At 31.7% G+C, this 72,089-nt stretch overlaps 6 protein-coding genes, 2 long non-coding RNA genes, 1 other non-coding gene and 1 pseudogene across 12 annotated transcripts in view; 5 read left to right on the forward strand and 5 right to left on the reverse strand.

Annotated features, from left to right (window-relative positions):
* Positions 1-4,857: 4,857 nt before the first annotated feature.
* LOC146957309 (Polynucleotidyl transferase, ribonuclease H-like superfamily protein) lies at positions 4,858-13,451 on the forward strand. Of its 2 annotated transcripts, none has more exons than XM_085735716.1 (11): positions 4,858-4,948; positions 5,359-5,493; positions 6,563-7,250; positions 7,401-7,485; positions 8,604-8,691; positions 9,009-9,193; positions 9,961-10,093; positions 10,845-10,981; positions 11,124-11,198; positions 11,831-11,917; positions 12,162-13,451. In XM_085735716.1, exons 2-11 carry the CDS (start codon positions 5,361-5,363, stop codon positions 12,210-12,212), a joined length of 1,662 nt encoding a protein of 553 aa, XP_085591842.1. In that variant the 5' UTR covers positions 4,858-4,948; positions 5,359-5,360; the 3' UTR covers positions 12,213-13,451. The 2 variants fall into 2 exon arrangements, with proteins under 2 accessions (XP_085591842.1, XP_085591853.1); XM_085735727.1 differs by having other exon boundaries at positions 4,858-5,215; positions 12,162-12,437.
* A 1,588-nt stretch (positions 13,452-15,039) lies between these two features.
* Positions 15,040-20,847, forward strand: RECQI1 (RECQ helicase l1). The gene is made up of 10 exons (XM_085735583.1): positions 15,040-15,230; positions 15,310-15,608; positions 16,371-16,631; positions 16,903-17,066; positions 17,236-17,332; positions 17,439-17,482; positions 18,741-18,855; positions 18,958-19,311; positions 19,926-20,150; positions 20,355-20,847. The coding sequence occupies exons 1-10, from the start codon at positions 15,080-15,082 to the stop codon at positions 20,463-20,465; spliced, it is 1,821 nt and encodes a 606-aa protein (XP_085591709.1). The 5' UTR covers positions 15,040-15,079; the 3' UTR covers positions 20,466-20,847.
* A 1,344-nt stretch (positions 20,848-22,191) lies between these two features.
* On the forward strand, positions 22,192-26,082 carry LOC146957311 (uncharacterized). Its single transcript, XM_085735587.1, has 5 exons — positions 22,192-22,552; positions 22,652-22,701; positions 22,982-24,502; positions 24,683-24,827; positions 25,198-26,082. Exons 1-5 carry the CDS (start codon positions 22,450-22,452, stop codon positions 25,797-25,799), a joined length of 2,421 nt encoding a protein of 806 aa, XP_085591713.1. The 5' UTR covers positions 22,192-22,449; the 3' UTR covers positions 25,800-26,082.
* Positions 26,083-27,205: 1,123 nt separating this feature from the next.
* On the reverse strand, positions 27,206-29,785 carry LOC146957312 (uncharacterized). Its single transcript, XR_015018271.1, has 2 exons — positions 29,662-29,785; positions 27,206-27,489 (listed from the first exon to the last, which is right to left on the reverse strand). It is a non-coding gene; the product is annotated as an uncharacterized LOC146957312 (long non-coding RNA).
* A 7,892-nt stretch (positions 29,786-37,677) lies between these two features.
* Positions 37,678-39,353, reverse strand: LOC146957313 (uncharacterized). 2 transcript variants are annotated; one of them, XR_015022779.1, is made up of 3 exons: positions 38,942-39,338; positions 38,626-38,844; positions 37,678-38,538 (listed from the first exon to the last, which is right to left on the reverse strand). It is a non-coding gene; the product is annotated as an uncharacterized LOC146957313 (long non-coding RNA). The 2 variants fall into 2 exon arrangements; XR_015022775.1 differs by having other exon boundaries at positions 38,626-39,353.
* Positions 39,354-52,147: 12,794 nt separating this feature from the next.
* LOC146957314 (stress response NST1-like protein (DUF1645)) lies at positions 52,148-53,810 on the forward strand. Its single transcript, XM_085735601.1, has one exon. The coding sequence runs from the start codon at positions 52,254-52,256 to the stop codon at positions 53,439-53,441; it is 1,188 nt and encodes a 395-aa protein (XP_085591727.1). The 5' UTR covers positions 52,148-52,253; the 3' UTR covers positions 53,442-53,810.
* An 8,493-nt stretch (positions 53,811-62,303) lies between these two features.
* LOC146957315 (uncharacterized) lies at positions 62,304-65,973 on the reverse strand. The gene is made up of 4 exons (XM_085735615.1): positions 65,770-65,973; positions 65,252-65,322; positions 64,773-64,998; positions 62,304-64,686 (listed from the first exon to the last, which is right to left on the reverse strand). Exons 1-4 carry the CDS (start codon positions 65,849-65,851, stop codon positions 64,547-64,549), a joined length of 519 nt encoding a protein of 172 aa, XP_085591741.1. The 5' UTR covers positions 65,852-65,973; the 3' UTR covers positions 62,304-64,546.
* Positions 62,313-64,177, forward strand: LOC146957316 (pentatricopeptide repeat-containing protein At1g09190-like; annotated as a pseudogene).
* Positions 65,974-66,282: 309 nt separating the features above from the next.
* TRNAA-AGC (transfer RNA alanine (anticodon AGC)) lies at positions 66,283-66,355 on the reverse strand. Its single transcript has one exon. It is a non-coding gene; the product is annotated as a tRNA-Ala (tRNA).
* Positions 66,356-68,366: 2,011 nt separating this feature from the next.
* Positions 68,367-72,089, reverse strand: part of DOT2 (SART-1 family) — a 15,002-nt gene continuing 11,279 nt past the window's right edge. For both annotated transcript variants that reach the window (XM_085735743.1, XM_085735736.1), the window contains 4 exons: positions 71,769-72,089; positions 70,541-70,761; positions 69,509-69,593; positions 68,367-68,849 (listed from right to left, as the gene is read on the reverse strand). The exon at positions 71,769-72,089 is cut by the window's right edge and continues 56 nt beyond it. In XM_085735743.1, coding sequence (XP_085591869.1) covers positions 68,757-68,849; positions 69,509-69,593; positions 70,541-70,761; positions 71,769-72,089 — 720 coding nt within the window. In that variant the 3' untranslated portion in view covers positions 68,367-68,756. The remainder of the gene's footprint in view (positions 68,850-69,508; positions 69,594-70,540; positions 70,762-71,768) is intronic.

Below are 72,089 nucleotides of genomic sequence, written 5' to 3' on the forward strand. Positions count from 1 at the left end.
GATGTTTGTAGGAGAAACGGTAAATAATTTAATACACACCTCTATTTAATTTATTTTATTACAAAGAGGGCTGAAGCACAAAATTTATTTTATTACAAAGAGGGTTGAAGCACAAAATACAATTTTTTTTTTGTGGTGTCCGGGGTTCGAACCCCCAACCTTGCATATATTATGCATTGTCCTTACCAACTGAGCTAAGCTCGCGGGGATATATAAATATTTATTTCAATGTAATCTATTCGTACTAAGTTTTAGAAAAATGTTAACTAATGTCTCTGAGAACTAGTTAGAGAAACAAATGTAGTATAAATATCTTGAAACTTGTGTAAAAGTGTAAAAAAGAATGTTTTTAATGCAAACCTTTCATTTTCCGTTTCCTTAACTAGTGGGGGCAAAAGTTAGCATGACCCTAAATATTATTATATTGTGCAGAAACATTCTCTTTCCAACACTCGTTGTTTTTATCGTAAAATTCCAGGCACGGATGTTTGGCTGGTCTATTAGTCCAGTGGCTAAATATTTACCATTTAAGATGAATAAGTGAAAACATAGGGTTTGACTTCAGTCACTGCATATCAAAACATCGCACCAACTGAAGTATGCCCATGAGAACTATTCAAAAATTAATAGGAAAATATGACATGTTATTAAATAATTAAAGGTGACACACACCAACTAAACTTTAGAGATACAACTCTATTGACACTCTTTTATTAAGGGAAACCAATGTTAATCTTACATATTAAAAATATATCTTAAATAAGTGATGAGACTGTCGCTGTGATTTTCGGATATCAAGCTATCGATTAGCGTTGACTCGCAATTTTTATTCACCACCGAGCTTTAATTTTTTTCCAAGGAAAAGGGGAAAAATTCGAATAAACCCTAAATTTTTAGAGATTAAAGGTTCGGGGGTTGATTACGTAAAGGGAAGGTTTTAACACCCTAAACGTCTATAATACTCTATGGGAACCTCTTGCGTTTATTTATTTTGTGCTAAAATTGAATTACTTTCTCGAAGAAAAAAAAGTTAAGTGTAATAAAGAAAGAAAGAAAATGTTTTTGTAACTTTGTTGATTTGGAAAGACAAAGTCTTTTGCCTACGTACCCGAGCGTGATCAAAATCACGTAGTTCGGGGTAAAAAGCCGAGTGATTTTTGGTTGATTTCAATTTTTGAAAATGATTTTAAGGATAAAAAGACAAAGTGGCAAAAAATTAAGTGGATTTAATTGATTTTAATTGAGGAAATCAAGTCTAATATAATTAAATTGATTAAAGTTTTTTTAAGAAAAAGATGATGAATCACTTGATTGAAAATCAAGGTTTGTTTAGAAAGGAAATTTTTTGTGAATTTTTATTATTTGAATGTTTTTGATTTTATATTTTTTTCATTTAAAGCCTAAAAAAACAAAGCGTAAGAAATAAAGCGCGAGGGTTTTTTCATAATGACGTTGGATCAAAACGAAAACCCCTTTTCCTTGGATTAAAAACTAAACTACTATTTTTTTTTGCATTTTTTTTTATACGTAAAAGCTGAATAAATAAACATGAATGCAATGCATATTCTCATTTATCTTTACATTTATTCCTAAAGTACATTCTAAAGCATAAATAAATAGATAAAAGTGACAAGTAAAAAATAAAATGACAAATAATGGTAAAATGCATGAGATGATATTAAACACTAAATAAATGAGTATGCTAAAGAAAATAGAGACAATAAAGTAAAAGAAGTAAATAAAAAATGCATGAGCTATTAAACACTAAATAAACTAAAAGAAGTAAATAATAAAAAAATGCATGAGATAATATTAAACACTAAATAAACTAAAAGAAGTAAATAATAAAAAATGCATGAGATAACATTAAACACTAAATAAACTAAAAGAAGTAAATAAATAAAAATAAAAAATGAATGAGAAAAGTAAAATAAAAATAACGGCAGGGGTGCAGAAAATAACAGTAGGGGGCGCAAGGAGCAAAAAAAGTGAAAGGGCTGAAAAGAGGAAAAAAAAAACGTGGGCTTGGGTTGGAGTTCCAGATTGAATCTGGACCGTTGGTTAACCAACGATCCAGATCAAATCTGGAAATAGGCTATAAATTTGTGACTTTGTCAATTTTTTCCCGCCTCCTGTTCTTGTGATTCTGGCCGATGTTTTATGTTTTATTGAGATTCAAAGGCTAAATTGGGACACTGTTTTGGTTGGTGATTTGGACAGGAAAATTGCTTGAACAAAACTGGAAAAGAGTACAAAAATGGAGAGGGACCAAAATGCCCCTTCTGCAGTATCCTATGACCTTTTGGACATTTTATTTAAATTTTAATAATAATAATAAAAAACTAACAAAAAAATAAAAAAAACAGAATATATATAAAATAAAAAACGAAAATGAATAAACAAAACATAAATAAAATAAAAAGCAAAAAGTAAAAATAAAAATAATAAAAAAACTAAAAAACTGTCGCCTTCGGAACAACCAAATGATGTATTTTAAAATAACTCTTTGCCGAAATTTCGTCTGAAACGACGAAAAATTCCTGCCCAAAAGACAAATGAAAAAAGGGAAAATTAGGTTAAAAAATGGGGTATGACAGAGACCTACACTAAATTTATCTAGTAAAAAAATAAATGTTAGACCAATTAAGGAAAATCAATGTTAATCTTTCATTTAAATTATACTCCCTCCGGTCACTATTATAAACAAAACTCTACTTGCTAAATGCATTGAATAATCAATGTATCTAGTCTTTATTATAGACTAAATACATTAATTATTCAATGTATCGAAAAAATGAAGTTTTGCTTAGAATAGTGATCGAAGGGAGGGAGTATATCTTACATAAGTGATGGACCTACGGTTAGAAAAAACAACACTCCTCATAATGGATCAAATGCTCACCTAAAAACAAAACAAACAACATCGTGTAGATTGTTTAAAAAAGAAAAAACATTGTGTAGATGGATAAGACCGAAACCATATGTCCATAGAGAAATGATATTTTGACAACCACTTTTTGATAACTTTTGGACAACTTTCTCTCTCATATTCACATGATGTTGTTATTCTCTCTCTTCCTTTTTCTCTCTCCATTGTTTTTGATCAATAAGAAGTGAGAAAAACAAGGTTGTCAACAAAGTTGTCATCAAATGGATGTCAAAATATCATTACTCATGTCCATAAGCAGTAGTATAATTTTCGACCTCTTATGACAACGGTATATACTTGGCCACGTGTCGTGTAGTCATCCCATGGCCGCCACTTCAATGTCCCCCCAGCCCCCTCCCGCAGCTCTCTCTCAAAAATATCATTGGCATTTACGAAAAGATGCGGAATAATATTAAAATATAAAGTTGGTCCAATAATCTTCAAAATTAAATGAAGTTTGAAGTAAATTTTGATATTTTCTTTTTAGGAAAAATTTAATGAAAAATAAATTTTTGTTTATAAGTTTAAAACGAGGTTTTTTTTTTTTTTACAAAAACAATAAAAAAAATGGTTTTAATGGTCTTAGCTTTATTTTTTCAAAAAATAAAATAAAATCATGACTCTACTTTTAAGTCGGCTCTTTATTAAGATGAGATTTTCACAAAACATAATATCTTTCCCTGTCATTTTTTTAATATCTTTCGTATTTTAATAATTTTCCCGATCATCTTTGCATGCTAAAGTTTGATTTCTTTTTCACATGTCCTTTCATTTATTTTCCTGTCTTTTCTTTTTGTTTTTTCTTTCTTGTAGTTATAGATTGTTTGCTCAATTCTTTCGAGTTATATATCAATGAAATTTGATTTAGTTGATATTTAATAAGAAGTTGATAACCTAAGTTTTCTTAAGAATATTTGGATGGGAACCAGAGTTCTAGATTTAAATTCACTAGTAACAAACAAGAATGCAACAATTTTAGAATCTTTACGAATACTAGCGAAAAACGGATACTCATGTCTCAATGTTTTTGTTTTTTTATTGCGCTAATGCGTATAAATTATCAATAATATTTTATAGAAATTTGCGTGTAAATTACAAATTATATTATTTATATATTTATGACTTTCAAATATATAAATATTTTGTAAAATCTTTTCAAATATGTAAATTACATTTGTAAAATCTTTTCAAATGTAACAAACTTAACAAACCATATTTATATTTTTCAATGGCAACAATAATATAACAAATATAATAAAAATTCTTATCTTTTTTAATAATAGTAACAATATAAAATTATTATAAAAAATTTATTTAAAGATATAATTAAAATAAAAAAAATAGTCTAAAAACCTTTAAAAAAGGACTGTTTTGTTTAAAGGTAGTATATATGGTAAAAAAAATTCATATATTATTACGGTTCCATTATACTCGATAATTAGCGTCGTTGCACATTCAAACAAATAATAATTTGTTTTTTTTTTGTGGTCGGGGTTTGAACCTCGGACCTTGCATATATTATGCATTGTCCCTATCTCAAGAGGACAAATAAGTAATTTGTTTGTGCACGACAAAACATTGTTGTGTACACTATTTAATATTGGAAAATGTTATCTTGTGCCCTTAAGGCACAAGTTAAGAAGCCAAAGATAGAAATATTTTGTTGGAAATTGTGCATTCAATATTCTTGAAATTTGAAATCTTATCTTTTCAAGACAAAATTTATTATTTAATTCCATTTTTAAATTCTTAACATGTGCCCTGAGGGCACAAGTTAACACTACCCTTTAGTATTTCATTTCCACTTGGCTCTTGAAGCATGCGAAAATGATGATCAAAAATACTATATTTTTCATAAAACTCATAATCAAATTTTGAGGCCGACAGGGACGCATATACATATATACTACGTGTGCCATTTCGTTAGCAAGGCAAGTATCACGCACAAAATTCATATTCATTTCAGAGAAGACAGATAAACCCTACACTTCACAAATCATCAGAAAGAATTGTTGAGAAGTAAGTTCTTCTGTATTTTTCTCTCCCATTCTTATTCTTCTGTTATTATTTTCCTCAAATATCTGTTCCCTGTCTTATTCAAAAAAGAGAAAAGGGAAAAGTAACCAAAGAAGACATCGTACTTTTTTCTTCTTTTCTTTATTTTATATACATGTAGATTTTCAAACTCTTTTTTGAACCTATCTCTAAAAAGGTGAAGTATAAGGTATTGTTTTTCTCAAAAGTCTAAACCACTGAGTTTATTGTTTCAAATTCAGATCAAACAGTGTAAGAACATTCTCTTCAAAAGTAATATTAATTTTTAATATTTCAAGTTAATGGAATTATGAAACTGTTCTTAACTGAATTTTAAAATTTCAACTGTTAACTATTGTAGTATTAGTGTTCTGATTTTTTTTTTTTTTTTGCAGCAATGGGTTTGGAGGAGAATGTTGCAGAGGTAGATAACAAAGAGAGATGGACGTTATGCAAACATACCTTTTACGATTTATCAAATGTCTCTCCTGTGGTGTTTATGTTTATGCTGAAAGAATGTTATTATTATGGTATGGATTTCTTCTCTTTAATTTGCAATATGATAAGATGTTGAGTACTAATTGTTTGTTGAAATGTCTCAACTAAATTATTCAGAAAATTTATTTTTCTTCTATGAAGCCTTGAGTCAGACACGAACACAAACACGTCGACACCGACAATAATTTAAAAAATGACGTAATTCAATGTAATCGTTGGTGTCTAACACGATACATGTCTGACACTGAGACACGCCTAATCCGAGGAGTATTTGTACTTCATAGTTTTTCTTCAAGTCGATATCATCCAATCAGACTGATAGACATCGGTCTTTAATGTCTTGAAACACGTGGTTTGTGTTTCTCTATGTTCATTGTTGACATGTTGAACCTATGACATCTAATACTAGTTCTGGAGGCTTATCTCAAGTGCTCTTATAATCAATGATTGATTGATCATTGCTTACTTTGAAAGCTTAGATAGTGGATTGAATGGAAGATTGAAGCACTTATTATTATTAAAGCTAGATTTTCTTAAGTGAACATTTCATTTTTTAGAAATACATTATCTTAATGCTGTTTGTTACATGTGTGTTGTAACATCTCGAATTTTGATCCAAGATATTACTTAAAGATATTAACTTCTTCAGAGAAAATGCGATTACAAAAAATATACGAATTTTCGTACAGAAGTAAATAATCTAAGTAATATTTTGGATCAAAATACGGGATGTTACATGTGCTATATCCTCTTTCATTTCCGGTTATGCACTTTTTCGCTGTTTTCTTTCAGTTAGAAAAGTGATTCTAAAATCAATAGTCACTTCTTAAGGTCCAAAAACTGGCTGAAAATGATATTGATAGGTAAAACAGCAGGAAAATGATTGTTTGAGAAACTTGAAATTGAAAATTCTTTATAATTTAATTTATTTCCTGCTCTAATGAAGGAGTTTTTGATAAAGTTAGGAAGCTATTTTTCGATAAAGACATTTAGCAAAATTCTTTGTTGTGATTGAAATTGAGGGTTGTTCATCAGTTTTCATGTGGTACTTCTGTGTCACCAATATACATCCTGTTTCTTACTCTTTTTTCCATTGCATAGGCAATTGTAAGGCGACAGTGAAATTCCGAGCACTTCAGGAACAACTATGTCTTGTGCTCCATAATGATCCAAAACCTGGACCAGAAACTTTTATTGTTCAGTGCCTGTATGTGTCTCCTCTGTTTGACAATCAAAGTCAAGGATTTACTCATTTGGTTATATCTTCTTTTCGCCGCTTCCTGAAAAAGTCAAAACCAACCATTACAGAAGACTCCTTGGATGCAAAAAACTCGGCTGCCTATCTACTTGTTAATATTATTAGGGGCCAGATCAAGCATGACGAAATGATAGTCATGAAAATACTGGAGACTTTTGATGTAAAACTACCAAATGTTGAGAAAGCCCTGTGCCAAAATAAAGAAAAAGATTATTTAAGTTGCGGCAAGGCACAAGAATTGATTGAGCAGTATACTTTTGAATTGGTGAAATCGCAGTTGTACATGATAGCTGCCACTTTAATAGAGCATTTCTCAATTTCCCACTATGGCCAATCTTTTCTACTTGATATGATAAAGAGTAATCAATTTAAAGCAGCAGAGAAATGGGCAACATTTATGGGGAAGCCTATGTTGTCCATACTTATTGAGGAGTTCATTCAGAGAAACATGCTAAAGGATGCCTACCAGATTATAACGAAAAATAATCTAAAGCAGGATTTTCCAGACGTGTACAAGAGGTGTAAAGAAAGGTGATTGATTCATACTTTTAACATTCGGAATTTTTTCTCTCATTTTTTCCTAGTGCCGTTTGATTTTGATCACAGCATCTTAAATCTGACTCCACCTCACCTATTAATTTTTTAGTTCTTATTTATAAGATTACCTGATTGATTTTGCAGCTCACTAAAGAGCTTAGCAGAAAAGGGATGTTGGGACGTTGCAGAGGCTAGAATAAACAATGACAGACAGCTTATGGAATATTTGGTTGGTAGCTTAATATATATATATATATATATATATATATATATATATATTTTTTTTTTTTTTTTTGCGTAATGACTGCATTACTATGTCATAATGTGCATCCTATGTTGCATAGGTGTATGTATCCCGTGGAGACTGTATGAAATAGAAAAACTTTTTTTTTTAACCATGTCCTTTACAGTTTGTAGTGAGCACTACTACCATTTTATTAGTGCTCACATGATCTGACATTTTGATTTCTTTATTTTGTTGTTTATAAATGACACTTAACATCTTGTTCTTCCCCTCTAGTTTAGCCAAAATTTAATCCTTGTTAAATTTTTAGTTTTTAATCTGTCTATTTATTCTATATCAAAACCAGAACAAACATTTCATCCACATGTGTTACTATTTTCTTCATATTCAGTGGGTGATACGGGCTGTGTCAGATTCCAGTGCATCCTAGGATGCGCGGTTGTTTCTTATCAACCTCTAACTTTAAACTTATGCACTTGGTACACTTTGAATTGCTTAGGGGATATACAACAAAATCTGAATGCTAATATTAGGTTGTATAATCCCAAAGAGTCGGGAACATGGCACAAAATAGTGTTGGGCTGGTCACGGAAGATGATATACTACTTTGAAACCATGCTGAAGTTATGGGTTTTTAATAAAGAGAGAATAGAAAGAATACAAGTAAATATGACTATGATTGGTGATTTGATAATACAAAAAGGTTAAGCACTAACCCCTATTTATTGGGATAGAAGGCTCCTAATTCTAACTGAATAGTGAAACAAATCATAATAACAACTTATAACTAAGTAATATGAAAACTAACATTGCGACACTCTTCGATTAGAAACTAATCTTATGAGATATCATATATTCTAACAATAACAATAAAAAATTAGATATCTTATATATTCTAACAATAACAATAAAAAATTAGGAGATTACATCTGAGCAAAAACTTGTGCATTATCCATAGTAGAACATACAATTAAGTAGATAATTTTTTGCTGATTTTCCGAATCTGTAATTATTAATTTTTTCTTGTCAGATTCTTAGCCCTGATAGCTATGGTGAAATTTTAAAATATGTATGCTATGATCTAATAATTTTATGTGTTCAAGGTTTATTTGGCCATGGAAGCTGGTTACATGGAAAAAGTTGATGAACTGTGTGATCGGTACTCCCTAGACAGATTTTTGGACATTAAAGGTAAGGCAGTTTCTATTGACCAACAAAAATTCATAAAGAAAGAAAAGATTATAGTCTAATGAACACATATTTTGTTTCATTAAGATTGTTGGTTGCTTATTCGTTTTTTGCCTCAAAAGCTATGTTTCTTTTCGGTCATTTTCCTTTTTTGCTCCTGTATCTTGAAGAATACACTCTTGTTTAATATTGCACTTTTAGCAGCTTGCATGCATTGATGTTGTTACCGTTTGCTTTGTCTACTTAATTGTTATGTAGTGTGTCTGTTCTCTGTAACTTCATTCTCAGATGATGATCACAGTACTGCTTTTGTCATGTAGTGCTTGAAACAAGTATCCCGCAAGGAAATTATTTACATCTTGAGGAACTTATGGTTGAAGACATTATTTGGGTTGACGAAGTTGAAGGCTTGCTTGATGCAACATGTCAGATTGAGGATTCTAAAGTCATAGGTCTTGATTGTGAGTGGAAGCCTAATTATGTAAAAGGGAGCAAGCCAAACAAGGTAAATTACATCAATCTTTTTAATAGATTAATGCTGCTTCATCTAAAAAGCCTTGATACATAATTCAATATGAGTAAGATGGGGATACCAATTTCTAAAAGAATTAAGATAGAAAACAGTCTAGACACATAAATACTCACACACGAAGACACACACACTAGACACGTGTGTGTGCACTGTGCAGCACCACACACACACACACACACACACAATCTTGCATGTACACATGCACAACACATCCATACTCACATGTGTGCGCACATGTATCCATGTATAAACTTAAATGCACACACACTTATCAAAAGTTACTCACATGCGTGCGCACAATTATCTTGGTAACAAAAACTTATCAAAATTCTGCACAACCTAAAAATGTTAACCAGAGCTTTGTTCTTGATCCTTTTTTCTTCCTCCCCACCAAGGAGAACAACAAAGTTGTGACAACGGGGGAGAGAGGTGATAGTCCTATCCTTAGCCTAGAATCCGTATCTAAGAGAGAATTGGATTGAACAAACTTTCAAAATAAAAGAATAATATAATATTTTCTGGGTACGTATCGGAAAGTATCAAAAACATACTGGTATACGTCTTGGACACCGATATTTTTCATTCTTGTAGTATATGGGCTTTGGATTTCTTCTCTGCTTAATTAAAGTGTATGAATTTATGTCTGGGTTTTAGCCTTTCGAGCCATGCATGTTTCTAATGAAAAACTGAACTCTTGATTCTCCTGTTATTCCTTTTCTCCTCAAATTTATATGTTTCAGGTTTCTATCATGCAAATTGCTTCTGAAAAGAAGGCCTTTGTATTTGATCTGATAAAGTTACACAGAGAGGTGCCTGAAAGACTCGACAGCTGTCTGACCCGCATTTTGCTGTCACCTGGGATTCTAAAACTTGGTATGAAAATTTTAAATTCATTAGTCTCATGGATATACCAGCGAAAAATACTTTTGGTGAACAATGCATGAACCTAACTTTTGAGGGATGGCTATATTTACCTGAATAAGAATGCTATTTTTGATGGGATTCGATAACATGTATCTTGTACCGTACGTGATAGGAACCCGGAATTAGAAAAGAAGAAATTGTACTATTGAATATATAGAAAATATCACAGAAGATTAATCCCTCTGTAATCCCAAAGCAAATGCTCCTTCAGAGTGCTAACAATGCATCTCTGCCTTCCTAATTCTTAAGTCTAATTATGGCCTTATTTATAATACTTAGAAATAAACTGCTTGTAACTGCATACTAAATAACTGTCCTACTTCTCTGAACCACTTGTTTTGTGTTCAGTAACTGCATCAGCAGTTACCCTATCAGTATGCATTATTATAACCATCCCTTGCTAATACAGATAAAACACTTGGTGTTGTTTTGTAACTTTTTAAGTCTGAATTAATAACCCGCTAGGCATGTATCAGACAGTATCAAACCCGTATCCCTTAAGCATATGTATTGGTCTGAGCAGACAGGATTTGAGTCCCTTAAACATATAATCCTGAGTTAATCCTTGGTTTTATTTTCAGGGTATCGGTAACCATTTGACATGACGTGAGAACTTAGTCTCTCACATATACGTTGGAAGTGTATTCTGGGTCACAAAAAAACATTAGTAACCATTGCTGTTCTATGGCATGTATTTCAGGGTATAATTTCCAGTGTGATATAAAGCAACTTGCTCATTCATATGAAGAGCTGGAATGTTTCAAGAACTATAAAAGGTTGCTAGACATCCAGAAAGTTTTTAAAGATCCTCGGGGTGGTTTGGCTAAGCTTGCAGAGGTACTATATCTATGAATGTACATTCCGTATTTCATATCTCAGTTTCTGTTGATCTGATATTTGTGGATGGGTGATGATCAAAGCCCTCCTTTTTCTGTGTTATCATATTTTGACAAAATTCGTGTGTTTATTGGTAAATCAGAAAGTACTGGGTGCTGGTTTAAACAAGACAAGACGAAATAGCGATTGGGAGCAACGGCCTTTAACTCCAAATCAAGTAATTTATCCTCTTTTTTTTTTGTTTGCTATTAAAAATACTGTCTTCATAAAACTTCTCTGACAATACTATTTCAACATTTGCTTTGGGGCCTTTAGGTTTCTGTCTGTAAAAATCCTAGTTTCTGCATCTTTCAATTCATACTCATTGTTTCATTGATATATTTATGTTGGGGTGGAGGGTGAGGAATGGATCTTCTTTGTCGTAAATTTTGGAGTTTATTCTTCCATTCTTAAGCACTAAGCAGTTGAAGTCGTATTAACATTCATTGATATTCTTGAATCATGAAGAGAGTGATAAATATATACAAGTTTCACATAACAAGTCACCTGAAATTCCAAGTGTGATACTAAGCCGGGTTTTTTTTAGTTTAATAACTATGCACAATAACAAAATTTTACATAGACATCTTATTATGTTTCACTTCGATACTACGTTTTAGTATTATTTTCTGAAATACTTATACAAATATCTATGATAAAAGATGATTGAATACTAATGTGAAGTGTAAAAGGTTTACATTGTAAATTCATTTAACTTCCTTAAATTGTAAAGGAGCTTTTCAGTATATGTATAATACAATCCATTTGAACCATCTCATTCAATAATCTAACATGTTTCTATATGTACAGCTTGAATATGCTGCCCTGGATGCTGTTGTACTTGTTCACATATTCCGCCAACTTCCTGATCAAGGAGATGAGTGGAAGTCTTGCATCGTGAGTAACAATACTCTTACACTCCTAGTCAACTAATCAGCCAGCCACCACTTTTTCATTGTTGCAAATTTTATTTCTCTAAATTGTTACTTTCTTTTATGTTTGTTTTTAGTAGTTTAACCATTTTTTTCCCTGGGATTAACATTAAATCCTTAGTGAACATTTACTTTTGCCATGCATTAGAATATCCTCATTTTGTATGCTTAATTACTCAATTATTTTTACTGTTTAAACTGCCTTCCAGGAATCCCACACAGAAACCACCAAGAAGTCGAAGAAACGTACCAAAACTTGAAGGAGAACTTCTTTTCCCACCCTACGTTCCGAAGAACCACACGTGTTTGAAAGTATACTTTCGGGATTGAGACCAGGAAGAAATTGATCCTCAACTGACATGTAATTATTTGAATTGATTTACGTGTTTGATGGAAACTTTCAAATAGAAAAACAATAATCTATTGCTGAAATGTAAATATTTTCCGTCCATCAGATTTCATTGAATACTATCTTTGATTTTCTATTTCTCATAGGGCCAGTTTTTTATGACAAAATGTCTACTATTTAAAATATGACAATTTGGACATGCTATATTTATAGCTGCTATTAGGTTAGATTGAATCCCAAAATAAATATTACTGTAAAACGTAAATGAGAATGATGAGCCTTGCTAAATTCAGACATTCTCCCACTCTTATTGTAGCAACGGATGGCAATTTCCAACAATCACCTCTAACCTCTCCTTCCATCTTTACCAAAAATAATAAGTAAAAATGCATATAAAATATAGTTGCAAGCGTTACATAATCCTTTAGTTTCATCTTTCAATGCCCTCTCTCTTACTTTCTCTCTATCTAACTGAAATAACATTGAAAGGAAGATAAAGGGAGAGAAAAGAGAGGCATATATAATCAAATATCAAAGATTTAAGATTTGAGAAACTGGGTATTAGATCAAATCAAATAGATGGAAGTTATTAGACACCAGCAACCTCGATCATTATATGGAGCTGCAGGTTTGTATAATCCACACGGGCGTGCGCGAACCTTACATGAGAAGGAAATATGTGTAGCAAGGAGCAGGGACAATACCTCTGCTCGTTATTCTAATTATGAACCGTCTCCTCCGCGTAATCGTGTAGGGATCGTGACCAATCCGCTTCCAAAATTGCCGCGGTGGAACGATAAGGATTTGAAGAGAAAACGTAGAGTGGCCACATACAAGCTTTATGCAGCTCAAGGTAAGCTCAAGTCTTCTCTCCAAAAAGGATTTCACCGTTTCAAAATCGCATGCAAGAAGATCGTCACCTAGCTTAATGTGTGGGATGTAATGTGTCCATTTTATCTTGCACATAATATAGTATAGGGTTGTAATGAAAACTTAGTTCATCATCGGTTCATGGCTTTCTATTGATTTTCATTTATGTTGCTTCAAAAGCTTAGTATATTTTGCATGTCTTCTTTTTCGTGCAGGACATGTATATAAGGATTGTATATTTATTTGAAATTATATTTTCTAAGATCAGATCCTTTTTCTATTGTTCGTCTTACCGACATTTTAATCAATATGTTGTCTGTCTGTATGTGTTAATGTACATATAGGCATGGTTAACGACCATGTTAAGGTGAAAATGTTTTTAGTGTCAACCTATGGTTTGGAACAACGATGTCTCATTGTGAGAAGAAAGTAGAAGAGAGAAAAAACCGAGAAACATGGCAATTAATTAAATTTGTTGTGTTGTTTGTTTTGACGGAAGAATTCTCTTTTCTCATTATTATTTTGTTTGTTCGTTTGGATAAAAAGTGAGAAAGAGAAGCACAATTATTTTAAGTGACAAAAGTAATCTTGGAAAATGGAAATGTTGGATAGTTTGTAGAAAGTTAAAAAAAGAAGGGGCGTGTATGAGTGGAAACAAATCAAGTGGAATCCTAAATTAAGATTGTACAATTCTCCTCATTTTCTTCTCGTGAGAGCAGAGATTGTAAAATACAATGAACCCATGAAAATTGTTTCTTTTTTCGTAAATTATTTCAAAATCAATTAAGAGAACTTCACCGTTTCTCTTTTCTTACTTTGACTATCTTATTTTGAAGACGTTTTTTTTCAGTGGTAAACAATTAACGAACTAATATTTATTGGATTCGCACCACACGCTAACTTAAAATATACAAAAATATATGTCCGATAATATAGAATTTAAATAAATTAGTTATCAATGCATCAAGATAGCGGTGTGTATTGGATGATTGAGGAGTATCTAAATATCTTGTCTCATTCTATGTTTTGTGCCGGAACTGAACGACATCAAAAATCTAAAAGTAGGACTTTGGTGTTATCTATTAATGCTTGAAAGTTTAATTTAAGTTGTAAACATTTAGTTTGTTCAAAAAAAGTTGTAAACATTTAGCTCCAAAGCTTTCAATGAAAATTTTAAGTTATTTATAATTGTTTATTTTAAGAAAGTTACGATTTAAACTCTGAATTATTCAGTTCTTCGCATTTATAGTTTGAGAATCTAACCAATAAACTATTTGACCAAAATAAAATACAAGAAAAATATGCATAAGTAAAAGGATTGTAATAAAGTAGAGATACTGTCCCCGTGAGCATAACTCAGTTGGCAGTGACATGCATTATTATATGCAGGGGCCGGAGTTCGATTCCCGGACACCCCACTTATTCACCTTGAAAAAGGTGAATTCTAGCCACTAGGTTACTTGACAAAAAAAAAAAGTAGAGATACTATATAAACTGTGGTAGCAACAATTAATAATAATTTTTTATAGTTTTTTTAAAAAAAATATAGTTATTTCCTCTAAAATATAAATTATCTAATATTTAATATGAAGATATAATAATTTTCAATATACGAGGATATCAATTTTTTTTTTTGGTACAAAGGATATCAAATTTTATAGCTAGGTGATTGTACTCAAATGGTTAACGAGTTATCTTTAAAACAAATTGTTCAGGAAAACATTAGTTGGATTTTAATATAAAAAAAATTTGATCAAATTTCACTTAGTTTCAGTTGGAATTACCAAACTTTTTCCCCTAAAAACCGATAGGTTAAAAAAAGATAACGGTTCAACGAAATATAAACGCGAGAAAGAAAGCGCAAGATTGAAAATTGAATTGGAAGAAAAAAAATAAAGTAGCGCGGGAATGGAAGTGGGAAACAGTAGCAGGAAGAAGAAGAAGCAACAACAACACGATTTGGAATTAGAAAAAGTTCGATTAATCAGTTTAGCTCTCGATCTCGGATTCGACGAACTCGCCGCAAACCAATGTTTTGACCGTCTCGTCTCTCTCTACGGTACGCAATCACTAACCATTTCACTTTCATTTTCACTCAATTAATCGATTAATTAATTAAGCGATTATTATTATTCAAGGTGATGATGGTCGTGATTTTATCACTGTTGAACACTGCGGCGATGATTTTCTTGCGGTATTGGGGGAGTCGGCGCAAGACACGGAGGAATGGGAAGATGTACACGAAATGGAATCGCAAGCTGTTGGAACTTTGAATCACGTGCTTGACACGCGCGGTGATGGTTCTAAATGCTTCATTGATATTATTGACGATTCGCCTAAGAAACAACGGAACAAGTTTGTGGAGTTGGGTTCTAGTGACGATGAGGAGGATACTAACTTTGATGTTTCAAGGGTTCAACATCCTACAAACTCAGTGGTACTATATCAATTTTGTTTTATCGTCATTATCAGTTTTATTCCCAGTTTCAAATATTTGTGAATAAGAATCTACGAAGCACTAACACTGGTAGGTAGTAATTTAAGAAAATGACATAATTGAATACAATCACATGTATCAGTATCGGACGCCTGATACACCTTCGATCAGAAGCGTTGGTGCTAGAAAGATTGGAACAAAGTTATAATTGTGCTTCCTTAAGTGAGGAAACATAAATGGCTCATTTTGCTTGTTTAAATTACTTATTTAAGTTTATCCATTGACATAAGCACTTGTGACTTGTGAGCTTTCTAGGTATAGCTTATGGAAACAATTTATAGCTTATATGAAAACTGTTTGACATTATTTTACCTTTTGTTATAGAAATGGAATATACATAAACACTTATACCATCAGTGTTTATGGTATAAGCGCTTAATTAAGCTGTTTACCGAAACGGGCTATGGATGAAAAATTAGTATGGATCTGCATTGTATTCTAATGCTTATATGTCAGGTTCATTCAAAACCATGCACAGAGATTAAACTAACTGGAATCTATGAAATTCAAGATAAGATAGGGAAGAATATAAAATGGATGTAAGCATATTTGGATGGCAATAATAACTTGTGAAAAAACTTTCAGGACTATTCTCAACATATTTTTTGTTTAATCTATTTGCATTGGCCAGATTTTCTGGTATCAATGTGACATTGTGACTAAAATGACAAAGTAAGATTATACTGAAATAGTGTGTTATAGAATGGTAGAAGTGGCATCACTCAGGGCTTGGTTTCATCAACTTCCAGAAAAATAAAATCCTCCTTTGCTGCAAAAGGCAGAAATAGTACTCTCAGTTATGAAGAATTGAAGGCGCTAGATGATATTGAATTGGGAAATGTTGTTATCTTTGGTAATAAGACACTTCGACCACTGCAGCATCAAGCATGTAAAGCAGCTTTGGCAAAACAAGATAGTTTTATTCTTATGCCCACTGGTGGTGGCAAATCTCTTTGCTATCAGGTCATTGCTTTCTCTTAAACCCTGATTTTTCTTTTTGCACGTTTCTTTGTAAGACATATTCTTCTAACCACTTAATAGTAATACCAATGATGATTATATTGTTTTGAAGCAACTAGCATGCACCTGCTAAAAAATGCTAAAGTTGTATATTGTTTCAAACGATTGTCTAGTTCACAGCTTTTCTTTGTATCAAACAGTATTGGTGAAACAATAGTTATCTATAATCTTATAATATGCTTTTGAACCTGTTAATTTTATTTTGTGCTTGCAGCTTCCAGCAACCCTTCAACCCGGAGTTACAGTAGTTGTATCTCCCTTACTTTCACTCATTCAGGATCAGATAATAACACTTAACCTCAAGTTTGGAATACCTGCTACTTTTTTAAATTCTCAACAAAATGCTTCCCAAGCCGCAGCTGTTCTCCAAGAGCTAAGGCGAGATTCACTTCCTTGTCTATTCTTGTGTATCATGATCTGTCTGTCCTATAACTTTCCCACGAAAATAGCCTATTAGTATTAGTATCATTTAAAAAAAAAACCTTTCAGGTAACAATTGCTTTAGTGTTTAATATTTTCTCACTGTACTTTTCTTGCTTGTATACAGAAAAGACAAGCCTTCGTGCAAGCTTTTGTATGTGACACCTGAGAGAATTGCCGGAAACCAATCATTTATTGGGATTCTAAAATGCATGCATCAGAAGGTAAGTTTTTATTGATTTGAATACATTTCATGAAACTGCGTCACAGAGCACTAGATTATAAAGATCTCATGTGCATATTTGGTTGGTGCTCCCTCTTAACTCTCAGGGACAACTTGCAGGTTTTGTTGTTGATGAGGCACACTGTGTTAGGTATGCATTGTGCTTTTCATATACAGTTGCAGTGATTATTTTTCTATCATCAATGAGTGCAATTGAATGAAATTCTGAGACATAACTTTGCTAGTAATGAAACCTTCTTGAAGTAGCTCTTCCCATGTGCCTCTGATATGTTGTCTCATGACTGATCAAACAATACAAACAAGCTCCAAAATTTTAATTACTAATGAAGTATCATGGTTCATAAATGTCATTTTGAATTGAACTCTGGATATAGTGATATCTTAAAATTAAAGGTATGGCCTTCCTAAATTTCATAACTTTTTGAACTGAATGGATATTAAATAAATAAAAAAAGAAATATAAAGAACTGCATGTGAAAGGGTGGTTCGAATGTGAAACAGTAAGGATTTGTTTCTTGATTTTGAGTTCTGACATGTGGCCTCTTTGAAGTAGTTGGTATGTCATACATAAGCCAGAAGTCTGTATTATGTCTTGTCTCTGTACTGGTACTGGCTGATACAGTTCTTGACTGCTTTGAGATATTAAATTGTGACCTGAATATAAAACATTTTCTTCTTTAGGAAGTTTCTCTGACTTTATTACAAGAACCGTGATTTGGATTGATGAAAATAGGCAAAATTACTTCTGTGGTCCCTTAACTTAATTTCAGATAACGATGTGGTGCTTTTTTTTACTTCCCGTCATATTGGTCTTTCTCTCATGTTTGCATATAGATTTACAAGCTTCAAATCGTAGAAATTTTTCGGGCCATATCATATTTAAGACCAGCTCACAGGAAAAGAAAACCATAGGTTTGAAGCTTGAAATCCATATCCAAACATGGGTTAAAGACCAAAATGACGTAAGAAAAAGATAAAAAACTAAATTGTTACCTAAAATTAGGTTAAGGGACCACAGGAGTAGTTTAGCCATAAAATATTATAGTGTTACTACAAAGGTCTACAAACATATGTTAAAGTACCAAGTAGTAAAGGCATACCTCAACAGTCGGGAATGGAGATTTTATTTTTGGAACCCAACGTAATTAGAGCCTGACACTCTAGTGGGTCCACAATGGTGTCCCAACAGCTTCGGCCCTCTGGAGCCACTGTGGGACTGATCCCTGGTTCGGCTGGTTGAGCAAGATTTTCGTTGGTTGTCAGCCTCTCTCGATGTGGGTGACTCCACTAGGATTTGAACCCGTTTAGGATGGAGATTGTTAAAGCTATGTGATTTTTATTGTCAAAAACAGATTCATGACTTTTAAATTAAAAACCACGTTTTTCAGCCAATGGGGACATGATTTCCGGCCTGATTATCGGGGATTAGGATCTCTTAAGCAAAACTTTCCACGTGTTCCTGTCATGGCATTGACCGCCACTGCAACTCACCCAGTTCGTGAGGTAATTAGAACAGTAAATTGCTATTATATATGGACAGCTACGTTGTTAAGTATATATAGCTTTCTGACCCTTTTTCTTTGCCTTAAATTGGATTTGTTTCAGGACATCTTAAATGCTCTAAGAATTCCACATGCAATTGTTCTTGAAAGAAGCTTTGACAGACCAAATTTGAAGTATGAAGTGATTGTTAAGACAAAGGAACCACTAAAGCAGCTTGGACAGCTACTAATGGATCGTTTCAAGAGTCAGTGTGGCATTGTATACTGCCTTTCAAAAAGTGAATGTGTCGACGTATCGAAATTTTTGAATGAGAAATGTAAAATAAAGGCAGCATATTACCATGCTGGCTTGGCTGCCCGCCAGAGAGTTGCTGTTCAAAAGAAATGGCACGATGGAGAGGTTCATATTGTATGTGCAACTATTGCTTTTGGAATGGGGATAGACAAAGCTGATGTTGTAAGTTGAGATACTTTTCTACTTTACTATGATGACGTTGTTATCATTCACTATTTTATGATTGACTTCGTTCAGGAATGCCACACTATGAAAGAAATTATGCCCTTCTTTGTAAATTATCCCGTAGCCTGATAGTTAATAAACAAGCTGAATGGTCTATTGGTGATTTGTTGCATAATCACCGACTACCAGTCTGATGACCTACAAAATGATAAAAAGACCAACCCTCGTGTAGCATTTTTCTAGCTCAGCATTTATAAAGAACATGTATACAAGGAATTAAGAAGTCATCTCCAAGCCTTTCTACTTATGGTGGACATAGCTAAATTTAAGATACAAATGATCCTTTGCAATTTTGCAGAATTTTTCTTGTTGATCTTCCTCAAGTATAAATGCAAAATCTATATAATATAAGCACAATAGTACAATTTGCATAATGAAATTAAATATATTAATATAGCATATGCCCGTTAATTCAGCATTTGAATGTTTTGCTAAAGCAAATATAACCACATGCAATGTGTTTAAATGCTCTACAAATTTTTAGTGATGAATTTTACGGTTCTTTGTTGCTCAAAATTCAAATTATACTTTTTCTTGTTATGTGTTTTCAGCGATTTGTCATCCACAATACAATGTCAAAATCAATTGAAAGCTATTATCAAGAATCAGGAAGGGCTGGAAGAGACAATCTTCCAGCAGTTTGCATTGCTCTATACCAGAAGAAGGATTTTAGTAGAGTTGTATGCATGATAAGAAACGGCCAAGGATATAAAAAGGAAAGTTTTAAGACAGCAATGGTTCAAGCCAAAAAGATGCAACAGTACTGTGAATTAAAGGTAAGCAAGCTCCCTTAAATTTCAACATCTGCTCTCTCTCTCTCTCTCTCTCTCTCTCTCTCTCTCTCACACACACACACACACATATAGTAAGTTTATTACCATTGAAAATGGGATAAAAGTCAAGTACAAGTTGACCATTTGGATTCATATAATTATTCGTCTATCAATTTTTCACCCATTTTATCTGGTTTGAATGTTTAGGATGAATGCCGGAGACAAACACTACTTGAACACTTTGGAGAATCTTTCGATAGAAAGAACTGCAAATACGGCTCTAGCCCTTGTGATAACTGTCTCAAGACTGCATCATGAATCGCTGCAGTTTCAAGTCTGATGTGCTCTAGCACATTCAACACGTGTTTGCTTTGGCGTTTACAAGTAATTAAAGACGCACATCCAATGTGAAGCTCCAATTAGTAGCTTCAATCCTATCATGCGGTGACAGCATTCCTGACGTGGTTCCAAACATCTCAATGGACCTTTTTGTGTTGTCTTTATGGTGTACCTGTTGAAAAGTTAGAATAGCTCTCTAGATTATACATTATTTTTCAGATCTAATTTTGAGGCACTAGAATTATTCCACCGCAGAGTATACAAAAGTAAAAATTGATCATCCTAGATTTTGTAATTTGTACCAAAACATTGAATGAAAGCAAGTGTCAAGCACAGAATGCTATAGTATTTCTTGGCCGCATTGGTATGGGCATCTTCCTCTTTGAAGTCAACACTTTTTCCTTCTATAGGTCCTTCAAGTACAGGAACCAGTACTAAGAAAATAAAACGTTTTCTTGGTTAATATGGGATGCAAACGTAGGAAGTAGGAACACGTTTTTTTTAGTAATAGTGGAATTGTACAACAACAACAACAATCAAAGCCTTATCACACTTAGTGGGGTCGGATACATGGATCAAGTGACACCATAGTGTTCTATCATATACTACCATATTTGGATTCAACTCATTGACCTCTAATAACTCAATGTGAATTTAATAACCCAATGTGAATTTCAAAGAGCATGATTCCTCATAAATGTTTCCTATTAATGGCTCTATTAATGTCAGTTCCATAAAACTTCTTCCTGGGTCCAGTTTTAATAGTTCGTACTATTGATTGAATATGAGTGTGTATATGAGTGTGTATAGGAGTTGGGATCCTCTTCATTTACGACTTTCTCCATTTTTTTTATTTGGAGCAGATAAAGATACAAAATTTTGAAAAAACGAGCTAGGATCCTTTTCATTTACTCCTGTCTTATATATAAGAAATTTTTTAATAAAAAAAATTGGTCCTAATTATAAGAAAATATCTCAAGTTTTAAGGTCTAGTATTGTTTAAAAAACTTTTCTACTCCTTATTTAACGTTTTTGTTTTTAATATTAGTGAGTGTATTTAATGCTTCACAACTTTTTACGAGGGTATATTTGTAAAAATATTCAAAAATTACACTAATTAACAATTGCATTGGTTTTGATGTTTTTTGGTTTTTCTTTTTATATTAAGGACCGGAGTATAAAAATAAATAGAGATTGTCATTTAGAAAGAGATACACACAATATAGATTGTGAGTCCTATTAATAAGTGGGTTCATCATTATTACGGGCAAATACCCCCTGTGACGTGTCGCTATCCATCTAACACGTGTAAGTGTCATGTGGTCATTTAACAGACGCGTCATCAACTTTAATGGAAGAAATGGACGGAGAGACTAACTTGCCCGACGATTTACAATTTGAGGGGGGTATGTGCCTTTTCTCGAATTTCAGAGGGGTAATTATAAGATTTTACAATTTCAAAGGTATTTGCTTATTTACTCAAAACATAAATTAACCTTATTCTCCCTCAAAAAAAAAAAAATTAACCTTATTCAATTTCATGACTATGCGAAATTTTGAAAACCCAAAATGATGATGGTGAATTAGTGATTTACTAACAAAGCTACAAAAATACTAATGAATAATCAACCTCTTTTTTTTTTTTTTTTTGAAAGAATGAATAATCAATCTTGTTATTTAATTTTCACCCCACGAGTGAGGAGATGCACATTTATTTTCTTCCTCTCTGCTCTTTCCAAATTTTGAGTGTTTTTTACGCAAACCATTTACTGTCTCCTTCTTCTCTCATAGTCATACCATACATCTTTTTCTTCATCCCCTCATTTCATTTGGACTATCTTCTTTTCTTTGAGTACAAACCAAACTCATTTAACAAAAATTCTTGTTGGTTTTTTATGTTCAAGAAAATAACCGTCTAAAAGAACTCACTTTGTTGGAAGTTTTTCTTTTTCTTTCTTTGTTGATGATAATGGAGAAAAGAAGTTACAAGGGAAGCTTCCTTAGCTTCTTTGATCGGAATGAAAAATCTCCAAAGAAACACTTTTATCACAATCCTAACTTACCTGGTAATTATTTCTAGTCTTTAATATATATAGTTTTATTCTTTCTAGTGTCTGTGAATGTGATGTTCCTATTCTGAATATTTTTTGCTCATTATTCTGTAGATGTTTCAAACCATGCAAAGGGAAACATTGAAATCATGCCAATGTCACAGGTAAACACCAGTGTGATTTTTTCAACCTTTCTTAGTTTCCTAGTTTAACCATTTTTTTCTTTTAATTTTTTATGGTTTTCTTATTAAGAAATACTAAAAAGTGCCCTAATGACATTTTGTTAAGACATTTAAAAAATAAATTTTATCTTGAAAATGATGCGCTTTGAAACTTTAGAAATTAACTTTTTCTACATAAAACTTCCTTTTTAGGCTTCTTAACAAGTGTCCTTACAGAATTTGTTAGCACGACCCTTTCTTATTATTATTACAATTGTTTCAGATAAAGATGGATGACAATGGAAAAAATCCTAGTGATATTGCAAGTAGTGATTTTAACTTTGCCTTATTATCAATTAGTAGTGATGATGATGAAGGGTGTGATAAGGCCCCAGGGCTAGTAGCCAGACTCATGGGTTTGGATTCATTGTCTCAGTGCTCCTCCACTTCATTATGTTGTCACTTAGATTCCTTAAACATGGCTCTTAAGTCAAACAAGTCTTCTTGTGATACCATTGAACCAAAGGCTCATAAAATGGGAAATACAACGATGAAAAGATTTCAAAATGAAACTTTGTCTCCAAGGTCTGCTAAACCCATTTCAGTTACTCACAACAAACATTTGTCTCCTATCAAAAGCCATGTTAGTATGAAGCCTAAGAATGCAGCATATTTAGAGGCATCTGCTAAGAGCATTGAGGCAAGTCCCCAATTATATATGAGGAGCACAATGTCTTCAGTTGGACATTTATCTGTTCCCTTGAGAACTCTTGATCTGCAAGAGAAATTGGAAACAGCGCAACACGGAACCAAGATGAGGAGCAAGTTATATAAGTCTACTTCAACCTTCAAAGGTTCGAGAGATTCAGAAAATAATAGGTCTTGCCTAGGTAAAGGAAAATCTGCTTCACTTGTAACACCATCCAATGCCGAGGTTCAAAGTAGGGATATGTTGAATTTGAATGGAAATAGGAGATACTTGAAGAAGAAAGAGATAAAATCAAACCAGAAAAATTGTAATGGCCAGAACAGCACCGTTCTTAGGCAAACCAGCAAAGGTAAATCAACTTCAAAAGTTGACACCAATAAGTCAACACAAACTTGTTCTTCAGAAAGTTCGACCAGCGCTAGGACGATAACAAACAAATGCGGTGTAAATTCTAACATTGAATCTAAAAGGTCCAGCACAAGAGTAACTGATAAGCAAAAGGAGTTTTCAGTATCCAAAAGAAAGAGTTCTTCAGAAAAGAAGAGGCGTGATCAGAATGACGCACGAGGTTCTGATAATGTAGTTAATACTCATGATAGAAAATCTATAAAATGTAATGTTACAATGGATGAAAGTACTTGCAATGATGCATATAGCATGACAGAAAGCAGGGATGTCATTTCATTTACATTTACATCTCCATTGAGGAAAAACATATCTCAGTCGCAGTCGACTACTAAGCAAGTGATGGAAACAGGGACCAGAATTGATGTTGATTCTTTTCATCACGTTGATAAGGTTTATCCTGAAAAATTATCATTATCTCCTATGAGGTTACATGTAATGGATCTTGATTCATTAAGTGTCATGCTATCTCACATTAACCCACCTCAATGTACCTCAGAAATAGAACGGTGTTCTGTTGGTTTTGAATCTATTTTGGAAGACAGATTTAACAGCATGGTATGCAACACATCAAGGGAATGTGACAATAGCTTTGACTTGAACCTGCTTAGTGATAAATTGGGCAGCATGGATGACAATTGTTGTTCTTCAAATTATGATACAATGCTTGGCATGAATCAGCAACTTCAGGTCTCTCTCATTTCTTTTATATTGTCAATTACTCATTTTCATTTGTTATGGACATGATTTTAAGTTTTAAGTATTAAACATAGTATATTATCCTTGGCAACTTTCTGGCATCAGTTAGTCAAAGAGATGAGGAGGACACTTATAATGCTTTTATTACTCAACCATTCTTCTCTTCTGTAGATATCAGAACCAATGGAAGATCCAAGCTGTAACAACAAAAATGAAAGCGGAAACGATTTATGTTATCAGCATACAAGAACTGTTGCTACTTTTGAAAATCCTTTCATCAGCAAAAGTAACTTGGATAGTGAAGATAGCACATGTGGTATTGTTTTAATCCTTGATTGTCTTTACACTTCTGATGAGCATATTTTAATATTGAGTAGATTTCACTTAAAAAAAACTATAATTTATAATTTGCAACATTCCATGCTTTGAATAACCTTGAGACATGCTGCAAAATTATTCTTATCAGCTGGCCAATTTTGCTTAACTTTGAAGTCTTTTATGACTAATTTCAAATCACTGTCAAATATATGATATCCCCTGCATGTTTTATAACGACGCTATTTATCTTTTATTCATCAAGTTTATGTTATTAAAATAGATGTTTGAAAGTTTTTTTTTAATACCTCTGCACAAATACATACATCCATAAAATATTAATGCTTGTTCATATATAACCCTTTTTTTAGGAGGCAGCAGAGTTTATTCTTCCATGCAAGATGAAGAAGTATATAGTTCTCAAATAAATGAATCTATATCACCTGAATATAAGATGAATTGGTTAGAGCAAAGCTCTACAAAATCATCAAGGATGATGGAACTTGAATATGTAAAGGATATACTCAGCAATGTAGAATTGATGGCAGAAGAGACAGACAATATAATGATGCCAACTCTCTTTGATCTGTTGGAGAATCGGAGAACTGGTGTGGAAAGCTATGAAGAATACTCTAAGCTCAAAAGGAAAGCTATATTTGACTGTGTAAGTGAATGCATGGAATTAAGATGCAGGCAAGTTTTTGTTGAAAGGTGCAAAGCATGGCCTAGATGCATGGTGGCATCAGTGATGAGGAAAGGTTGGTTAGCAGAAGAAGTGTACAAGGAGATGTTGGAGTTTAGAAGCATGGAAGAAAAGGTGATGGTGGATGAGCTTGTTAGCAAGGACATGGGCACTTCATTGGGTAGATGGCTTGACTTTGACATTGAAGCCTTTGAAAATGGCTTGGAATTTGAGCTTCACATAGTTACCTATTTGATAGATGAATTGGTTTCTGATTTGTGGCTTGTTTAATCCCTTGGTACTGTGAAGGAAAATTCACGCATTATTAGAGGAACATCAATCTGATTGAGGATTTACAATAGAATTCACGTATAACCAATCAACTATAGAATTTAGGATTTGAACCCGAGTCACATCGAGTGCGAGTGGAAGGTCCAACTATGTATGTGAAGTGTGAACTACAAAAATGATATTTTTCTGGTCAACTGGATAATTAATTATATGATTAGCATTGTCAACCAGCCTCACATGTCAAAAACAATCTAGTACAACATACCATGTGCTTTCATGCTTATTTCATGTCTTTCTTTTAGCCCTTTCTTTAGTCTTGCAGATCTGATATTTACTTTGCGCCTTGTGGCTAAAATATATCCATTTTCTTGACCAAAAAAAAAATATATATATCCATTTCATATGGCAATCACTTATTCATCTCCCCCCAAGCTAAGTACAAAAACAATAATATTAGACCGACCGCTTTGAGCTAAACTATATGGATTTGGGTTATGTACAATTGCAATCTACATGCAATCAACCACATCTGAACCGTCTGATCTTGATTGGACAGTCAAGATGTGACCGACTACATGCAATTACATTGCGCACAATCCAAACCATATTACACTTATTTATGGAAAGACAATATAATCATGATTTATGTAATTTTGTATCACAGAACATTCTCAATGCTATCAAAATGGTGATAAAATGTGTACTATACCAGAAATTATTGGTCTACAAACTTGATTTAGTTTCTAACTCAAGTACTAATATGTCGCACATATGCTCCAAGTTGTGACTGATGGTCTACATGGAATAAAACTGACAAAGAGGCGGCTGATGAAACTAAATCATTCATAGATTCGTATATCATGCATTTCTTTAGTTAAAATTTCTATCTACAGAAATGTTCTACACTTCTACTTCAAACATGTTTAAACTATTACATAGCTTTCTTGATTTTTCTTTTTTTGTAAAATAATGACTGTCGAAATATATATTTTTCCAAGTTTAATAACTTAAGGAATAATAATTCAATTTACTCTTTATACGTGTTTTGTGTGCATGTGAAACCATAAGTAAATGAACTAGGAGACTTCCTTCTTAGCATTTTTACCGGCATGCATTGTATGTTTGCTTCATATTCGTATGTTATTTACATGTTTTTCATGGATGTTTGCACAAATTCAAGAAAATGTTTTGATTAATAAATAAATTTAAATATGTTCTTACTTTTTTTTTTGGTGGTGGCTGGGTTCGAACCCCGGACTTTTTTTTTTGGTGGTGGCTGGGTTCGAACCCCGGACCTTTGCATATATTATGCATTGTCCATATCAACTGAGCTATGTAACACCCTATTTCTATTAAGCGGTAAAACACGCGAATACATCAGAAATATTCTAGAAATAGATGCTACGTCTCCGAATAAACCACAATTCATACATGCATAAAGATCATGTTACACCACATAGCAGCGGAACAACATATAATTCATAAACAATCTCTGGATCTCCAAACTAAATACAAATGTATCATCCAAATCTCAAATAACAGAATATCTCAACAACTCCGAAATACAAAGTCAAATAAACAACATGCAAAGACTATCCTTGATCAGAGCCCTAATCTAGACACATGCATGAAAAAGAGGAACTCCACTCCTCGGCATCAACAAGCAACAACTAAGCATCCTGCACTCCATCTACCCGTCCATACGGAAAGGTGGGTGGTAAACCACTGAAGGTTAGCATTACATCATCATAATCCACGAAAAACATTTATCATGAACATTGGAAATGAAAGAATATATTCAAGAATAACAATTCATACATATTATTCATAAGTAATCTCAACATATACATACTATCATTCCAAGTTCATCTCTACAAGTGTATCATACACATATATCCAACTCACCTTGTCAATCAACAATTAACAATCAATAATCCAATCCACAATTACAGTTAGCAAAACAATCATCACACACATTGCAAATGCAATTCAATCCACCAACAGTTTATGCAATGATTCTAGACTCATCTAGATGCATGTGGTACCAAATCACCTCAAAGTCGTCACCTTCGATGCAACAAAAACATCGTACCCACCTCAATTGGATATAAAATCCGCCACCATCAGTCATGAATACATGAACATATGACTCAACTACAAATGCATATGTTCACACAAACAATAATCACCTCACCATCACCAATACATGTATATATGCAATCATCAACAATTCATCACCAATTAACACATATACAATCACCAACAACATCAAAATCACACAACATAAAGTTGTCACATAATTGCACCACCAATCATCTTCACATATCATATAACAATTCCCCATAAAGGATTCACAATCAATTGATTCTCAAAAGTCATTTTTAGTCAAGTTCGTCTCTCCAAGTCATAACTTAAAATTAATTGAACAATTAATTCAAAACCAAGTAAACAAGCTCAATAGCCTAAGCCTTGTATTCTCATAGTCCACGTGTGTGTGCAGTAGAGGTTACGTAAGCATTTCATCGGCCAAATACGACGAATTCATAAAAATCACAAAGTTCGTCTCACTTTATCACTTTTCAAGAAATCTCCATTTTCGAATCAAAACAAGTTAGATCCATCACACCATCAGTTGAATACTCTAAAACACCTTAATTGAACTTAGAGAACATAAGTTTGAAGTTAAGAAACATTCCACAGAGTTTGGGTTGACTTAGAAATAGTTATGCGGAATTTTCGTAAAATTTCCCTAAGACCACCTTGGAGTATTTTCCTCATAACTCACAAACCAAAAATCATTTTTAAGTCAAACCAAAGCCTCTGGAAAGCTAACAAAATTATCTACAACTTTCATGTTTACGTCAAAAGCCAAATCAAAACAGAAATGTGAGAAAAAGACGCGAGAACACAGAACAGACGTGCTGTCTGAACAGCAGCTCCTGAACTGGATCAGCTTCTGAACTGGTTCAGCTTCTGAACTGCTTCAGCTTCTAAACTGGTTCAGCTTCTGAACTGCTTCTGAACTGGTTCAGCTTCTGAACTGCTTCTGAACTGGTTCAGCTTCTGAACTGCTTCTGAACTGGTTCAGCTTCTGAACTGCTTCTGAACAGTAGCGCTTCTGAACAGTAGCAGATTTTCAACCTTCACGTTTTCGCTCATAAAAATCAAATCGTTAATCCGTTTTCGACGCCGTTTTCGCCTATACGCTCCTGACACTTAGCTCTATCATAATCTACAGAAAAATTCAAGTTTCAACCATCCCAAAATCATTTCTCCCAAACCTCACATAATCATTTCTTTTGCGAAAATGCTTAAACACCGACGTTTCACACGAAAAACCCGTTTTCTCCCAAACAACTCGACTAACACAATCACAATATGAAAACAGAAATTCTACCAATTCCAATTCATCCAAAAACATCAAAAACTCAGTCAACAACCTCATATATCAAAATTTCATTTGGGTCCTTCACATGAACAACTTAACACAAACTTCACCAATTTGAACAACAACAACAAATCTCATCATAATTCATCATTTCAATGATACCCATTGCATCAATTCATCAACAACACATGTTAAAACAACAACAACAACATTTGAACATGAATTCATCAACAATTCAACAACCACAACTTCATTCTTCATCAATTTTTGCTCAAGAACACAATTTACCCACAATTATGCATTTCAACATGTTAATTCACATACTAGCTTGCAATTATCATATAAATCATATTCTCAAACATAACAACAACAATCATGCACGAATTTACAACAATTAGATTCAATTCATCAATTTCATAAAAATGGGTAAGAAAGAAAAAGTTATGAATTATGGTTGAATTCTAACCCTCTTACCTCTAGCACCAAGACTCTCTAACCCAAGCTTCAATTTAGCTCTTAGATGATGAATCCTCTCTTGCCTCTAACCCTTGTTCTTGTTCTTCCTTCTAGTCTCTATCTCTTTTCTTCTCAAATGAAAAATGTTGTGGAAAAACCCTATTTCTCTACTAACATTAGTTTATATAGGTTCACTTAATTGGGCTTATCTCACAAACCTTAATGGGCCTAACCCATTTCTATTCCAACCTCAAAAATGTTATTACTCTCTTAACGGTAAAATACATCACCAACGGTAAAATACATCACCAACGGCCACTTACCGGTAAATAAAATAATTACTACGCTCTTTAGTAAATTGGTGAAATAATAACTCTCACTAAGTACTAAAAATAGTCCTCAACTAATTTACAAAACTACCCCTACTCTCAAAATGACCAAAATGCCCCTAAGTCCAAAATGACTAAAATACCCTTCTAACTCCGAATTCTATGAATCCCAACCAAAATACACACAAGAGCAAATAATCACAAATAAACATATATAACACACATAAATAAATAATTAAAAATAAATCTAACGCAAAATCGGGCTGTTACAAGCTACGCTCACGAGGACGTTCACGTTCTTACTTTTTATTTAGTCGGTCATTTACTGTCACGCTACTAATCTAAATGTAAAATAATTGATATGATGATTATTGAGAAGCATGATAAAGGCCAAAAAATTAATAATAGAAAGATTAATGATTTTAGACTTGTTAGCATGGAGAAGTTGATTATAACTAAATGTATATCACTTTATATAGTTATAGTAAGTTAACTAATATAATCAACTAATCACAATTAACTTTTAACTATCTTAAACAATATTAAACTAATTCTAATTAATATTCAACTATATCTAACAATTCCTCATAAATTAAAAGTATGAATTCAACTTGAGTTGAACAATATAATGTAATTTATAAATGCAAGTTACAAGAAAATACAAGTTGTAATCACATCTGGTAAATAAGAAAAAACTGATGACTAAAGTGATATAGCACAAAGAGTTTTTTTTTTTTTTAGAAGGAAGCACAAAGAGTATTTAAAATGCTTAACATAAGGGAGAAGATATAGAGAGTACAAATTGTTTAATTGTCACTGTGTAAAAGCATATAAAGAATGAAAAATGTTTAACTATCATATGGTAGAAGTAAAAAGGAATTTAAAATGTGTAACAACCATAAAATGTTTAACTACCAACAAAGTCAACAGTGGCTAAATAGAGTATTTTGAATAATATTATGAATTTCAAAACTTATCTTTATAGTTAAATAGATATTCAAAACGTTTGATGTACTCTATATGAGGATATACATTTTAAATTAAAAAAAAAAAAGAGTGATGTGATAGATGTAATAAGTTAATGATGTGATAAAGAGAGAATTGAGTTAAATAGATAGATATATGAAAAAATAGAGATATTCAAATATCATTATCTTTAAAAAATAGATTTTGCTAACAAATGTTCCAAGACATTTATTTAAGGATTTTATCAAAGGAGATCTTGCTTCTCCTAAGTAAACTAGTCAAGATACCCGTGCTGAGCACGGGTAGCGCGGCTGTGCCGCGCGGCGAAACATGTGTCGTTGTGCGAAGAGGTGTGTCAGCGCGAACAAAAATCATACTAAACAATGTTATAATAAATTATAAATATTTTACATCTTTATCATTTGTCACTAACTTTAACTAATTATGTAGTGACAAAATTAGTATTCCCTCCATTTTAAAATGAGTATCGTTTTAGCCAAAAAATTGTTTCAAAATGAATGTCACTTTCGGTTTCCAATGCAATAATAACTTTTTCTTTTCAATTGTACCCTTCAATTAATACTATGTTACACTACTTCCAAAATATTATTTTTTTCTTTAATGAAAAAAAAAAACCAATAGTTGATTAGGATAATTTGGTAAAATTGCTATGACATTTGACTACTTTATTCTATTTCTTAATCTGTGTGCAATTGGCTAAAGCGACACTCATTTTGAAATGGAGGGAGTATATCATTATAGGTGACTAATTTTGAGTCGTGTGTATCAATTATATTTGATTTGGGCAATTTCGGTAGGTGTTGAATGGAGTATTTAAAAAAAAAAATCTTCTATATAATATTTCTATAAAATGTTATTTATTTTATTAGCAAATATCATAATTAATTTTCAAAATCGAGTTGTCAAAGCAAACCAAAATATTAGGTTAAGACAATACAAAAATTTTGGCAGTCGTTAAGTAAACTTATGTATATGTATACATTAGATTAGGGTTCAAATCGAGTCACGTGTATCAATTATACACTCCATGGATAGTTTTGGTAGTAGAAATTTTATATGGAGTTTTTTATTTTGAAGGACAATTGGATTGGCAATCTTTAAGTTTCATATGTATTTGTATACATTATAACAATGATCAAATTGTTCCCCATATGTCAATTATACCCTTTTTGGGTAATCTTTGTAAAAGAAGTTTTATATGGAGTTTTTTTTGTGTGAAATGATATAGTTATTAAAAATCCATCTATTAACGTAAATAAGTTGGACGTTTGGATTCAAACTCAGACCGGCACATATTATAATATATTTTTATCCAATAAACTAAACTCGTCATCCACCAATTATATCGATATATTTATATATTTATGTTATCTATTGATGAATTGTATCTATACATCTTTGTAAATAAGAGTGATATTTTATACGTCTATGTCCTTTGAATAGATTTTATTCATTTATGTTATCTATTGATGAATTATATCGATGTATCTACCAATTTTTCTCATCTACTATTTTTATCTTATGAAATAACCATCCAATATAAAATAGAGTAAATTACACTACTCTTGCTCTCCCCTCGAAGATGCTTGAATTACAGTTCTCTCCCCTCTTATGTTAAAATATACACTCCCCTCCCCTCCCCTCTTATTCAAAACATATTAGAAATTGTTTACTCCACTACCCTAAGAGAAGTTTGAATTACATTCCCCTTCCCTCTTATGTTAAAATCTACACTTTACTCCCTCAATATTTTTTTTTAATTTCTAATAATCTAGCCATAAAAAAAATCTAACACACTTTGGAAAAAAATATATTGCGGATCTATTCTAATAATATAAACAAAATTTGAATCAAAAAAAATAAGAATTATCTAAAGCCTAACAAATATTTGGATCAAAAAAATAAATAAATTTGGATCAATACCACCAAAGTGAAGGATAAAGTGGTCAATACAACTATGTAATGGCAAAATAGTAAAATATATACTGATGAGTGGCAATGGCATAATGTTAATTTTTCTGTGGCTGTGTTAGTGGAAGAAATATACAAAAGATGAAGAAAAATTGAGATCTTCCTTCTCTCTCGTGAAGCTCTCTCCAACCCTCCCTCATTCACTAATCCTCCATTTTTGTCAATCTTCAAGCTTGCATGTGTTGAAAGTAGTAGGAAACAAAGTTAATTGGAACAAACTCAATTCCTCTCTTTTTCCCTCAATCTTCGTCCAACCCCCTTTACCGAAATTCACCTTTCAATCAAATTGAGTAATAAGGTATTTGTATGTAGAATTCTATATCGAAGATAGATGTTGGGTTGTTATAAGCTGGAGTGAGGACTTGTTAGGGAGCAAAGAAGCTTTGAAGAAGACAAACTGCATCAAGTGGAAAATTAGCTTTTGAGGTGGGTTTCCTTTCTTAGGCTTGAATTTAATTAGTTAAACTTGAAATTTTAGGTGAGATTAATAGATATTGTGATTAGTATGAATGATGAAATTAGATAGTGATGGGAATTCTCATGTTAAATTAGTTTAATTCAATAATTAGCTGAGCATGAGTTGATAATTACTATTAGTGTCCCCTTAATTTTACTAATGGGCTGAAATTGTTTAGGAAATAATGTTGAGACATGCATAAGAAAAAGTGAATTCCCCTATATGTGTTAGCTTGACTCATGAATTAGATAAACACTGTTGGAGTTATTAGCTTCCTAGCCTTGAACCTTTTATATTTGTCTCTGATTCCCAACCTTTTGGAAATCAATTGGAAGGCTCATAATGTTTCTCCATCTTGAAATTGTTGTGTTTTCCCACTGCTGATGTTTCTTTATAATGGAGGTCAATTGGAATGATCGATCATATACTTTATCATTTCTCTTCTGTATATTACTCAAGTTTGTAATCAAATTGATCCATATATTATCCTTGGTTCCTCGTTTCACTAATTTTCACCTCTTCCTTCTCCACTATGAGTTCATGTGATAATCAATCATTTATGATTCTAGTTCCTTATCCTTCCTTCACTCTATTAACATTTGAAGTATTTTAACTTTGGTTCCCACTTCATTACAAAATTGGTTGTAGTTTTTTTCTTTGTATCACACACAAGACCAAATAGCTAATATTTCCATAAAAGTCATACATGTTGAAGGGGTGTGGTTATGGTACATAAGGAGATCCTTATGCACCGTGCATAATTGCTTTCTACACCCAACATAATTGCTTTCTACACCTCAAGTGAAAGCTTAATTCTAATAAGTAGAGGTGTCAATAGAGCCCCAAATTTCAAAGTCCACTTAAAAAAGCTCCCACCAAGCCCACTAAATTAAAGCCCCATATTATAATTTTTTTCTTAACAATTTATTTATGCAAAATAGTTTATTCGAAATAGTTTATTTATGCAAAACAACTTATTAGAATGATTTTTTAAAACCCGCTTATTCAAAACAACTTATTTATGCAAAACAGCTTATTCCGATCTCATTTTAAAAAGCAACTTATTCAAAACAGCTTATTTATGCAAAACAGCTTATTCGAAACAACTTATTAGGATCACTTTTTTTAAAACCGCTTATTCAAAACAACTTATTTATGCAAAACAACTTATTTGTGCAAAACAGCTTGTTTATACAAAACAGCTTATTCCGATTTCATTTTAAAAAACAACTTGTACAAAACAACTTATTTATGCAAAACAACATATTTATGCAAAACAACTTATTCAAAACAGCTTATTTATGCAAAACAGCTTATTCGAAACAACTTATTTATACAAAACAGCTTATTTGTGCAAAACAGCTTATTTGTGCAAAACAGCTTATTTATACAAAACAGCTTATTCTGATTTCATTTTAAAAAACAACTTATTCAAAACAACTTATTTATGCAAAACAACATATTTATGCAAAACAACTTATTCAAAACAGCTTATTTATGCAAATCAGCTTATTCGAAACAACTTATTTACACAAAATAGCTTATTTGTGCAAAACAGCTTATTCAAAACAACTTATTTATACAAAACAGCTTATTTATGCAAAACAGCTTATTTATACAAAACAGCTTATTCCGATTTCATTTTAAAAAAACAACTTATTCAAAACAACTTATATATGCAAAACAACATATTTATGCAAAACAACTTATTCAAAACACCTTATTTATGCAAAAAAAGCTTATTCGAAACAACTTATTTATACAAAATAGCTTATTTGTGCAAAACAGCTTATTCAAAACAACTTATTTATACAAAACAGCTTATTTGTGCAAAACAGCTTATTCAAAACAGCTTATTTATACAAAACAACTTATTCTGATTTCATTTTAAAAAACAACTTATTCAAAACAACTTATTTATGCAAAACAACATATTTATGCAAAAACAACTTATTCAAAACAGCTTATTTATGCAAAACAGCTTATTCGAAACAACTTATTTATACAAAATAGCTTATTTGTGCAAAACAGCTTAATCAAAACAACATATTTATACAAAACAGCTTATTTGTGCAAAACAGCTTATTTATACAAAACAGCTTATTCCGATTTCATTTTAAAAAAACAACTTATTCAAAACAACTTATATATGCAAAACAACATATTTATGCAAAACAACTTATTCAAAACACCTTATTTATGCAAAAAAAGCTTATTCGAAACAACTTATTTATACAAAATAGCTTATTTGTGCAAAACAGCTTATTCAAAACAACTTATTTATACAAAACAGCTTATTTGTGCAAAACAGCTTATTCAAAACAGCTTATTTATACAAAACAACTTATTCTGATTTCATTTTAAAAAACAACTTATTCAAAACAACTTATTTATGCAAAACAACATATTTATGCAAAACAACTTATTCAAAACAGCTTATTTATGCAAATCAGCTTATTCGAAACAACTTATTTACACAAAATAGCTTATTTGTGCAAAACAGCTTATTCAAAACAACTTATTTATACAAAACAGCTTATTTATGCAAAACAGCTTATTTATACAAAACAGCTTATTCCGATTTCATTTTAAAAAAACAACTTATTCAAAACAACTTATATATGCAAAACAACATATTTATGCAAAACAACTTATTCAAAACACCTTATTTATGCAAAAAAAGCTTATTCGAAACAACTTATTTATACAAAATAGCTTATTTGTGCAAAACAGCTTATTCAAAACAACTTATTTATACAAAACAGCTTATTTGTGCAAAACAGCTTATTCAAAACAGCTTATTTATACAAAACAACTTATTCTGATTTCATTTTAAAAAACAACTTATTCAAAACAACTTATTTATGCAAAACAACATATTTATGCAAAAACAACTTATTCAAAACAGCTTATTTATGCAAAACAGCTTATTCGAAACAACTTATTTATACAAAATAGCTTATTTGTGCAAAACAGCTTAATCAAAACAACATATTTATACAAAACAGCTTATTTGTGCAAAACAGCTTATTTATACAAAACAGCTTATTCCGATTTCATTTTAAAAAACAACTTATTCAAAACAACTTATATATGCAAAACAACATATTATGCAAAACAACTTATTCAAAACAGCTTATTTATGCAAAACAGCTTATTCGAAACAACTTATTTATACAAAATAGCTTATTTGTGCAAAACAGCTTATTCAAAACAACTTATTTATACAAAACAGCTTATTTGTGCAAAACAGCTTATTCAAAATAGCTTATTTATACAAAACAGCTTATTCGAAACAACTTATTTATATAAAATAGCTTATTTGTGCAAAATAGCTTATTCAAAACAACTTATTTATACAAAACAGCTTGTTTGTGCAAAACAGCTATTTTGCACAAAATAAGCTGTTTTGAATAAGCTTTTTATGAGTTAGTGAGAGAAATGAGTATGGATTATGAGTTTCTTTACTGGAACGTTGTTTAACATGTTATACACTGAAATTATTACTGAAACCATAATTATGGTTTAATGGTTTTGATAATCATGTATGTGAAACCAAGATAAATGTGTAATGATTTTTAATGAAATTATTATTGTTAGATGGTTTTGAATAATGATTAAGATGTTATACAGTGAAATTATTACTGAAACCATAATTATGGTTTAATGGTTTTGATAGTCTTCTATGAGAAACCAAAATAATTGTCTAATAATTTTGCTATGGCTATGGTTTCTGTGAGTTGGTTTCAAAACCATTTTGCTGTGGAAATGGTTTCCGTGAGTTGTACTCCAAAACCATTTTGCAGTGAAAATGGTTTCCGTGAGTTGTACTCCAAAACCATTTTGCAGTGAAAATTGTTTCCGTGAGTTAGACTCCAAAACCATTTTGCAGTGAAAATGGTTTCCATGAGTAATGCTAACACCAGATCCGAACCGGATTGATCATAAACAACACAATTCATCACAACATTCTCAATAATTCATCAAATCCGAATTCCAGCTTATACCAACAGATTTCACATCGAATCATTTCCCAATTCCAGTAAAAATGGTTTTGTAATAAAAAAATTGTGATAAACATTTAAATCATTATTAAGTAACCACTTAATAGTACACACTTATAACCTAATGTGAATTAATCAATAAGTAACCACTTTTTTGTAAAGCCTCGTCATCTCTCTTTTATTTCTTACGTTGTAAAACGAATTTCTGACTTTGTCTAAATATAATCGCGCTTTAATGGTTTTAATAGACTTGTATGTGAAAGAAAAATAATTTTCAAATGCTAAATAAAATAAAAGAATAGTGAAAATTATTATTGACAAATGATTTTAAATAAAAACTATTACTGAAACCATAAGTGTGGTTTAATGGTTTTGATAGTGTTCTACACGAAACCAAACTAATTGTTTAATGGTTTTGCTATGGGTATGGTTTCTGTGAGTTGTACTCCAAAACCATTTTGCTGTGGAAATGGTTTATGTGAGTTGTACTTCAAAACCATTAGATGTACTTAATGGTTTTCTTTGATCCAACATGGTGCATATCACAATCAAAAATAAAAAACATATGGAATTTTCTAACCATAACAGAACATTTTCAAAACCATCAGATTCATGCACCAACTTTGAATTCTTAGCAACAGAATCACAATTCTCAGAAAAATTCCCAATTTGATTTCGACAATTTCTCAAACCAAGTCCATCATCAATTTTCCCAAATTCAAATCAATCCCTAATCTCTCCAACTCATTACTCCCAATTCTCCTCCTCTTCAACGTCGTCCTTTCACAATCAACGTCGTCCTTTTTCTTCCAAAAATCAAGAATGCAAAGGAACTTGAAAATCTCCAGCAAACTTCATCACCAAACCAATCAAACTCATCATCTATATGTAACCAAAATTGAAAATCATAGCAAGATTCGAATTCAAACACAAAATCATCGGTAGTAACAGTTGACAAATTCCTGAAAGGATGGGACCTGAGAATTGAACCAAAACAAGTGAATGAAATAAAAGTGAAGAAAATATGAATTTCAATCAAAACAGAACACAGTAACATAACTTTGATTTTCTCAATGCGTCTCTTGATTTCTTGTGAACAAGCTTCACAATACATGTGAACTTTCAGAATCACTATCATAACCTTAGGCTGCACCATATAATAAAATAAAAATGATAAAAATGATCCATCACAGATTCAGATAAATTTAAAAAGAAAAAATAATAATTAATTAACCTCTTCAGCTTTCTTTTCTTCCTCTGGCTTAGGTTTCTCTTTCTCTTCAATTTTTTTCTCTTGTTCTGAAGGTGGTTTTGGGATCGGAGAAAGAAGCTCAACTTGTCTATGACTCTTCCTTTGAACTCTTTCAAGAACCTTCAATGGATCCGCTTTTTCTCCTTTAACAACAACCTTGTGAGATTTGCAATCAGTAACCACATCTTCATAATTATAAATCTACACGATTTCAAGCATAGCGTTCCGCAATTCAAAATAGAAATCTCTACAAATTCACAATCACGCAAACTTGTCACGAATTACAATACACACATACCTCAGAAGAATAGGGATGATCTGCAATTCCGTTTGGGATCGGCGACCTAGGAATCGAATAAGCTGTTTGTGCAAAATAGCTTATTTTGTGCAAAATAGTTGTTTTGCACAAATAAGCTGTTTTGTATAAATAAGTTGTTTTGAATAAGCTGTTTTGCACAAATAAGCTATTTTGTATAAATAAGTTGTTTCGAATAAGCAGTTTTGTATAAATAAGCTGTTTTGAATAAGCTGTTTTGTACAAATACGCTGTTTTGTATAAATAAGTTGTTTCGAATAAGCTGTTTTGCATAAATAAACTGTTTTGAATAAGTTGTTTTGCATAAATATGTTGTTTTGCATAAATAAGTTGTTTTGAATAAGTTGTTTTTTAAAATGAAATCGGAATAAGTTGTTTTGTATAAATAAGCTGTTTTGAATAAGCTGTTTTGCACAAATAAGCTATTTTGTATAAATAAGTTGTTTTGAATAAGTTGTTTTGCACAAATAAGCTATTTTGTATAAATAAGTTGTTTCGAATAAGCTGTTTTGCATAAATAAGCTGTTTTGAATAAGTTGTTTTGCATAAATATGTTGTTTTGCATAAATAAGTTGTTTTGAATAAGTTGTTTTTTAAAATGAAATCGGAATAAGCTGTTTTGTATAAATAAGCTGTTTTGAATAAGCTGTTTTGCACAAATAAGCTATTTTGTATAAATAAGTTGTTTTGAATAAGTTGTTTTGCACAAATAAGCTATTTTGTATAAATAAGTTGTTTCGAATAAGCTGTTTTGCATAAATAAGCTGTTTTGAATAAGTTGTTTTGCATAAATATGTTGTTTTGCATAAATAAGTTGTTTTGAATAAGTTGTTTTTTTAAAATGAAATCGGAATAAGCTGTTTTGTATAAATAAGCTGTTTTGAATAAGCTGTTTTGAACAAATAAGCTGTTTTGCATAAATAAGTTGTTTTGAATAAGCGGTTTTAAAAAAAGTGATCCTAATAAGTTGTTTCGAATAAGCTGTTTTGCATAAATAAGCTATTTTGAATAAGTTGGTTTTTAAAATTAATCGGAATAAGTTGTTTTGTATAAATAAGCTGTTTTGAATAAGCTGTTTTGCACAAATAAGCTATTTTGTATAAATAAGTTGTTTTGAATAAGCTGTTTTGCACAAATAAGCTCTTTTGTATAAATAAGTTGTTTCAAATAAGTTGTTTTGCATAAATAAGCTGTTTTGAATAAGTTGTTTTGCATAAATATGTTGTTTTGCATAAATAAGTTGTTTTGAATAAGTTGTTTTTTAAAATGAAATCGGAATAAGTTGTTTTGTATAAATAAGCTGTTTTGCACAAATAAGCTATTTTGTATAAATAAGTTGTTTTGCACAAATAAGCTATTTTGTATAAATAAGTTGTTTCGAATAAGCTGTTTTGCATAAATAAGCTGTTTTGAATAAGTTGTTTTGCATAAATATGTTGTTTTGCATAAATAAGTTGTTTTGAATAAGTTGTTTTTTAAAATGAAATCGGAATAAGCTGGTTTGTATAAATAAGCTGTTTTGAATAAGCTGTTTTGAATAAGCGGTTTCAAAAAAAGTGATCCTAATAAGTTGTTTCGAATAAGCTGTTTTGCATAAATAATCTATTTTGAATAAGTTGGTTTTTAAAATTAATCGGAATAAGTTGTTTTGTATAAATAAGCTGTTTTGAATAAGCTGTTTTGCACAAATAAGCTATTTTGTATAAATAAGTTGTTTTGAATAAGCTGTTTTGCACAAATAAGCTCTTTTGTATAAATAAGTTGTTTCAAATAAGTTGTTTTGCATAAATAAGCTGTTTTGAATAAGTTGTTTTGCATAAATATGTTGTTTTGCATAAATAAGTTGTTTTGAATAAGTTGTTTTTTAAAATGAAATCGGAATAAGTTGTTTTGTATAAATAAGCTGTTTTGCACAAATAAGCTATTTTGTATAAATAAGTTGTTTTGCACAAATAAGCTATTTTGTATAAATAAGTTGTTTCGAATAAGCTGTTTTGCATAAATAAGCTGTTTTGAATAAGTTGTTTTGCATAAATATGTTGTTTTGCATAAATAAGTTGTTTTGAATAAGTTGTTTTTTAAAATGAAATCGGAATAAGCTGTTTTGTATAAATAAGCTGTTTTGAATAAGCTGTTTTGAATAAGCGGTTTCAAAAAAAGTGATCCTAATAAGTTGTTTCGAATAAGCTGTTTTGCATAAATAATCTATTTTGAATAAGTTGGTTTTTAAAATTAATCGGAATAAGCTTTTTTGCATAAATAAGTTGTTTTGAATAAGCGGTTTTTAAAAAATCATTCTAATAAGTTGTTTTGCATAAATAAACTATTTCGAATAAGTTATTTTGCATAAATAAATTGTTAAGAAAAAAATTATAATATGGGGCTTTATTAGGCCCACAAATAAATAGATTTTATAGTGGACCCAAATAATTCTTTTCACTTGGGGTGTAGAAAGCAATTATGTTGGGTGTAGAAAGCAATTATGCACGGTGCATAAGGATCTCCTTATGCATAATAACTTTTGCCATGTTGAAGCTTCTACCCTTGTGTATATGATAAAAATGTCACTTGGGTTAATCAATGGGAATGATTCTTTTCTCCTAACTTGGTTCAGTTTCATGTTTACTACTTATGTTCTGCTTAGTATATAGGGAAAATAAGTGATTCTAAGGATCATTTTAATAAAATTATTTGTTAATAAAAATATTCTTTTCTCCTATATAGGGAAAATAAGTGATTCTAAGGATCATTTTAATAAAATTGTTTGTTAATAAAAATATTCTTTTCTCCTAATTTTTGTTAAGTCAAAATATTTAACAATAATAATCTAAAAAAGGATCTCAAAAAAAAATCTATAAAAAGGGGAAATTTAAAGTGTACACAATTTTTTTTTGAGAGATCCTTTTTATAGATTATTATTGTTAATAAAAATATTGACTTATTTGAGAGGAATAATAAGATTATATTAATTTTAATCTATATCAAACATCTAATTTCATTGTAAAATATATTATTTAAAAAAAATTATAAAATTGTCTACCATGAGAACATATGTCTATTTGGGCTTTGCTCAATGGGTCAACCCACAAATAACCCAACTCAAGGATAAAACCCTAAAAACAACAGTAGCCGCCGCAGGCAAACACACTCTCTCTCTCTCTCTCTCTCTCTCTGTGTGTTTTTTTTCTTCTTCAATACAACATTTCTCATCAATTAACCACCACCTTCTCTCTTCATTTCCGACCAACTCCGACCACCACACATCAAAATCAAAACTACAATTCCTTCCCTTTCATTTTCCTCTACAGAAGCCACAAAAAATAATGGTAATCGGTGCATCTTTGTTGTCAACCACCAATCGGAAAATAGCCTCATCGGAAAAGTTATTTCATCAGTTTCTCTTTATCTTAGATTCTTTGTAACGATTTGAAGCTCCATTCTCTTTTCTTCATTCGTATCATACATGCAACAAAAACAATGAGAAGATTATGTTAGATCCAATTATGTTGTGTTTTTTCCTGTTCTTCATTCATGTAATTGATTTTATATTTTGGTATTTAATCCTCTTAATTTTCAATAAAAAAAAAAACCCTTCTATTGTTTTTTTTTCTTCTGGTAAGTTTGTACAAAAACTTTTGAGTTTTTTCAACGATAAAAGTCTTTAAAACTAATTCTGTTGATATATAAAACAAACTTTTTAATGATCCATTTGATTTAAGACAACTTCTTTTTCCTTTGGATCTGCATATCTGTTTTTATTTTATTTGTTTGTATTTTTGTGTGTAATTTTTTAATGCAGAAATGTATTTTTTTTTACATGCTTGAATGTAATTTTGACACTACAGTCAGTACTCTCTTACATGATTTAGAGTAAGATTTACTTGATTAGAGACATTAAAAAATAATTTTTGACAAATGCAAGGAAATGCAAGGAGATTATGTTATTTTCTAAGTTAAAAAATTAGTGACATTTATGATTTAACAATAATAGTATAAAGTTTATTATAATAAAATTGTATAATGTTTGTAATAAAAAAAATTGTAGTATATATTCTGATATGTTCATGAATTTTTATAGCAAATAAGATAGACAACCAACATAAACCTCTCAATAAAGGACAATGAGCAGAAAAACTATTTTTTTAACATTTATAACACAATTGTTGTCATTGATTTTATTCTATAAACTTCATCTACTTTCTTTTGGTTGATTATTTCATTCCTCCTCACATGAGAACTGTGTTATTTAAGTAGACATAGTAGAATAAAAGAACAAATTTATATTTTGTATACCTTGATGGCAATTTGTTATTTTGATGAAGTTTAAGAAAAATGCTTTAAGCTGCTCACTATTTTCACCATCGACTTCTCTTCACCCTAAACCTCAAACATAAAGGAAATAATTAATTATAAAAAAATATAAGAATATAAAACAATAAAATGTGAAGAAGAAAGAAGAAGAAATAGATAGATATAACACTGAGAAAGAGACAGAGAAAATGAGAAGGGGAGAGGAGAGAAATGAAATCTGTTTTTTTTAGAAAGAAGGTAAGAGAGGGAATATAAAGTGAATGAATGAATTTTGAAATTTGAAATTTATGAATAGTAAAAAGTTGGATAAATGCTTGCATCTTTGGCAAACCCATGGTTAATAGACTATATCAACAGTGTTCAATCAAAAAAGTGGTATTCTGTTACAAAATATCATGTCTACCCTTTGTGTTATAGTTAAAATTGAGTTTAGGAGAAGGGTATTAGAAGTCCGATATTGGTAAAAAACTCAGGATTCTCCCATTTCAAATTTTTTTACAATGTTACCCTTTGATAAAGTGAAAATACAGTGCAGTTAAAAATTTAGTGGCAGGGACAATTGTGAAATTTTGGTAGGCATTTGTTTTCTCATATATATATTTGATTACAACCAAGCCAGCACACTACAAGAGGTGGACCCGGATACTTTCCATTACCTTCCACAATGCTTCTATCAACACCAATAAAGGCCACCACAGCACACAACATCAAAATATAACACTAAATAAATATTCAGAACAAACTCTTTAATCTCTCTATATGTGTTCCTTTCTTTTGAGTTTAACGACTCATTTTAAAAATTAAAAAAATACTTCTAGAACAAAAATGAATTGATGAAGCTATCTATTTATTGAATTTTTCTTGAGAAAAAAAGGAAAATAGACTAAAGGTAAAAGAAGAAGAAAATAGAGAAAAAAATACTAATCATATACTGTTATGACTCTGATATTATGTTAGAGAAGCATGATGTAGCCCATCAGAAAATAACAAATGAAATGATAGACACAATTGATTTTTGAATTGTGTAATGGAAATAAAAGTATATTGACTAATTATAGTAACCATAATGTAACTAATATAACCAATCACAACTCCTTCAAAAATAAAAAATCAAAACTAATGTTTAACTATTTTAAGCAATATAAAATTATTTATAATCAGCATCCAACTATAGAGATAACTAAGAATAACATTTTTTTCAAAAAAATATTAAAAATGAACCAAGTGTATATTAACTTACAAATCACTACATTGATGAATTTAAAACTGCATCATCATATATCTAGATATTTTTTGAGAGTAACATATATCTAGATAGTACTGATTTAATTTGTACATATATATAGGTCAATTTGCAAAAGACGTGACGAAGAAGGACATGTGCAAAGGCACAAGTAATGGACAAGTTTTTTTAGGTATGCGTTGTTTTTAAAGTAACTTCGTTCCCCATGCCACCTGGGTTACCTTACTTAGGCTATTTATTTCATTTTCTTTTAATTAAGTTAAAATTTTTGGAGAATGTTAACTAGTGTTCCAAGGGTATTGGTTAAGCAACTAAAACACGTAAAAAGAATTAATAAAAATAATATAATTATTACTTGATCGAATGTAATATCTTATATTTTTAAGACAAAATTTCTTCTTAGGGCACTGGTTAGTAATACCTTAAAATTTATACTATCAGTAGTAAGAAAAAAGTACACATGCTGATGATATTGATAAATCAATTGTCAGACTTTGATCCGCTAGATATTGCCTTTCCTTCCTTATGCAAAAAAAAACTTTATATTAAGCATAATTAATTACTCCCTCCGTCCCGGAATAACTGACCCATTTTCTAAAAAAAAGTGTCCCAAAATAACTGACCCATTTCAATTTTCAATACAACTTTCATCATTCCCAATACAATATAACACTAAATAATACTACTTTTATCATTCCCAATACAATATATTCCACCTTTCCCTTCATTTATACACTTTTCTTAATCTGTGTGAAAAACCAAAGTAGGTCAATTATACCGGGACGGAGGGAGTACTACATTTCATTTACAATCCATCCACCCTCCCACTGATTATATTCTTTCTCCTTTCTTGGATTTGAGAAAACTGAAAAGAAACTCTGCTTTCTATGACGTTTTGCAGATTAGTATGCTATGCTGTGTACTTCTTAATATAATAATCATAATTTAATTATTTACTTGTAAAAATATCATAGTTTAATTGACTATTTAGTTGTAGAGTGATACCATAATTTTAGAATAATCGTATTAGCTGTGAAGGATCCTATGCAGAGACTAGTAGTTCTACTGTTATAGTTACGAATAATGTATATCCTCAGTAGTGTACCCCTCTCTCTGGGCTACGTGAGTCAGCGGGACAAAATTGTGTATAAATTCTTTCCTCAAAAAAAAATAAAAATTGTGTTATAAATTATTTCTTGACAAAAATATAATATTTTATTTATACTCATAATAGTTTATTGATAGTATACTCAATATACATCTGTCCTCGTGAGCTTAGCTCAGTTTGTATGGACAATGCATAAAAATATGCAAAGTCCGGGGTTTGAACCTAGGCCACCAAAAAAAAAAAAAAAAAACTCAAAATACACCTAAAAAAGTATACTTTTGGTATACTCAAAATATATATATATTTTTTACAAGAGACTCAAAATAGTTAAATATATATTTTTTGTATAAATTATCATATAATATTTTCAATATTGTTTACTTATCATATAATATTTTTTGTATATTATATTGGAAAATGATATTTTAACGATAATTTTGTGATCATTTTTTATACAATTTTTTTCTCTTATATTTGTTGTAAAAATTAGAAATAAATTCTCTCTATAAATAATAATCATCATATAAATAAAATATCAATTAAATATTAAATAAAATATCAATTAAATATTAAAGAGAATAAACAAGAGGGATAACAAGTAACTTATCTTTCTTGAAATTGCGGTGATTTGACTTCGATAACGGTGAACTAAACAAACAAGAAATCATGACCTGCCAAGAAGTAAGCCTTTATATAACATGAGGCGTGACAAAGTCACTGTTCTTAAGGATTTATCCGCCTCATAAGCGCATATCCTCATCGGATACAACATGTTCTTCTGTAATATGAATCATATAGAGGTGACAGAACAGGTCGAATCGGATAAACACATAAATGATGCAGCATTGTGTATCATTCTCAACAAAAAAAAAAAAGGTTGATATATGAACTGAAGCATAAAAGAGGGGATTTGATATTTTGTTGTGCTACTCATCACTAACCATGAAAAAGAGAGTTTTCTACTGTAAGTAATCAAACTTCTGCTTTACTCACAATTATATAAACGTGCATTAAAAAATAGGCACAAAAATGTTTTCAGTTGAGAGGATTAAAGTTTGGGTAATCACTATTATTTCCACATTCAAGAGATATCAAAGCAAATGATGTTACAAAACTTTGGAATTAAAAACATGTCTACAAAACCAAATCAAACATTATAATTAATAATAATATGATAATAATTTTCTGTTAAAATATTTTTCTATATTTCTCAATTAAAAATATGGAACACAAAATATTTGAAACTTTTGAAATATACTCAAAATTTACAACAATATTTAGAGTGTATTCTCACTTTCTCTTCCTCTTTATCTCTATATTATTTTTGTACTAAAAGTTGTAAAAAATGGTTGTAAAAATATCATTTTGCATATTCATTTATGTCAATTCGCATTCTCTTTTTTATTAAAAAATCTCATTTTCTTTTCACAATAACTACAACAACACTCCTCTTATTAAATGTGTCTCGATAGATAAATGGGAGTAAGTGTTGTTTATAAAATACTCTTAATTTTTTTTTAAGTAATGTGGATTTTTTTTGTTTACTCGACCAGTGGCGATCATTTGAGGCTAATGGCTAAAAGGAATGTTAGCCCTTGAGTGTGGTATTGGTTTGACCCCTATCCAACGCGTCGATGTACTGAGTTCTAACCATATTTTTTGAGATGTTGTTCATTTTGGGGAGCCCTTGCATTTTGTGATTCGTGATAAGCGATCCGTCCCTCCTCATCCAAGCTAATGAAATAGGAGGGGAATATGTCTTGGTTGAGGTCATACTTACTCGAGTTTAAGATCTAGGTGTGAAACACGACTTAGTTGAGGTAAGTCGTCAAAGTATTAATGTTGAAGCATTGAAGTGTTCCTGATCCGAGCTGAAGAGTTAGGTGGGGGAACTTGACTTGACCATATATGTTTAATAGGCATGTTGGATGTGTGGGTGGATAATCTTTCTCAACCAAGTGTGAGAGATTGAAGAAGATAAATTTGACGGTGTCATGTACCCAGGATGCCATCTTAGGCCATTGAGGCTTTCTTATACCCCAACGGTCAGAGTAAAACCTCGTGTAAATGTGATCATAGTGTGACCTGCAGCAACTTGGTGGCTAGGCAAAAAGGTATCTACAGAAGGACTGAATTCACTCTCATCTAAGTGTTAGAGCTCAAAGGGGGAATCTCGAACCTCATCAGCAAGCCAGATTCTCTGATGTTTATAGAAAATACAAATTTTAAGTCAATTTTAATTTGTATAGTTGAAAAATATTCAAAAATCAAGACCATATTAGAATGTTCTCGATTCAATAGTTCATTCACGAACCATACTCGACGTTGTCCAAAAAATGGAAGTGTATGAGGAAAATTTTAAAGGTCTATTCGGGAGGCTAGATGGGAGGATTTTGAAAGAAGAAAGAAAGAAGTGGAAAGATGTAGGATTTTGGAGGTTTATGTTTCTTCATAATATAAAATCTCTAATATTTAGGGAAGTCAAAAATTACATTTTTAGAGATTTTTAGAAGGCTCTATCTACATTGTTATAATATTCTCAAAATAAAAAAATATTAATCGTAAACATTCATTTATCATCTCTACGCAAATATTCTCTAAAAAAAATGTGAACTTTTTTTCTCCTTTTCCCTTTACTCCCTTCCTGCCAAAATATTTATCTCCATCTTCTTCAAATTCCTAAACAGGCCCTAAGTCTCATATATTAACCTAAGGACAAATGCTATAATGTACCCTATAGTGCATATTAATGAACTAGAAATGTAACTCCTGACTAAAATAAGATTTGAAGCATTAAGATTTATGACATGTATGCATAAGTTCAGTTGAACTAGTACTTATGTAACTCATGACTTGCACGAGATGTCATAAAATTTATTTAATTGTATTTTTCCTTTTATAAGTTGTGATGTTTTGCTTTGAGTTTATTATTTATATTTGATTGAGGCAATAAAAAAGGTTGGTCTAAGTGAAAGCAGTGTTCCATTGAGTTGAATGTTGGTGAAAGATACATGAAAATACTTTGCCACTTAAGTCAGTAAAAGAGCCAAAGGTTAGAGATTTTAGGTGGAAAGAATTATGTACATTATTGCATTGTTGTGGAGGAATTATGTGTCGAATATGAGCTGTTAGAAGTGATGGAAAGGATGACACAGTTCAATGTTTAGATCCAATAGTCTTTGGAGGCGTTTCGTGCCATTGAGACATTACGAGTCGGAGAGGATCCGAAGCAAAGAGACAGTACTAATAAAACCAATAGATGTAGAGTTTGGCGGAAAAGTGTAGAGTTTTCAATTTTACCAACTAAAGGTTGAATTATGATTTGTAGAGGTGGCTCACGTTCGACAATATCTAAAAAAAGATTATCTTAAGTTGAGAAAATTGTGGGAGGCTAAAAAAATTAGTAAAAAATTTATTTAACCTTAAAATAAAGAATCAACGTTCGAATCTCAAATATTTTAAAGAAGTGTCATCGTTCAATGTCTAACAATGTTTTAAACATTGTTATCTCTGGTAAGGACAATGTCGACCCATGAATAAACTCTTATCTTCGTGGAGGCTATGCTGACCCAAAATAAAATATGAAGACAATACTTAAAATTTTCTTTTTGACAATAATGATCACTTAAAATTGACAAGAATGATTTGTTGGCTAAATTTAATGCCACTAATGTCAACTCTTTAATGATACTCCCTCCGTCCCGGTTTAATTGACCTACTTTGGTTTTTCACACAGATTAAGAAAAGTGTATAAATAAAGGGGAAAGTGGAATATATTGTATTGGGAATGATAAAAGTAGTATTATTTAGTGTTATATTGTCTTGGGAATGATGAAAGTTGTATTGAAAATTGAAATGGGTCAGTTATTTTAGGACACTTTTTTTTAGAAAATAGGTCAGTTATTCCGGGACGGAGGGAGTATTAATTTTTTCTCCATCTCAATCGGATATTATCCTACTTTTACATACTCATGGAGTGTTTAGGCAGAAGATTTGTGTAATTTATTTGTCTTTGTCCTTAATTTTTTTTTTTCTTCTTTTATTCAATAAAGAAGAGCTATCAAGCAACTTTATATAGATATTAGTTTATAGGTAGGGCAGTGGTCCTTCTCACTAATTTAATTTTGGGTTCCTGTATTCACCCGTAGAAAATCTTTACTATTTTTTTAATAGGTTTCCTAATGAGTATCTTTAAGACACTCTTTAAAACTTTTAAATAAAAAATATTCATTCAAAAAATCAAATAATTCAATTTTCAATATACTAAAGCACACATTTTCATTAAAAATTTACAATTTTAAACCTTAAATACAGCTGCGAAGACATCCGTTAACATTTTTTAATTACTATGTTTCTAAAATTGTCTAAACAAGTAAATATGATTTAAGATGGGTAATTTTCATTGACTTTTTTGCTGCATAAAACAGGTAAACTCTTGGGAAATATACACAGTTAAAAGAAGTAAAATTACAGAACAACAACTTTAACAGAATCATGAAACACCTTTGCGTATGAAAACCACAAAAAGGGTGAGAAGGATACATATAGAAGCAAGAATAAAGCGAATGCCTCACGTCCCTGCCCATCCAATCCGACCGACTCAATGTCTCAACCTATTATTTTGTTTTCCCAAAGTACAAATTTGGTTTGTCCGCAAATGGAAATTAAAAAATTAAGTTATGCTAGAAAATGTAGGAAAAGAATAATGAATGGCAGTCTATGTTGTAAAAGGACAAAGAAGAGGGTAAATTTGTAAAATCAGTTTTGAATTTCCACAACAATTTAGCAATATAGCAAGATCGTATGATGGGTGAAACTTTATTAGCACTATAGAGTTGGTTAATTAAAGTTGGTGAAAATCTTTACACTTTGCTCTTTATACAGAGCTTAAGAAGATTAACACACTAACTATAATTTAACACAAATACATCTTAAATTTTATCATCAGAGAATATGATGTATCACATTTACAAAAATGTGTGCATCTTTTATGTTGATCTCACACACTTATCAACACTTTTTAGAGACTAATTTACCATTAGACACTATGACATGACATGTTAATCAAATTTGTGTATATTTTGTATCGATCTCACATCAATTATACAACACCATCGACTAATTTATCTGTATCTAGTTCATGCCTAATTGCAATGACTTGTAAACATATCCCTTAAATAGTCAAAATTTCATAGATTAATTGTCTTTAAGAAATTGGCATTTGGGTGGAATCAACATGCAGTGTATATTTGACTTTAATTTTGGTTGGGGCAAAGTTGATTTTAGATATTTAAAATTGAGATGTTTTAAAGTAGAATTGATTTTGTTTTAAATTGTATCTCTCTGATTTTTTGCATTAAAAATAATTTTATTAAGAAAGTCTGACAATCAAAAACCAAAAGCGCATAAATATAAGATGAGATTGAGTTTTTTCGATCCATGTGCAATTCGAATTATGAAGAACGTATTTAGTTAAGTAATAGACAACTTAGTTGACCTCACACCTGACTTGTAAAAAAATCACACTATGAAAACAAACATAAAATTAATAAATTCTTAAATAATAGAACGACATAGAAGGAAGATTTTTTTTTTTTTAACAACATGGAAGGAAGATTGTTGGTCTACACTAGGACCACATTAAAAGAATTTGATTCCGCTATAAGATTGATAAAAGACGATGTCTTTTACAAACTTCAAACCTTTCACACAGCTAAAACTTTTGCTACCTTTGTATCCGTAATGAAAAGACTTGCTAGCAACTTGCAACAGCGACAAATACAATACTTTAAGGATCTCTCACCATAACATCAATACTACTAGCATGTTTGTGTAAGCGGCTGATTTATCACTTTAGCGGCAAACACCCACGTTGGAGGAGAAGCTGACTTTTTAAGCTTCTTTAAATCACGGTGAGAAGTGTCTAGGGTTTCGCAAAAGTGTTTTGGCCATGATTCCAAACACACCATACATCTACCACATCTGTAGAATCTACTAAATCAACATTAAACTTATAACAACCATTAAATAAAAGTGTGAAGTGCAGGTTCGATTCTTTCCGTTATTAATTTAGGTGAGCAAAATTTTCTTTTCAAATGTCATTTTTACACTCATATATTACTCATTTCACTAGTTTTTTTTTTTCCGTGAATTTATCAAAACTCAAATATAAAACACCTCACATTTTCCTTAAAGAAAAACACCTCACATTTAAGTCATTTTTAACTAAAATCACCTATCAAAAAATCAAAAAACTAAAATCAAATTTAAAAATAAATTTATTTTAACTCAAAGTTTTTTGTTATGTCACTAGATCATAATAACTTCCACCTATAAAAGTTAGTAATATATATGTACCACTTTAATGACACCAAAAATCATGAATAATTTTGATTGATGTATACAGTGTCTTAGTTTCTACTTTTCTATTCACTCAATTAAGAATCCAGTTCAATAATATTTTTTTAAAGTATAGTAACAAAACAAAATATTTATTTATATATTATTGCATTGCATATTTGTGTTCACCCTGCACCTGATGTGAAGTCAGGGTCTCTCTCTCTCCTACCCTTCTTCTCTCCCACGTTTATATAGTAACTAACAATTGCATAACACAAAGATAGATAGTAACAATGGAGCTTCAAAATTCTACCAAAAACCCTAATCCAGAACCTTCTAACTCCAACAATGGCGGCGAAACCTTCTTCGAAGACATAGATAGTAACTGTTCCACCCCATATGTCAGCGCACCTTCCAGTCCTGGCCGCGGCGGTGGCCCACCACCCATCTCCTCCGGTTACTTCTACAGCGCTCCGGCAAGTCCATTACATTTCTCCATAACCGCTTCTACATCTTACCATCACCAAACCACAGCCTCTTCAGTTCCCATGAGTTACGAGTTTGAATTCTCAGCCCGGTTCGGATCCACCGGTTCAGCCGCTTCCGGTTCAATGACTTCCGCTGATGAGTTATTTCTCAACGGTCAGATCCGACCCATGAAGCTTTCTTCTCATTTGGAACGTCCTCAGGTTCTTGCTCCATTGCTAGATCTCGAAGAAGAGGAAGAAGAAGATGAAGAAGTTGAAGTTGTTGTTGTTCGTGGTAGAGATCTGAGGTTAAGAGACAAATCTGTTAGAAGAAGAACCAGATCTATGTCTCCTTTAAGGAACAACACTCATTTAGAATGGACAGAAAACGAGGATAACAACAACAACAACAACAACGTTGCTTGTGAGATTGAAGATGAAATGAACAACAACAATAATGAAAATGATTGTTCTGAAATGGAGAATGTTAAGGTGGATGAAATGGGTTTAGAGAGAATAGAGATAACTCCTTTAGATTCAGCTTCATCTTCTAGATCTTCTTCAGCTGGAAGAAGCTCTAAAAGATGGGTTTTTTTAAAGGATTTTCTTAGAAGCAAAAGTGAAGGAAGAAGTAACAACAAGTTTTGGTCAACCATTTCATTTTCTCCAACAAAAGACAAGAAATCTAGCTCAAATAATCAAAATCTTCAACCCCAGATTTCAAAGGAGAAAACTTGTGAAACACAGAGAAATGGGTCATCATCATCTTCTAGTAAAGGAAGTTGGGGTAAGAAAATGACAGGAAAACCTATGAATGGTGTTGGGAAGAGACGTGTTCCACCTTCACCACATGAGTTACACTATAAAGCAAATAGGGCTCAAGCTGAAGAATTGAGGAGAAAGACGTTTTTGCCTTATAGGCAAGGTTTGCTTGGTTGTTTGGGATTTAGTTCCAAGGGTTATGGGGCTATGAATGGCTTTGCTAGGGCCTTAAACCCTGTTTCTTCAAGGTAAATTAATCCCATACTTGAGGGTTGGGTTTTCTTCAAATTGTACAGATCATTATCATCATGATTATGATTATTATTTGTTAGATCATTTTGGAATTAATCATTTAGAAAGCTTTTAGATGATGATTATTATTATTATGTATGAAAGCTTTTAAGGTCATTCCACCCCTTAGATGGTGAAAATATGAGGTTTCTTTCTTCCTTCCACATCATCCTCCTTGTAGATGATGATGGTGATGATTTGATAAAAAACTATGTACAATATACTAGTGTACTTCACAGCATTTTATTATTTACACTATTGCTGTGTAGTAGTAACTAGAGTTCATATTTTATTTTATTTTATTATTATATTATTCACACTTGCCTTAAATTTTTATTTATTGTCTTGGGGTTAATTTAAAGTTTATGTAATGTCATTATCATTGTGATGATGCTATGCTTACACTATCAATTTATATAATATCAAGGGTAAATCTCAAATCAGTGTAAAAAGGTGGGACTGTTACAGAATCCGCATATTGTGGGGAGCCAAGTAGTTGGCTAAGGTCCCATTGCACAGTTCAGAACATGGTAACACACTTGTGCTGCATCCAATCCAAACCACAATTGAAAGAAAGATGCTTATGTTTTTGTTTGCATCTTTGAATTCCTCAAGTATTTGTTTTTGTTGTACATATGCAAATTGCATGAGATAGTTGTCGGGATCATGGTAATAAAATTGATGAACAAAAAAAATTGATGATGATGATATGAGTTTACTATTTTAATTTGGGGGTCCAAACTCCATATGGTGGGTGTTAGATGCACGGTTTATAATTATGCTATGATGATAGACATGTTTAGATTTATGATAAAGATGTTGCAAATCTATATGCAGACAAGATGTGGACATAAAGTAGATTTAGATTATTTGACATTGACTTGTTTATAACTTAGCTTAGTATGATTATTATAAGCAAGAATGGAACCCATGTAAATCCTAATGAGATGTCCCATTTTCTTTTTGGTTGCGTCTGAGTTAGTTTTTTTCCTTTTTATTATTAGTCTTTTCAAATATCCCGTTGCACGTTGCATCCTGAGAGTTTTGCTATTTAGGTACCCCACTACTTTATGTTAAGAGTAATGATATTTTGACATCCATTTGATGACAACTTTGTTGACAACCTTGTTTTTCTCACTTCTTATTGGTCAAAAACAATGGAGAGAGAAAAAGGAAGAGAGGGGATAACAACATCATGTGAGTATGAGAGAGAAAGTTGTTCAAAAGTTGTCAAAAAGTAGTTGTCAAAATATCATTTATCTTGTGTTAAAGGATTTATGTTGATTTTTCTTTAGATGACACTGTAGTTGAAAGATAATTTGAAAATGGAACCAATAACTACGAAACATGAGTCTCAATCAAAGGCCCCAACTTCTTTAATACGCTGGCCGGCGTTTGAAGTTGTATAGCTGTTTCAAAAGTTGTGGCAAAAATTGTTACATCTTAATTGGATTAGCTTCCTTAATTTTCTAAAGATAAGCTATTCTTGGAGAATGTTTAGTGGTTAAGTTATTTTTCTGTTCATTTTACACTTCTTTTTCTGGTTTGTTGTACTGGTACAATTCCTTTTTCTTTAAGCAATCGTGGTACAATTCGTGTAGTACTATGGGACAATTCCATCAATTATTATATATTAAAAATTAGTAGGACAATTCCAAGATGAAGTTTCATAAAGTTCAATCAATGGCTAGCTAGCTGTGAGGGGAGGGGGTTCATGTACTTTTCGTAGGTTGCTCAACTACAACTATGTTCCAAAAAAAGAATTAATCTATGTTTAAATCAAAATGAAGTTTGAAAATTGACTAATTTTATGTTTAGATGTGTTTTTTTTTTTTTTTTTTTTTTTTAAAAAAAGTGGGTTTGATATAACTTTAGTGTAAATTTTTCAAAATTATTTTTTATTTTTAAAGATAATATTGGTTTTAAATTACTAAATCTTTAATTATTTTATCAAAATCCCCACGAGCTTAGCTCGGTTGGTAGGGATATTGCATATTATATGCAGGGGCCGGTGTTCGAACCCCGGACACTCCACTTCTCTACAATTTAATTGTGTGAGCTTTAACCACTAGGCTACTTGACAAAAAAAAAAAAACACTCTAACCACTAGACTACTTGACCAAAAAAAAAAAAGAATGTGAGCTATTCATATGCTTGAAATTTTCTATTCAACGATCCAAATACAAGAAATTCTATGGCGCACGTTATCCTTTTTGTGCAGCAACGGAGGGTGGATTGCAAGGTGACGGCTTGTAAATTGGTCCTTGCGAGGAAGACAGTTAGCTTTACATTTAATCCTATCAAGAAACCTTCAACACCAACAATATTTATAGTGTAAGTCTAATCGCCAAACTACTTGATAAAAAACAACGTAGGTTTGAGGTAGATTACCATGCTTATAAGCTTATTTTACCTATATATTTAAATTTGGGATTTTAGTCCCTCGGTTTCACTAGTTTTTGAATTTTGTCGGTAATCTAGTTTGCGTCTTGTTTTTTATGACATGTCCTCTTTACTAATGTGACATTGAAAATTTGGACTTCAATTAAATGTAAGTTCACATAATTAATGAATATGTCACATTATAAAATGTAGCGAGAAGGTCTAGCTTCAATTTTAAAGTTTATGGAATCGGAACCAAATGAAGCCTTCGTTGAGCTGAAAATACATACAATTGCTATAAAGACTTAAGTAGCTAGCATAGGTGTGTTTCAACAAATAATGAGGGAATGCTTCAAGTCTTCTGGTTGAATTGAATTGGCCTCAGCTTTGCTTTGGGAAATTTGATTTTACTATCATGTGAGAGATCAAAATCAGTATATATTTATGAAACAAATATGAAGTTTTGGATTATCAATTTGAGGATGATCAAACAATCTGTGGTGAAGTAATTCAGCAAGAGTTGGATGTCATTTTCAAGAGTTTTGGTTGGCCAATTGGTGCAAACCAATACTCTATCAGATCGGGGACATAAACCACCACAACATGGAGCCCATGGTTTGGAAGCATCCAGTTAAGGGGATTTTTGTAATGCAGAGTATCTCAATTATGTTGCTCAAATGTACATTTTTTTTCTTCTCAAATGTACACTTAATTGTATTGTATGTTCACACGCCAATTGTTTGTGATAGAGGCTTTCATTGGTGTAGCTTGGAGTTTCATGTTCTGTTCTTTGATTTGGTGGATATGTTTGTTTTCTTTAAAGAACACCTTCTTTAAAAATATTTGTTGTTTTTGGATTTCCAAACTGTTGAATTTGGATTTCCAAATTCTATTATCTACCGAAGTTGTTACTAGGTTGAGTCACGACCAGGTCGCTCTCTTTAAGACGTTTCGTGGCACTGCCCAAAATTGTGCAAGGCAGACTATCAACCACGCCGCCTCCAGGATAAAACAAGCCCAGCTACAACTGTGCGGTTAACTACTGCACCGTAGAAAACCGTTCGAGAATTACACCTTCAAATATGGTACTAAGACCACTCTTTAATACTGAAACCACTTTAATATGGTATTATTACTATTCTATTATGGTGCTAAGACCACTCAAATATGGCGTTACCACCATTTCTTTCTCCTCAAATAGAAAAATATTGTTATAATATTTATATACCGTTAAGATCATTCTTGATTCCGACGGGACATTATTATTCCAAATAGGGACTATGATCTTAAAAGTACTCTTTATTCCGAAGGGACATATATTACCGAATGGACTATGAACTTAAGACCATTCTTAATTCCGAAGGGACATTAAACCGAAAATGGACTATGGTCTTAAGAACACTCTTAATTCCGAAGGGACAGAAAGGAGTAGAAAAAGGAGAATGACTTGTTAAACAAGTCGAAGGAGGGAGAAGAGAGGAAAGACTCGTCAACACAAGTCAAGAAAGGGAGAAGAGAGAAAGAGTTCCCGACAACTCAATGAAACTCTTTGGTGTGTGGAATGTACTGTGTGAGCTCTCTATTTATAGAAAAAATTCACAACTAATAAGTGAGAAACTTTGGGAACAAGTAATACATTATTTTGTCATTAAGTAATTCACATATTAGATCTAGTACAAAAATATCTCAATTGAGTACCAAAATATATTATATTTAGTACAAAATATATTATATTATGTACCAAAATATTTTAGCAAAACTTGGGGACTAAGAAAGCACTTTCTAATAATGATTAAATTAATTATTTAATTTATCATTTCCAAATAATAAAATATATATCAATATATATTTTTCTCTAGTGCTTATGTACCCCGATTAATTAGAGGTACACCCCCACTATATAAACACTACTAATGTGTGTGTTCCATTCGATGTGGGACTTCCACTTTTTTCAATTCACACAACACTAGTTCTACCCAACATGGAAATTTGTGTTTAGTCTTTTTTACTCAATTTCCACACATGTTCCAACAATATTACTGTTAGGATCGCATCTTATGCTCAGAGGTTTAATATATTTTACATTAAAAAAATGAAACGCAAAATCTCACTTTGTACCTAAGTGAAAAAGTGTATGAGGCCAAACAGTGGCGGAGCCAGAAAATTTATGGAGCCCGGGCAAAAAATTTATCGCAAATTCACATGTGACATAATATATAAACAGTCATAAATCGAAATAAAAGAGGTTCTCTTTTTGTCAACAAACGTACAATTTAAAATAGGGTTATTAATTGAAATTGACCATGTAATATACGCGAAGTCTAAAAAATTGACCCTGTGATTAAATAACATGTATTCTGAACATGTAATTCGAGATTTTTATTATTTATAACCCTGTAATATACGCGAACTCCAAAAAAGATACCAAGAGATTGTATTTTTTCATGATTTCTTAGTGGCGAGTTAAGAACGTTAAAATATGGCTTTACATATAAAAAATTATAAATTTTCGACAAACGACAAATTAATTATGAATTTTTAAAGTGTCAAAAACTCAAAAAACAAAACAACGGAAATCTCAACCTATAAATCGAAATTTGAGCTCATTATTTGCAGAGACATCTATAAAAATACATAAAAAGGATCTGCGTATACTCACAAGTCGAATTTAGTTCCCTAATTTTGTAGCATGACTACAACATGATAAGAACCTTCACAGTGAAATTTTGTAGTTTTTAAACGAGATACAAATTAATTATAAATTGTTTAAGAAATTCATAATTACGAGGGAATAAAAATTCATAATTAATTTATCCCTGGTCGAAGAAATTTAATTTTTGTGTAAAGCTATATTTTAACGTGCTAAACATGTATGAAAAAAAGTGAAAAAATTCAACATGTAGGTCACATTTTTAGACTACGCGTATATTATAGGGTGGTCAAAAATAAGAAGAAATTCAAGTTACAATGCTAGAACATATGTTTTGTATTTTACAGGGTCATTTTTCAGACATAATGTATATTACAGGGTCAATTTGAACAATTAACCGTTAAAATAAGAGAGATGAACCTGTTAATAGTGTGCTAAATAAAATTAGGAGGTAAATGTCTTTTCCGAGCTTACTTGTGTGTGAGAATTTTCAGATTTTGCCCAAATTATTTTTTTTAGGTGTGTTAATGAGATTTTGGGTTGGGTCTAATGTATAAAAATTATCGATCGAACCCGGGCGACCGCCCGAGGTCGCCAGGCGGTGAAACCGCCCCTGATTCCACAAGTTTCTCCAACACATATACATTAAATTAACAAATATTTTTTTAACTTAAAATCCAACATCTAATATCATATATGGTTTTCAACTTACATTTTTCTCTCTCTAAACAACACACATCTGAATTATATTTTATATGATATTAGATATAGTGTCTGGTTGTTATGACAGGATGCAACAAGAATTATAGAATAGGATCTCAAATTTTGTTGTTTAATTTCTCAAAAAAGTAAATTTGACTTTTAGTAACAGACAAAATCTAACTCTAAATGTCAAATTGTTTATAAGTAAATGCTCATTGCTATTTAGGTTGTCTGTTTAGTTTTAAATTTACATATAGTTTTGTCAATTTTAATTATGAAACATAATGTCTACTAAAAATACAATCTTACCCCTTCTTAATTTTTTGACACGTCATCAAAATTATATCCTTTTGTGTCTTTTGTTTCAACCTCCCTCTATTTTTTCTCTTTTAAAAACAAATTAAAACAAACTCACTTGATAAAACACACTAACTTAATTTTTTTTTATATAACAAACAAACTTAATCTTTTATTTCCTAATATCTATTCTCTAATTATGAAACTTAATGTATACCAAAAATACAATCTTACCCCTTCTTAATTTTTTGAGTCGTCATTAAAATTATATCCTTTTGTGTTTTTTACTTCAACCTCCCCCTATATTTTCTCTCTTAAAAACAAATTAAAACAAACTCACTTGATAACACTCTAACTTAATCTTTTTTTAAAGAACAAACAAACTTAATCTTAATCCCTATCAAAATAAATTTTTCTATAATTCAACTTCTAAATATCTAAAGAGTCAAAAACAATTTATAATCTATTATCTTTCTCTAATTATTAAAGTTAATATTTCTCTAATTATTAAAGTTGATATAATTTTGTAACAAAAAAAATCCATTTTTTTTATAGTTAATTTTGTAACAAAAACATGTGATTTTAGTTACAATAACCAAACAAAATAAATCATGATTTATTTTTATAAATTCTCTTAATTAATAGATATCAAAATCACTTTTATTTTAATTTGTAACAAAACGGATCCTAATTTTTTTAAAGAGGTGGTTTTTATCATGATAAAAAAATCTATAAATTATTGAATGTCGTTTTTTTTTAATTCGTAACAAATTTGTCATATATTTAATTTACATTTACTAAAAATAAACTTTATGACGTACATGTGATTTTATCTCATCGTGTGTGTTCTAATAAAAAACATTAATAAATACATTTCACTTATGAAAATATAAAAAATATAGGAAAAACATTTTAAACCAATACTTAAAAAAAACAAGGGAGAAAAAAAGAGTAAATAAAAAAGAAAAAAGCACAAGAATTATTTTTGACAAAAAAAAAAGCACAGGACTATTTCTCACTTATACATATTTTTACATCTAAATTTAATCAATTATCTCCAATTGAATGATCACAAATAAGATAACTTTCAGAGAGTTACAAAATCCTTCTCATTTATAAATTATACACGGGTTAGTATTTATTATGAGAAATACAACTACTTTACGTAAACTTACACATCTTCAAGATTATTTCTTTTGTATAAATGATTTTCATACATTTTTTGGTTTATCTTAATGTCATATTATAAAATTATTATTTTTAATCGTTATTCATTATTAATCATTATATCCTTTCAAAGAATGACTAGAAAAAAAAACACAAGACAAACATTACTCTCTAATTAATTAGACATTACCCAATATTGATGTACAAATCATACATGGGACAACAATCAGTCACATAATAATTAGTTAAATTGATTTTTTTTATGTATTGTATCTAGGCATGACAACAAAACTCATACCCGCGAGTACTCATCCAAACCAAACTCAATTTGACGGGTTTTCCCCGCTTTGACTCGGTTTGAGTTTTCCCCGATTTCAAAATACGGGTACGGGATGAGTAACGGGGATATAAGTATACCTACCCTGAACTCATACCCAAACTTGTCCTGAATGTAGAAAATCATTTTATTGCCCCCTTTTATATAAAAACAAACTCAAACCATAAATCATTTCAGTCACACAATCAGAGTCTCATTCTATCAGATGACACTCACTTCTCATAGTTCTCTTTATTCTCCATCACCACAGCCATGATCTATCGACTATCGTCGTCATTTCTTTGCAAGATAATGCATTGCAACATTGTGTGTGAGGTAGAAAATACCTCTATTTTATTAAAAGAATATTATCCATTGTGGGGATGGGGTGGGGATACCTGAACCCGTTGGAGACGGAGATGAGATTCGATTTCTTATCCCCGTTGGATATGGGTAGGGTAGCGGGTAAGTATATGGTAGTAGGGTATGGGGACGGGGAAGGTAAAACTTGTCCCCACCCGCCCCATTGCCATGCCTAATTGTATCTTCTAAATAATAGTTTGAGTAATTATAATATACTAATTAGAATTTGATATAACAATCTTGCACAATATACATATTTATTGTTTATAAATTCATATGAAAGTAAAAAAATGCTAAAAAAATTACAAATATTTTTCAATGATATATAAAAATCACGGGGCTTATTAACGTCCCCGCTATCATTATTGTGATTTTATCATTTATAATATTTTCACATATTTTTAGTCTACCACTTTATAATATTTAATAACAACTATTTCAATGATTTTATTATCATCTTCATCTTTATCATTAATTTTTTTTTCTTATTTCTCAATGTAAATAATATTGTAACTGCGTTGTGACGCATAAATCACGATTTAAGGAATAGCCCGTGCTTAGCACGGGTCTGTTGCTAGTTTGTAGATAAAAGTTAAACAAAAAAATGAGACTCTTTACAAAAATTGCACTTTAGTGTTGTTTACAATTTAAATAGAGGATTTGTGTTTTTTTATTAGGGATCCATTTTTAATATTTGATGAAGGTCTCTAAATTGATTGTCCACAAGTGCTAACTCAATCAACCGATAAATGTCAATATTGCTAAGATGGATATCTTGAAATGGTTAGTGTGATTCTTTGTATCTAAAATAAGGAAACAGTGTCCGGTTTTATGTGTTTGAATAACACACAACACCCACCCCACACACATCTACTATGGCAGCAAAGCATGTGCATTTTCAAAAGAAGTGGTTTTTGGCTTTTTGCAACAAAGACATCTAGTTCCAATGTTGCAAGAAAAAGATGCATTGGATGCTCTTACGAATTCAGGCTGGAACTTGTTCTGATTTTTGGAGTAATAACTAATAACCGTGTTTAGAATTAGATTAACATTATAAGCTAGATTAGTATTTTGAGATCATCCCCAATCCCAATCATAATGAACAAAGCATTACAAAAGATAGAACGCAAAATCCTCCATCTTCTTCACAACACAAAAACCCAAACCCATCTCCCACAAATCCACGCTCATTTCCTCCGCCATGGCCTCCACCAATCCAACCAAATCCTCTCTCATTTCGTCTCCGTTTGCACCTCTCTTCACCAAATCCCTTACGCCACAACCATCTTCAACCATACACATCACCCCAACATTCTTCTCTTCAACTCCATCATCAAAGCCCATTCCTCATTCCCACCTTTTCATCAATCCTTCCACTTTTTCAACCTCATGAAAATAACCCACTACATTTTACCTGATAACTTCACTTTCCCACCTTTGCTTAAAGCTGCTTCCAATCTCCGGGACTATAATCTTGGCCAGTGCCTTCATGCACACGTTACTACACTTGGATTCTTGCATCATAATCCTGTTCAGATTGGGTTGCTTGAGGTTTACGCCAACTGTGGGAAAATGCAAGATGCGAACAAGGTGTTTGATGAAATGTCTCATAAGGAGATTGTGGTTTGGAACATGATGATTAATGGGTTTTGCAAGATGGGTGATTTAGAAACGGGTTTGAAGCTTTTTAAACGGATGGGTCAACGGAGTGTTGTGTCGTGGAATCTTATGATTTCTTGCTTAGCGCAGAGGAAGAAAGACGGGGAAGCTTTTGGGATTTTTCGGGAAATGTTGGAGCAATGTTTTGAACCGGATGATGCGACGTTGGTTACGGTGTTACCGATTTGTGCTCGGTTAGGAGATGTTGATGCTGGTGAATGGATTCATTCGTATGCAGATGGGAAGGGGTTACTGAGAAAAGTGATTTCAGTGGGAAATTCGCTAGTGGATTTTTATTGTAAATGTGGTAACTTAGAAGCTGCGTGGAAGGTTTTTAATGAGATGACGAAAAAAAATGTTGTTTCTTGGAATGCAATGATATCTGGTTTGGGTTTTAATGGGAAAGGAGAACTTGGGGTTGAATTGTTTGAAAAGATGGTGAGAAAAGGAGTAACCCCTTCTGATTCTACTTTTGTTGGTGTTTTGGCATGTTGTGCTCATGCGGGTTTGGTCGAGAAAGGGAGAGAAATTTTTGATTCTATGACTGTTAAATTTAAGCTTTCACCTAAACTGGAGCATTATGGGTGTGTTGTTGACTTACTTGGGCGTTGTGGGCATGTGAAGGAAGCTTATGACTTGATTAGAAACATGCCCTTGATGCCAAATGCTGCCTTGTGGGGTGCTTTGCTTAGTGCTTGTCGTACTCATGGTGATAGGGAAGTTGCTGAAATTGCAGCAAAAGAGCTTGTTCGCCTTGAACCGGGGAATTCTGGAAACTATGTGTTGTTATCAAATGTGTATGCAGAAGAAGGGAAATGGAATGAAGTTGAGAAAGTTAGAGTGTTGATGCAAGGAGTTGGCATCAAGAAAAATCCAGGGCAGAGTGCTACTACAGGATAGTCACAGGAAATAACTGTCTTTTATTTGACACACTGAAAATGTTGTGTCATGGAGATTGGAGGATGCCTCCGATTTCATGATGTATGAGTATTTCAAAACAAATACCACTTGAGCGATTTCTAACATTTTATGGTTTTGAATCGAAAAGGTGCCAGTGGTCTGATTATGTCAAATGTTGCGTTCTGTGATTGGCTCGGGGCGAGAGCATGCCATATATATGTACTTCATCATGTAGCAATATTTACTATATTGAGATACAAATTTTGTGCTCATTAGATAAAGGACAATCCATGTATGTGGCATGAAGTGAATCACAAGCCTGATTTTTCTTATTCCAACGGAGTAATGTATGAAATACTGTCTAAACATATTAACTACTCTTTTCTGTCCGATTACTATCTGTCAAATTTATAGCTAATTCTTTGCGGGCCACAGCCACTGTGTAACATATTTATATACTTAGTTGAAATATTTCGTTCAAATTGGAATTTTGCATCAGATTATATGGTACCAAACAGACTTACAGAGTACACTAAAAGACAACAGCATTCATCTTCCAAACTAGTTAGGAACATGTCGCTCTACGGTTAAAAACTCACAGAAAGATAGAAGAGTATCTGTTTCTTACTGCTAGTACGTTATGTCACACAGTCGCATTAAATAAACTGCTGTGGCTGCCGCGATGAAGAGATAGCATCTAATCAAAATAGGTACCTCCCGAGCATTGTTTGTCTCTCCTCCTCCAATGTAATCTTCCAAATTGAAGTTCCCTATACACAGCTTACATTTTATTCAAGCAGAAAAAATCATAACAAATAGAAAAAGGAACTTCAATTTCAATTTGCAGTGCACTTACCTCTTTGTCTAGAGTAGCTGCAGCCAGAATTGAGTGCATATCTCATTTGTTGTACTGTCGCTTTGTTGTAGAATATGAAATTGGAGAGCATGTTGTCAATGCATTCAAGCACTAGCTGTGTTTCAATGAGACATGGTCCACTACAGAAAAAATCAGTGGCCTCTGGTGGCACCCTAATATTCCCAGATGGGTTTAATCTATATGCATCATCACACCCAGCATAAATCTGTGAAAGAAGGATTCAAAAACAGTCAAAATAAATACTCCCTCCGGTCCTATATATAAGAAAAGATTCATTTTTTAGATACATTTAATAATTAATGTATCTAGTCTTCGTTGTAAACAAGATACATTAATTATTCAATGTATCTAAAAAAAGAATCTTTTCTTATATATAGGACCGGAGGGAGTATAAGAAAAGAATATGTTAACATGAAGTCGCATTCATCAACAAATGCCATCAAATATTGGTCACTTACGAGCTTATTTTCAAAGCACGATAAAGCCTTTACTATGTTTTGCCCTCCATCCAGCTCGCCTTCTGCAGCCACTGCTCATTTTCACATACATACGAAATGAAATTGTACATGTTAGAATGCATAAGTAGTCGATAGATTAAACTAGAGCTAGGGGATTTAATTGAAGCCATAGAAAAAGACTAAAAATACTCATAAGTCCACCGAATTAACTTGAATTTTTATCAGTATTCCGTCCGAATTGATAGATGGAATTACAAAATGTTAATCAAGTTCATCCCTCTATCTTGATTTATTACCAAATGCATCGATAACGCTATTCATTTAGTTTCAAATTCATCTCCAATATTATCAACTTAATGCCATTCTAATCCTAGATGAATAATTTTGCAATTTCGAAAGATGATTTTGGAACATTGATCCAAAGATGATTTTGGAACATTGTTACGTTAGTGACTACATTAGTACAGTCCTACAATTTGAAGAACCAATCTGAGTATTTTACTCCAAAGAACAATCACCTGAGTAACAGCAAAATATAGCAATGAAAATTAAGGTAGTGATAAATAAATTTGCCTTTAAGATGAGTAGTGCAAATGCCATTATTATTGTGGAGACAGAATTGAGTGCATGGGGGAAGAGTAAAAGATGGAAGCTTAATATGGAGAATGTAATGAGTTAGGTGTTGATTACTCAACTATAATATTTGTCTTTTTATATGATAAAAACTTAGACAAGACAAGTTGAAGAAAGTGTTGTAAATACAGGTGAATATAGTAGGCCACCTCACGAAGGTGTAAATTAAATGAAGAAAATGAATTGAGAGGTTTGTTAACCAAATAGTAGCAGTTTAGTCACCAAATTGAGGGTGGTTGAGAATATGTGAGTTCAAAAACATATACTTTATAGTTTATATCCGTCTCGAAGATATATATCATATGATTCATACATATTTCAAAAGGGTGAATCAGTAAACTCACCAGAAAGATAAACTCACCAGAAAGAAATAATCAAAACTGAAAATATAAAAATAATGGAGATGCGGGGTATCGATCCCCGTACCTCTCGCATGCTAAGCGAGCGCTCTACCATCTGAGCTACATCCCCATGTGTTAATATGTGTTACAAAAATTATACATATTCTAAATTTATATAATATTTCATCATACTGTCATTTCTTCTCTGTTTTAGTTAAGCTTTCAGCACCTAATGTATACTGTGTCGATTCATTTAAATCACAACAAGATGGACACAGCTCAAATAATCTGAATCAAATTTCATGTTAAATAGTTTAACGATCTTAATTATTGGCTGAAGTGACAATTACCGTCTGTCAATTATTTATGTTGTATATGAAGTAAACATCGTCTCATTTTTTTTTTAACAAATGATAGTTGGCTATGACATTTTTTTTGTCGGTATTCGTCCTATTTTTTGTCGGTGTTTGTCCTTTTTTGTTGATATTATACCGACATATATTTGATGGTCAGTTATGTAACACGGATATTTATGGCCAATATGTAATTAACATTAGACATATTATATAAATATATGAAGTGACCGGTTATGTACGCCAATTTTTGCTTGCATTTTATAAAATCTATGTCTCTAATTATTCAACTATTTATTTTATCTTTCATTTGATTTTATTCTCATACTTGTTATTCCATAAATTTTAGTGAAGTGAAACATGTCTGAAGATGCACAAGTTGAAGTTGAAGTTCATGTCTGATACTTCGCCTCCAAGAAGACGATTAAGGTTTTTTTAACCCCCACTGACAAGTTGGATGAGTTGAAGGCACAATTTAACAGATATTTTGTCCATCTTGGTGAAAATCAAAGAACATCTCATGTATTTGTACAGATGCCATGCGTGAATCTGACGGCGGATAAAGATGAAGACAGTTAGAAGACCGTGTAATTTCCACAAGTTATCCATGATGATGGCGACGTAGATTACATGTTTAAGTTAATGGTTGAAAATAACATTTTACATCTTTGTGTTCGCTCCATTGAAGTGTATTATGTTTGAATTTTTGGATTGTATATTTAACGACGAATTTGTGTAATTTGGATCGATTATGTGTGATTATGTTAGGAGGAGTATTATGTTGATGAAATGGTGACCTACCTACTCGTCCTAACCCTCTTACTCTTCGAATGATTATATACATAAAGCTGCTTGAGAGGTCTGACGAAGAATATCTGAAGTTGGGCTAAATTACATTTCAAGATGCATGATTGATAATTTTGTCATCATCTAATTGTTTTCAAATAAGACCATTCAACAATGTTAAATATCACAATGGGATAAAAAAAATCCTAAAATTCCAATTAATAATAATAATTCATTAGGCCCTTTAGGGATAGCCCGTCAAGTTGGAAATTTTTATTCACTTTACCGTTTAATAACTCATAATCAAATATCAATAATGAAAAATTTCCAACTTGACAAAATAACGGAAATTTTTCAAGTAATTAAATATTATTTAATGGACGAAAATGATAAAATTTTTAAACCCGATCTAGACAGTAATATCGTTTTGAATCCATTCCATTTGAATTGGTAGCTTAGATGGACTGGATTACTCTTGCTGTACACTTGCAAACATGCTTACAAAAGTGCTTGGTGAGAGAGACCTTGGCATAGTGGTCTTTCTTCGAGCAATCAGGTGACCCCCAAAATCAAAGAACATATCTTCTGATTTTATTTGGCATCACTAGTTTTATTTGACCCCCAAAATCAGGCTATAATAATATGGTTTTGGTTTTACAGTGGGAATTGGTTTGGCGTAGGTTAGTCCGGCATCAACCAACATGGGAAGATAGTGCTTGGTAAAATCAGAGGAGTTGAGTATGGTAAGATAGTGCTTGGTAAAATCATAAAAACTGTTAAAAAAAACACAACCAACAAAGGTTTGAATGATGTGAGGTCAAAAAAAGGACATGTCAATAATATTCAATAAACAGAAATTAACTTTTCCTTGTAAATTTTAAACATTCATCCCAACGTTATATTTGACAGATGACAGCAAATAGAACAAATCATTCCAAATTTTCCGTATTTTTTAAAAAAAAAAGTGAAATTTCAAAATAAACCATCAAAACACAGCACAGATAGGGTGAGACTAGAATGCCATATAACCAATCAAACAAAAACATCGCTCATATGGTCAAATTCAATACTAGGCATAGAACCACCATTTAACTCCCAAATAAAAACAATTACAAAAATATCTAGTCCAAAAATCACTAGAAAAAGTTATGTGCACTTGGTTCTTCCACTCCCACAGCTTTCAAAATTCTAAGACAATCCTTTTTTATTTTGTATTTTTACTTTTCATCACTCAGTTTTATGGAATCTTCACCATCATGTCTTCAATTTTACAGAACAAAGTAATGTGAGTTCTATGGATTCTTCACCCCCATGGCATTAAAGTTTCTAGCTACCATTGCAACCTAGCAAGGATATTTAGCTTGAAATGCTTATAATTACAAGACCAAGGAATCAAGATTTTGACTTTTTTGGGGTGCCCGAGTTTGATGGGGTATCCGAGCTTGATTGTTCAGCTTTTCTCTTGATTCCCAGAAAGTGCTCAACCTGAAACAATAAAAACATCTTAACAACGGGAATATGCAACAACAAAATATCAAACTGAAACTCAAAGCAAAATATGGTATTAGATAGCATAAAAGAGAGTAAAACAATGAAATTCCCAATGGTGCCAACATCTCTTTATATTATCCTTCCCAATGTCTACTAAAACAAAATGAAATTTGGTGTTAATAATGTCAATGTTGGGTAATATGATGACCACTAGACTAAAAATGGGCATGTTGATTATTTTTTTCATATAAAAATATTGGCCTCCTGTATTTTCATGAAAACTTGGTATCTGGCACAAAGACCGGCTAATCCGAAGGGTTTCTATAAAATTCGATGAAACAATGCTCTCCAATCCAATTCAGATGATATACCTGCTATAAACCATTGCTTTTTATTTAAACAACACTTGCCTATTGACCAATCCTTCCTATCCTAGTCTTGAAAAAAATATCAAAGGGTTTGTTTGCTTGTGCTTTTAGATTTTGTTTAATTAATGTTTTAGTTTTATGATAATTTATGTTAATTAAGTTTTTCAAATAACAGCTTAAACCCACCGGAAAAAAAGTAGTTTTAGTACTTTCCTCAGAAGTTGGAACAACTTATTTAAAAAAGACATGTAAAGCAACACTTTTCTCAAAGCCTATCCAAATTACCTTCCGATCACCAAGCATAGGTGTCAAGCCTCCAGGAAGATCTTTCTCAACTGTAGCAAAACCACTTTTCGGGTCACTAGTTTGTCTGCCAACAAAAGAACAAACACATACATCAGCATATAAACTAAAAACAAGGAAAAGGGAGAGGATAAGTTTAGTGATTTATTTTATTATTATCTTTAGACTTCCATAAAATTGCAAAATACAGCATATTGAATATGGTACGAAAGTTTTATATCTTACCAACATAGTGCTGTTACGGCTATCACCAACATAAAAGACACGTTCCATTATGCTTTTCAAAATGAAGGGGAGAGATAAAGGCAGATGGAAACCATAGGATTCAAGTAAGGTAGATGAATGGACAAATGCTTTATCATGCAGTAAGTGTAAAGATAAATGAAATTGAATGTCTGTGTAGTTGACGACACCTAGGGGAAAAAGGCTTGGTGATAGCGGTTATTCTTGATGTTGTGGTATTCAGATATGAACACAACATACCGCTTATCGGCATTAATGTTTGGATATGTGAACTGGCTTAATATATGAATCCTAAAAGAGAAAAAAAATTCCCAAACAACAATTTTCAAAAAACCCTACAAACTTATGGGAAGAAGTGCAGAACGTGGGTAGGGGAACAGTAAAATGTGAAGAGATATGGACCAGCAATCTGATAATCAAAAATGGGAAAAACAAGGAATTACTCAGCACAATCAAATCATATCTACTGTATGTCTGCCTCTTACTGTAGTCAGTAGCGCAAACTATGGATCACTAATATGGTGTCACAGCTCATAAGTAATAGATATTGAGAATCAAGATTCTTTAGTCCAAAACGTTGACATGGATGGAAAGATAGTACAGTGCTTTAAGGAGGATAGAAAATAGTCTTTGATGTAAAAAGCATGTCCCTCATTAGTATTTCAGCCCCAACTTTTATCAGAAAATCACATAATGATGTATTAATCCTAGTATCTAACTAAATCAAATGTAAGCATTAATTTTATTTCTACGAAAACTTTAAAAACATACCCTGCTTTAACATGACCACTAAGAACAAGATAGGGTGTCTTGTTACGAGCTTGAGCTTCCCTCATTCTCTCCACAGACATTGATGGTGTATCTGAACTCTTCATTTGCTTCAATTTCAATTCTTCGTAAAATTGTTTCATACGCTTTTCCTGCTTCATTTTGCCAGGTCCTTTACCATGGAACTTATGAGAAATTATCCGAAAGGCTTCCTTAGGAGTCAACTGGAAGCAACAAAAGAACAAGGTAACCAAGGATGAGTAACATTCCACCATAATGTGAAAACTGAAATTAGAAATGAATGATACCGACATTGATTAAAAATTCATTGGAGGCGAGTATCTTGAAGTTTCAAGATACAGAATGCAATTAAATATTATAGTCATTAAACACCCCCAAACCCATGAACACAATATATACAAAAGCATGCAAGTCAAATCTTCAGACTAAAGGTGTATTAATATTCCAAACCACAACAGATATCACCTTTTTTTTTGCTATTACAAGAAAACTAGATATGACCTATAAAGCCCATACAAAAATAATGAAAAATTCTTCAGACCCAAGTTACTTCGTATACAAAAAAATTTAGTGAGGAAAGTGGAAGCAAAGAGGGCAACTTAGTACTTTGAAGCCCTCGCCATAACAGCTGGTAGGATCTAGATAAAAGTTTGACCCTTATGATTCTACTGTAATTTGTATGTGGCATTACCATGCATTTGCAAGAGGATAATTCAATCAAGGTTTGAACCACGACCACCTAGCCACACAACAACTTGAACTGTTGCGCTGCAGCAAAGAGGAAGTGATCGAACAACCTATAATTTCTTGTCTCCATAGACTACTACCACATTAATTTTTTGTTAGTTTTGCTTCTTGTCTCAGACTCTCTTTCTACCTCCCTCTTTCTCCTATGCATGCCTGCTAAGTAAATTGTAAAATAAAAAAAATAAAATAAAAATAAAAAAGACTAACCCAGAGGTAATTACCCCATTCAGTTGAGTTTAGGTGCTCTCATTAGCCTGTATCACTTTATTAAGTCATATAAACACCCTCATTTACTACTTTATTTGCATTTTATACCCAGCCTATGTCTTTGAATGGTCTTTCATAAATGCAAAAATGTGGATGCAGCAATCAAAAATTAAATAAACAATATAATATGAACTAAGTAGAATAGTAAAAACTAAATATGACAAAAAAATGAGGTAAACAAACATGGAAGACTTACGATTCTCCCAAACTCATCTGTCCTCTCAATGTGAATCTCCTTTTTATTTGGTGCTTCCTTTCCGTCATCCTCTACAATCCCAACCAATTTGCTTTTTTTCTTATCCATGTTTCTGCCACCCCATTCAACACTTTCTTTAAGTGTTCCTCGATCTTTAAGCAGTTTCAATGCTCCAGACAGTCCTTTCCCTACAGCAACTTCATGTATAGTTTCATCAGGAACTATCTCCTCCTTGTCCTCTGAGTTGGGCTGCTCGTCTATTTGAGTTTCATTAACTTCAGTCCACCCACCAGCCTCGTCGTCCTTTTCCTCAACGGGAAC

The sequence above is a fragment of the Medicago sativa genome, chromosome 1 (genome assembly GCF_051527215.1).
Source record: "Medicago sativa cultivar Bolivia chromosome 1, Bolivia_mono, whole genome shotgun sequence".
NCBI classification, from domain to species: Eukaryota; Viridiplantae; Streptophyta; class Magnoliopsida; order Fabales; family Fabaceae; genus Medicago; species Medicago sativa.

Coding starts and splice junctions, on each gene's coding strand:
- LOC146957309 (XM_085735716.1), top strand. CDS start 5,361: ATGGGTTTGGAGGAGAATGTTGCAGAGGTAGATAACAAAGAGAGATGG. Junction 11,199..11,830: donor GGCCTTTAACTCCAAATCAA/GTAATTTATCCT, acceptor CTATATGTACAG/CTTGAATATGCTGCCCTGGA. Junction 11,918..12,161: donor ATGAGTGGAAGTCTTGCATC/GTGAGTAACAAT, acceptor ACTGCCTTCCAG/GAATCCCACACAGAAACCAC.
- RECQI1 (XM_085735583.1), top strand. CDS start 15,080: ATGGAAGTGGGAAACAGTAGCAGGAAGAAGAAGAAGCAACAACAACAC. Junction 15,231..15,309: donor CCGTCTCGTCTCTCTCTACG/GTACGCAATCAC, acceptor TTATTATTCAAG/GTGATGATGGTCGTGATTTT. Junction 20,151..20,354: donor AACAGTACTGTGAATTAAAG/GTAAGCAAGCTC, acceptor TTGAATGTTTAG/GATGAATGCCGGAGACAAAC.
- LOC146957311 (XM_085735587.1), top strand. CDS start 22,450: ATGATAATGGAGAAAAGAAGTTACAAGGGAAGCTTCCTTAGCTTCTTT. Junction 22,702..22,981: donor AAATCATGCCAATGTCACAG/GTAAACACCAGT, acceptor CAATTGTTTCAG/ATAAAGATGGATGACAATGG. Junction 24,503..24,682: donor GCATGAATCAGCAACTTCAG/GTCTCTCTCATT, acceptor TCTCTTCTGTAG/ATATCAGAACCAATGGAAGA.
- LOC146957314 (XM_085735601.1), top strand. CDS start 52,254: ATGGAGCTTCAAAATTCTACCAAAAACCCTAATCCAGAACCTTCTAAC.
- LOC146957315 (XM_085735615.1), bottom strand. CDS start 65,851: ATGGCATTTGCACTACTCATCTTAAAGGCAAATTTATTTATCACTACC. Junction 64,999..65,251: donor CGTGCTTTGAAAATAAGCTC/GTAAGTGACCAA, acceptor CTTCTTTCACAG/ATTTATGCTGGGTGTGATGA. Junction 64,687..64,772: donor CAGCTACTCTAGACAAAGAG/GTAAGTGCACTG, acceptor AGCTGTGTATAG/GGAACTTCAATTTGGAAGAT.